General features: G+C 60.2%; 4 protein-coding genes across 5 annotated transcripts in view; 2 read left to right on the forward strand and 2 right to left on the reverse strand.

Annotated features, from left to right (window-relative positions):
- ASMTL (acetylserotonin O-methyltransferase like) overlaps nt 1-8,188 on the forward strand; it is a 25,104-nt gene extending 16,916 nt beyond the window's left edge. Inside the window, exons 9-12 of the mRNA XM_039245309.1 lie at nt 218-335; nt 1,131-1,274; nt 2,569-2,691; nt 7,094-8,188. Of these exons, the coding sequence (XP_039101240.1) occupies nt 218-335; nt 1,131-1,274; nt 2,569-2,691; nt 7,094-7,311 (603 nt within the window). The 3' untranslated portion in view covers nt 7,312-8,188. The remainder of the gene's footprint in view (nt 1-217; nt 336-1,130; nt 1,275-2,568; nt 2,692-7,093) is intronic.
- Nucleotides 8,189-13,182: 4,994 nt separating this feature from the next.
- On the forward strand, nt 13,183-16,251 carry SLC25A6 (solute carrier family 25 member 6). The gene is made up of 4 exons (XM_039245327.1): nt 13,183-13,415; nt 13,794-14,280; nt 15,136-15,276; nt 15,703-16,251. Exons 1-4 carry the CDS (start codon nt 13,305-13,307, stop codon nt 15,858-15,860), a joined length of 897 nt encoding a protein of 298 aa, XP_039101258.1. The 5' UTR covers nt 13,183-13,304; the 3' UTR covers nt 15,861-16,251.
- A 949-nt stretch (nt 16,252-17,200) lies between these two features.
- On the reverse strand, nt 17,201-36,387 carry IL3RA (interleukin 3 receptor subunit alpha). 2 transcript variants are annotated; one of them, XM_039245299.1, is made up of 12 exons: nt 36,242-36,387; nt 34,460-34,544; nt 31,290-31,408; nt 28,646-28,763; nt 28,083-28,200; nt 27,653-27,828; nt 23,669-23,784; nt 21,263-21,289; nt 20,226-20,337; nt 18,491-18,596; nt 17,838-17,919; nt 17,201-17,663 (listed from the first exon to the last, which is right to left on the reverse strand). In XM_039245299.1, the coding sequence occupies exons 1-12, from the start codon at nt 36,278-36,280 to the stop codon at nt 17,589-17,591; spliced, it is 1,173 nt and encodes a 390-aa protein (XP_039101230.1). In that variant the 5' UTR covers nt 36,281-36,387; the 3' UTR covers nt 17,201-17,588. The 2 variants fall into 2 exon arrangements, with proteins under 2 accessions (XP_039101230.1, XP_039101229.1); XM_039245298.1 differs by having other exon boundaries at nt 28,065-28,200.
- A 4,920-nt stretch (nt 36,388-41,307) lies between these two features.
- Nucleotides 41,308-59,847, reverse strand: LOC120240549 (granulocyte-macrophage colony-stimulating factor receptor subunit alpha-like). The gene is given in 14 exon segments (XM_039245290.1): nt 41,308-41,532; nt 41,676-41,923; nt 43,268-43,344; nt 43,616-43,689; nt 44,769-44,850; nt 45,658-45,748; nt 46,427-46,562; nt 49,041-49,047; nt 49,514-49,664; nt 50,607-50,791; nt 51,476-51,605; nt 51,684-51,810; nt 58,016-58,158; nt 59,778-59,847. Coding segments are annotated over 14 exon segments (1,746 nt in total).
- Between the last annotated feature and the right edge of the window lie 1,638 nt (nt 59,848-61,485).

Below are 61,485 nucleotides of genomic sequence, written 5' to 3' on the forward strand. Positions count from 1 at the left end.
CCCCCTCCCCCGGGGGCTCTGCCTCCCGCACCCCCTCCCCCGGGGGCTCTGCCCTCCCCACACCCCCTCCCCCACGGGCTCTGACTCCCCCCAAAGCCCGTCCCGCGGGGGGCTCTGCCGAGCTCCCTTCGCAGAAGCGCCAGGCGGGACCGCAGCGAGTGCGCAGGCGCCCCGGGCACCGAGCGGGTCTCCTCAAATCCCGTTCCGAACGTTTCAGAGCAAGGAGAGGAGGCTGCAGTTCATGCGAGCCATGCACGGCCTCACCAGCCTGACGGCGCGCCCGGTGGCCACGGCCTTCGACCTGTCCCGCTTCTCCTCCGCCTGCGACCTGGGAGGTGCGTACCCCGCCCCCGCCAGGACTCGGGTGCACACGGCTCGGTGCATTTCTTGCGTTAGGTCCTGCGCACCTCACCTGCTGAGAAGACGGCCAAAGTGACTTAAAGCCATAAGCACTGAAGGCCGGGGCTTGGCCTGTGGCGGTGCCAGGGCCTGGGCAGATATTCCCCAGGCCGGGGAGGTGCTAGGGATGGCTCCTACAGGTTATGGGCCCTTTCTGCCGGCCACTGGGGGGAGAGGGGCACAGAGCCCGTCTGCCCCATCTTGTCAGGCCTACCTATGCCCATATGTCTGCCACCCTGCCCCAACCCAGGCCTTACCCCAGGGCAGCAGACAGGCAGATGCCTCCCCAAGGGGCACAGTGGGATTAGGGGTCCCAAGGGGAGCCCAGAGCCGCCGACTTTCATTTTCCCACCTTTCCTCCTGGTGGCCCAGAGTGGCTGCTGTGGCCCCAGCCATCTCGTCCACATTCCGGGAGTAGAAAAGTATGGTAAGAGTGCATCTCCCCCCAGTCCCCCGCGCCCTTCACAGCCGGGCTTGAAGACTCCCTGTGTGCGTCTGTGGCCGCCCCCCTCAGCCCCGCTCATGTGCGCTGAGAGGCCCCGAAGCCTGGGTGAGACGCCCGAGATGGCTGCCAGCTGCGGCTTCCTTTCCCGGAGCTGGCCTCCCTCCGGTCCTCAGAGCTCACCGTGGTTTTGGCAGGTTTGGGCAGTGCTGGAGACCCGCCCAGGGTTTGGTAGGCGCCGGGCGGGTCAGGTGACACAGTGTGTGTGTGTGTGTTCGCACTCCCGCAGGCTGCACGGGTGCCCTGGCGGGCGAGCTGGCCCAGGAGTACCCGCACCTCAAGGTGACCGTGTTTGACCTCCCAGAGGTCATCGAGCACGTCGCGTGTTTTCTCCCTGAGGGACGGCCGACCGAACGGATCAGCTTCGTGCCAGGTAAGCGTACCTTCGTCTGGGCCGCGGGTCGGTGTTCGGTCAGCTGCGCTTGCTTCTACACGGCGTGGGTGTGCGTGCGTGTCGCGTGTGTGTCTCGTCTGTGTTTGCACGTGAATATATTTGAGCGTATGGTGTCCGTGTGCGTCTGTTTGCACATGTGCGTATTTGCATGTGTTTATATCTGTGTATGTGCGTGTGTGCATGTTTGTCCCTGTGTGTTGTTTCTATGAGTGTGCGTGCATGTGACGCTGTGTGTGTGTGTGTTTGCACGTGTGGGTATCCAAGCGATTAATGTCTGTGCATGTGTCTTGGTGTGATGGTGGGTCTGTGAGTGTGTGCACATGGGTCTCTGTGTGCACGAGTGTGTGTGTGTGCATCCATGGGTCTGTGAGTGTGTGCACGTGGGTCTGTGTGTGCACATGGGTCTCTGTGTGTGTGCCCATGGGTCTGTATGTGTGTGCACGTGGGTCTGTGTGTGCACATGGGTCTGTGAGTGTGTGCACGTGGGTCCGTGTGTGCACATGGCTGTGTGTGTGTGTACATGGGTCTGTGTGCGTGTGCCCATGGATCTGTGTGCATGTATGTGGGTCTGTGAGTGTGTGCACATGGGTCTCTGTGTGCACATGAGTCTGTGTGTGTGCACATGGGTCTGTGAGTGTGTGCATGTAGGTCTGTGTGTGCACAAGGGTCTATGTATGTGCCCATGGGTCTGTGTGCACATGGCTCTGTGTGTGTACATGGGTATGTGTGCATGTGCCTGTGGGTCTATGTGTGTGTACGTGGGTCTGTGTGTGTGTGCGTCTGTGTGCGTGTACGTGGGTCTGTGTGTGTGCACATGGGTCTGTGTGAGTGTGTGCACATGGGTCTGTGTGCACACATACGCCTGTGCAATCATGGGGACGGCGTGTCAGCAGCAGTGGCTGTCGCACTAGATGCCGTCACCGTCACTGTGCGGGGCAGGTGGGGACCTGCGATGGCCCAGGTGGGCGTCCGCACGTGTCCCCGGCCACCCGAGGGCAGGCAAAGAAGTTGCCCACGAGCCAGAAGGGGAAAGCCTTGACTTACACGTGGGGGAGAGTGTCCGGGGGCAGGTGTGAAGGTGGGAGCCGGCACACAAACAGCCCTGCCCGTGCTGACACTCGGAGCGCCGGGGCCCGGCCGGGTGGCAGACGCGCTCGCGGGCCCAGCGTTAGGACCTGGACATTTCGCGGTTGGGGACACGGCACTTCTGGGGGAGCGGGGGGAGCGGATCTGGTGTCCCCGACGGGCTCGTCACATGTCGCTTTCACACCAGGTGACTTCTTCAAGGACGGCCTCCCGGACGCCCAGCTGTACATCCTTTCCAGAATTCTCCACGACTGGCCGGACGACAGAGTGCAGGAGCTGCTGAGCCGGGTGGCGGGCAGCTGCAAGCCAGGTGAGTCCGTGCCGCCCCGCGTCCTTCCTCCTCTTTCTAAGAGAGGAGGAAACAAGCACCCGCCCCAGCGGCCGGGGCGCACTTTCCCGCCCCCCGAGGACGTGCCGCGTTCTCAAGGAGGCCGGCCTCAGCTTCCCGCGTCTCACCGTCCTGGCCCCACGAAGGGGCAGCGTGTGTGTTCTCGGGGCCCCTTGGTCTCCTGGACGCCCCCAGTCTGTATGTGAGGTGGCCGTGGATCAGGGCACACCCGGCCCCCGGGGCCCCTTCCCAGGCCTTCGACGTCCCCGTGGCGTAAACCACAGCCCTTCTTCCCGGGCCCTGAGCGCCCGGCGACTCACGGGGGTCTTCGGTTGCCTCCCTGTGCGGTTTGGGAACGCAAAACAGACCCCAGTTCGTTTCCGCTTTGCCGGAAACGACCTTCATGTTTCGTCTCGTATTTCACACAAAAGAGCAAAGCAAGGGTCAAGTGCAACAGGACTCGAGAGAGAGAGAGACAGACACAGATTTATCGCAAGGAGTTGGTCATGTGATCGTGGAGGCTGGGACGCCCCAAATCTGCAGGGTGGCCCAGGCAGCTACAGACCCAGGGCCAAGCTGATGCGGCGGCTCTGGTCCCAACACCGGCTGGAGGCAGAATTCTCTCCTCCTGGGGCACGGCTGTGTGTTTCCTCTTGGTGCCTTCAACTGATTAGACGAGGCCCACCTATACCCTGAGGGCCACCTGCTTTGCCCCAAGTCCGCAGATTTGGATGATAATCTCATCCAAAAGCCGTCTTCAAGGAGCACGCAGAATGATGCTCAACAACATATCTGGGCACCGTGGCCGGGCCCAGACAACCCGTAAAATTAACCATCACCCCACCGCTTGTATACCCAGCCCCTCCGCTGCAGGGCTCTGATGCTCTGCAAAGCCAGGAAGGCCGTCACTGGTTATCTGTGGCTCCTGGCTGCACCACATGGCCGCGTGGAGGGCGCACGGGAACAGTTTGTTGTCGAGGGTCGGCCGGCATCCGTGATGCCTCCTGTCCGCCTCTGGCGCCTGCTCCTTGTCCCCCTCCCATTCTCCCCAGCAAAGCCCCCTCCCCCTGGCTGACACAGTGGGTCTCATAGCTCCGAGAGCTGCGGGCGGCCGCCCCACTCCTCAGGTGCACATGACTCCCGGACCCCGAGACACGCATGAGGACCGTGGGACAGACCAGCGGCAGTCACACGGATAGATGGCGGAGGTGGAGTCCGTCTGCCCGACTACGGACGGGCACAGAGGAACAAAGCTCTTACTACGAAGTGAACACGAAGGTGGACACGCCTTGGAAACTGTAGCCAAGGACTGAACACCACTGTGTGCACAGTGAGGCCAGTCGGGCTCCAGCCACGAGCCCTAACACCCGGCCCACAGGGGCCCCCGCAGCCAGAAGCCGGCAAACCACCCCATCCCTTATCCGTCGCGGAGCCTGAATTCCAGGATTCCAGAGACCCAGGAGCAGCACGCACCAGGAATCGGCGCCACCGAGTGGCCGCGCTATAAACTCAGCCGGGAAACCGATTTCCACAGATTCCAAAATTGCTGGGTCACATCAGTGGACGCAGAAAAGTGGACCATAGGTGTGTGTGGACACGATGTGACTCCCACCCACCCCTGCCATTCCCAGCAGGCTCCTGGAGGGAAGTAGAGACTGACGTCCAGGAGTCGGTTCCCAAAGTGCCTCGTACCACGGACACGGTGGGGGCCCAGGTGACAGCCGGGCGGGGACCGGGGAGGGGTGGCGGCGAGGCCTGTGGTCCGGGCACCAAGAGACAGGGCCCCAGCTGATTTATGTCACACGTCCGTGCGACGGTTGGGAAACAGTGTTTGACAAATCCACCAGAGCATTTGGGAACGAATGAAAAAGAGCCACAGAGAAAATTAAGCAACTTCTTTTAAATGAGCAAACGTCCGTGCCAGAGAAGGCAGCCAGATGTGCGTCCCTTCCCGCCCCCCACATTCACAGCACCCGGAACGTGCGAACAGACAGGGTGTTTGCAGATGTGAATCTGTGAAGATCTGAAAAGAACTCATCCCGGACGAGGGGGGCCCCGAATCCAACGACACGTGTCCGTGTAAGAGACGGAGGAGGAGACGCAGACGCAGAGGAGAAGCCGCGTGAACACGGAGGCAGAGACGGGGGGACGCGGCCACGAGCCCGGGGACCCTGGGGCCCCAGGAGCTGGGAGAGGCGGGAAGGACCCTCCCCTGGGGCCTCAGGAGGGAGCACAGCCCCGCCCCCTGCGTCTCAGCGGCCCCGCCCCCATCTAACCGACCCCGCCCCCAGCCCAGCGGCCCCGCCCCCTGGATCTCAGCGGCCCCGCCCATCTCAGTGGCCCCGCCCCGCCTGGATCTCAGCGGCCCCGCCCCCCCTCAGCGCCCCACCCCCATTTCAGTGGCCCCGCCCCTGGATCTCAGCGGCCCCGCCCCCATCTCAGTATTCCTGCCCCGCCTGCCTCTCAGTGGCCCCGCCCCATCTCAGTGGCCCCGCCCCGCCTGGATCTCAGCGGCCCCGCCCCCCATCTCAGGGGTCCTGCCCTGCCTGCATCTCAGTGGTCCCGCCCCCATCTCAGCGGCCCCGCCTGGGTCTCAGGGGTCATGCCCTCCCCCCAGGTCTCATGGGTCCTGCCCCCCCTGGATCTCAGGGGTCCTGCCCCCCCGGGTCTGAGACTTGTGACCTGCAGGGGAGAGTAAATGACCCGTCTGTGGTCGGTTGCCACCGCAGCGCAGGACCATGCTGTCATGCTGCCAGCAAGGGGCAGGTTTTCGCACGTCATACCCGCGTCACATGGAAGCTGAAGCTGCTCAGCCCGAGAGATGTGGTCCCGGAGGGCACGTTTGTGCCTGTTGATTGTGCGCTGCGCTGCAGAGGCCTGGGTCAGAGCCCAGCCCAGCACCCGCGTCCGCAAAGCTGAGAAGGAATGCGTCCCAACCCTGCAGCCATCCCTGGGGGGGCGGATTGTCTCCCTCCAGACGCAGGTGGAGACAATTCGGCTCCAAGTTCTGTGTGTTCTGCAGGGGGTTGGGGGGCGGGGATGAGGGCGCAGGGGTGCCCTGACCGCCTCCTCTGATGGCTGCATCCGCTGCGTAAATATCCAGGAGCCTAACCAGTCCATGCATGCCAGGTGTTAGCTTGCGGGGGAGGGGAGAGTGCAGGGGGAGCCCGAGCAGTGTGTGCGTGTGTGTGTGTGTGTGTGTGCCCGCCCGTGGTTACCTGCACGCGGGCCTGGGGGCCGCAGGCGAGGGCTCAGAATGCCCCGTTTTGTGTGTGTGTGCTTTTTTAATGTTTATTTATTTGAGATACAGAGTGTGAGCAGGGGAGGGTCAGAGAGAGAGGGAGACACAGAATCTGAAACAGGTTCCAGGCTCTGAGCTGTCAGCACAGAGCCCGACGCGGGGCTCGAACCCACGAACCGCGAGATCATGACCTGAGCCCAAGTCGGACGCTCAACCGACTGAGCCACCCCAGGCGCCCCTCAAAATGCCCATTTTAAACATTGTTTCAGAGCCGGTGGCTTTCCCCCCATGTATGTGTTACTTTGAAAGACACATTGTTACCATATTGAGGGACACCCGGACCCCGGCATCTTCCCACTCACGGTCACTGGGGTCCCTTGGCTCCTTGGTCCCTTTGCTGCGCCTCTCAGTTTGAGGGGCGCCTGGGGGGCTCGGTCAGGTTAGCGCCCCGCTGCCGAGTTCAGCTCGGGTTCGTTAGCTCGAGCCCCCTGTCGGGCTCTGTGCGGAGCCCGCGGAACGGGCTTGAGGTTCTGCGGCTCCGTCTGTCCGCCCCCCCCCCCCCCCCCCCCAGTAATAAAGCACCTTGATCCCAAGGTCCTGCGTCCCTGCCCCCACTGTCCCGGACTTGTGCCCGCACGCAGCGACCTGGCAGTGCGGCCTTGGGCTGGGTCCCTGCGCACTGGGCACCCCCCCCCTCCACGTCCCCAGGTTGCGCCCTGAGACGTCCCTCTGTCTGTTCCCTGTTCGTCAGCCTGTTTTCTCTCTCTCCGTCCTGTCTCTGTTACTTCTCTGCTTCCACGGGCGCCCGCTGTCCTCGGCCTCCGCTGTGCTCGGCCTCCACTGTTCTCGGCCTCCCTGGGCCTGGGCCTTCACTACACTCGACCTCCGCAATATGCCGCGCGCTGCCGTCGGCCTCCACTGTTCTTGACCTCCCTGGGCCTCGGCCTCCACTGTCCCCGGCCTCCACTGTCCCCGGCCTCCAGTGCCCTCGGCCTCCCTGGGCCTGGGCCTCCACTGTCCCCGGCCTCCCTGGGCCTTGGCCTCCTCTGCCCTCGGCCTCCCCTAAAGTAGTCCGGACCGCCCGTCCCCCTAAGCCCGCCTCCCCGGAGCCTTGCGCCGACCCCTTGGCTGTGTTCCCCGCAGGCGGCGGCCTCCTGGTGGTGGAGGCGGACCCGGAGCAGCGCGCCGCCCCCGCCAGCCTGTCTGCGGCCCTGAACGCGCTGGTGCGGCCGCAGGGCAGGGAGCGCTCGGCGGCCGAGTACCGCCTCCTGCTGGAGCAGCACGGCTTCCGCGACGTGCGGGTGGCGCCCGCGGGGCACGGGCTGCACGTGGTCCTGGGCACCCGAGCCGCGGCGCCCTGAGGCCGCCGACACCCGCGCTGCCCCAGGGGGCCGACTGGGGTCCCCCCCCCCGAACTTGGCCGTCAGCTGCAGCATTCACCCGCATCCGCCCGCCGTGGAAGCGCACAGATTAAACCTGCAAAACGCACTTGCTCCCAGCTCGTTTGTGGGCGCAGAGCCCCCGCAGGCCGCGTGCGGGGCGGGGCGGGGTCGGCAGGGTCTTGTCCGAGGTCCGGGTAGAGACACGCCCCCCACCCCACACCCCCAACCGTGGAAAGGCCTCGAGGAGCTCAGGGGCGCGGTGGGAGGGCGCCTCGGCCCCTCCGGCTCCAGGATTGTGCACCCTCCTCGCTCACGCGTGTGTTACACGTGTTTGTGCATGTGACTCACAGCAGGCGCGACCCGGGGGCGCCCTCCGCCGGATGCGTGTGACTTCCGGCACCTGCCCTACACGCGACCCGGGGGCGCCCTCCGCCGGATGCGTGTGACTTCCGGCACCTGCCCTACACGCGACCCGGGGGCGCCCTCCGCCGGATGCGTGTGACTTCCGGCACCTGCCCTACACGCGACCCGGGGGCGCCCTCCGCCGGATGCGTGTGACTTCCGACACCTGCCCTACACGCGACCCGGGGGCGCCAGGTCTCCTACCCTCTGCCCGGACCCTGGGACGCACGGCCGCCTCCCTCCACGTCCACGAAACCGCCCAGAAGTCGTGTCTTTACGAAGCGGGTGGCTCACGAGGCGGCGGTGTATCAGTTCAGGACGGCTTTGCCACCAACGTCCCCAAGCGACCCGTTTCCCGCTCAAGTCCGTTGTCTGTTTCATTAATTCCTCGCGTCTTCAGGGAGCGGGTGTGTTCTGTGTATTGGGGCGAAAGTAAACACCCACCAGCTCGCAACTTGTGTGTGATTTCCGTTGTATAACGATTGCAAAAATAACCACGGACACCTTCATTTATTTATTTATATTTTGAATATTGAGTTTTGAGGGAGGGAGAGAGCATCATCAGGGGAGGAGCAGACGGAGAGAATCCCATGCAAATTCCACGCTGTCAGCACAGAACCCCACTCGGGGCTCGAACTCAGGAACCTTGAGCTCATGACCTGAGCCACCCAAGCGCCGATAAGCACACCCTGCAATAGCCCACCCTGCGGGAGTGATTTCGCTCACGCTTGCTGTCCGAAAACCACTGTACATAACATTAAAATACCCAAGAACAGGAAGATTAATTTTCCCTGTATATGAATGTATTTTATATAAACCATACATTTGTATCTTTTATATAAATCTGTAGCTACACATACTTGTAACGTACATAGTATGTATTGTGGATTATAATTATATACATCCACACAGACATTAGTGTGTAGTTTTGGATGGAGTCCGAATTTTTCTTTTTGGTATTAAAAATAAATTTTATATGTAATTTTGATAGACAGAGCATGAGCGGGGGAGGGGCAGCGAGGGAGAGAGATACACAATCTGAAGCAGCTCCAGGGCCTGAGCTGTCAGCACAGAGCCCAATGCGGGGCTCGGACCCACGAACCGTGAGATCATGGCCTGAGCCAAAGTTGGACGCTTAACCGGCTGAGCCACCCAGGTGCCCCCCAAGTTTTTTTGTTTTTTTGTTTTTTTCTAAATCACAAACTGTGTGTCCGTGGGAGGCTGGGTCGGAAGAAGGAATGAAACTCTGATCTAAGGGGCTGTGCCGTCCCTCCTCTCCCCCCCCTCCCCATGTAAGAACACAGGGGAAGGTGCTGCTGTCAGGGGTGACCTGAGGCGTGGGAACGCAGCGCTGCTCCCGCCCCGGGTCCCCCCCTCCACCCGACCCCGTCTGCAGGGACGCCTCCACCACGGGCCAGCCCCGGCCGGCGGCAGCAGGGTGACGCTGACCCGGTCACCTTGGCCCTCCCGTCAGCCTCCTCGCCACCCCGGGAGGCGGGGCCGTCCCTGCGGGGCACCTTCCATGCTCACCCGTCCCCGGGCCGCTGCGGGCCGGGGAGCCTCAAGGACACCGGGCTTGTTGGAAACGACCTCCACTACCCGCGTGCCCGAAACCAAGGACCCGCCCGAGGGAGGCCCGGGGCGGAAAGCAAGACGGGGGGGGGGGGGGGGCGGTTGCATTTGAGAAGGTGGGCAAGGGGCGCCTGGGGCTCAGTCCGTCCGACTTGGGGTCAGGGCATGCTCTCACCGTGTGTGGGTTCGAGCCCCGCATCGGGCTCTGTGCTGACAGCTCAGAGCCTGGAGCTGCTTCAGATTCTGTGTCTCCCTCTCTCTCTGACCCTCCCCTGCTCCCTGTCGCTCAAAAATAAACATTTAAAAAATTTACAAAAAGGAATATTATGTGAAAAGTATCTTTAGGCGAGCCTGATGAAGAACGTAGGGGTCAGGCACACAGCGTGCACAGGTGTTTCAAGGATCTGTGGTCGTGAGGAAGTGAAGGCTTTCGAGGATGGAACTCTGTGCCTGACCTGAGCCCCACGCCCCAGGTGACATTCATTCACGCACGTGTGCAGGCTCTCATTCAGCCTGTACGCGAGATGTCCGACGGCATTCTAGATGTTTCCTCTGAGGACTCATCCCAGGGTGGGGGTCGAACCACAGGCTGTAGACATAACACAGGAGTCAACGTCCCAAGGCCCCTTCCCAGGTTCCCTTGCAGGGCCTGGTGTGGGACTGTCTGGCTCCTTCTTGGACAGTCTCCTCACCACACAACTGACCAGGTCACTGAAATGCAGGGCTGTAGTGAAAGGAGCCCCCAGACCTGGCTCTCACCACCCCCCACCCCCGCAACAGCCAGCCGTATCATTCATTTCAGTGTCTCATTCTAGACTTTTTTTTTTAATGTTTTTTTATTTATTTCTAGGAGAGAGAGAGAGACAGCGTGAGCAGGGGAGGGTCAGAGAGAGAGGGAGTCACAGACTGAAACAGGCTCCAGGGCCTGAGCTGTCAGCACAGAGCCCGACGCGGGGCCCGAACCCACGAACCGCGAGATCATGACCTGAGCGAAAGTCAGACGCTCAACCGACTAAGCCACCCAGGCGCCCCTCAGTGTCTCATTCTAAACCCTAAGCTCAAATGCATGACCTTTTCTTTTAAATTTTTTTATTTTTGAGAAAGAGCGTGGGCGAGGGGGGGGAGGGGGGAGAGCATGAGCGGGGGAGGGTCAGAGAGAGAGGGAGACACAGAATCTGAAGCAGCTCCAGGCTCTGAGCTGTCAGCACAGAGCCGGAGGCCGGGCTCGAACCCACGAACCGTGAGATCATGACCTGAACCGAAGTCAGATGTTTAACCCCTTGAGCCACCCTGGCGCCACACACATGATCTTTTAAAATAATTTTCATATTAATACACCCATTTTTCAAAGGCTTTGGGGAAACAGATCCCAGCATCTATAGCCCAGCAACGGCTGACCTCCAGCCCCAACCAGTCGCTGGCTTCAATCCTAGCCATGGGGACCTTTCTGAGTTTCCCCACCGGAGGCTGGAAACTTGACATTTTGCAGGACCCCGCCCACTTTCTCCCCGCCCCCTCTCCCCCCCTCAGGGATCCTCCCTGCCTTTCCTGTCTCACGGGGAGGTCTCCCTGGTCCGTCGTTTCCCGTTTCCCAGCTACATGGGGTTCTCGGTTTCTGGTGTTCGAGACTCCGCTGCCCTCTTGGGTCAGCCTTAGTGGTTCAGGGGGGCCGTGGCACCCCCCCACACACACCCAAACACAGACACACTCAGGACAAACAGGGCAGTGCCTGAGTCTCACCCCCGTGGAAAAACGTGTTCTGAACACCGATAACCAATGAGGGAGAGACCGTGTCCCTTCCTTCGTTCCAGAAGCAGTCTGCAGGGACCCCGGGGCTCAGTGCTGACCTCTGTGGTGCCCTCTGGGGACTCGGGCAGAGCACGGGAGCCTGGGGAAGGGCAGCCAACCCTTCCCACCTACCTAAGAGGCTCACAGAAGCACTTCCCCTGGGCGGCGATAATCATTGCCAGGGTCCCTTGCAGCCCAGACAGGCTTATCCCGTTCGCCTGGGCTAAGTCCTGGTCGCCACCCATCATCCAGGCCGCCTCCCGCCTCCCGCACAGCCCCATGGCCGCTCCTGCTGGGAGGCTCTACAGTTCTTGTCCCCGCAGAGCCCCAAGAATGTGCCAGAATGTGCCCTCCCCATGTGCCCAGATGCTCTCGTACTTAAGCTACTTCTGAGTGTCCCCTGCAACCCTGTCCCCTGCAGCTGGACCAGCCTCTGCTCCCCACGGCCAGACTCAGGTGCCATGGGCCTTACCTGCTTGTCCTGAAGGTCAAGAGAGGACAGACCCAAGGACACTGTGCTCGTGCCAAAACCTCGGGCTCAGGGTGCCTGGCGCTCTCCCAACTGCCCCTGGACCAGCCTCGGCGCCGTGACCTTCACCTGCGTCTCCTGAAGGTCAAGAGAGGTCAGAGGCAGTTATTGGCAAGGACACGGCGGACTGGTGCCCGGGCTTTGCCGGGTGCTTTGCGGGCACGGAGCCAACCAGTACCAGCGTTTTTTCACCTGCTGCTGGGGACACAGGAAACCCAACAGCTGTGAGGCAACCACACCGGAAAAAAAGGGAAGAAAGGAAAGAACAGAGAGGTAAAGAAATAGGGAGGAAGACCAGCCTGGGGTGAGGGTCGCTCCCAACACCTTTTCTTGATCTTCCGAAAACAGCACCGTAAAATCCAGCAAATGATGCACTTAGTGCTCGCGACGTCTGGTTACAATTCAATAAAAAGTTCACAGCGTTTTAAACCATCTGGGCTGGTGAGCGTCCCTGCGGGGATGCGCCGCTGTGGGTGCAGGACGGTGCGGATGCACGCGTGTGGCCCTGGTCACGCGTGCAAGTGTGTGTGCACGTGTGCCGCCGGGGGAGCACGGGCCCCCTGCGGTGAGTGCCGCCAAGGTCACCGGATCCGGGGTGCGGGACGCCCACGATCCCGGGGGCGGGTCCTCTAGGGGGTCTGAGCGCCCGCAGAGCCTGGATGGTCTAGGGTCTCTGGACAGGGGGCGTGTCATGATGTGTCCGCGGGGGGCGGAGGGGGAGGCTCCGGGTGTTCTGGAGACATGGTTAAGAACGGGTCGGGGCAGCCATCGGTGGCGCCCGGGGATACTCGGGGTGAGCGTGGGGGTGGCGACCTGACCTCGGGGGTCAGCAGGGAGAGCCAAGGGGTCGCGATCGGTGTCAGAGAGGGTTTTCAGGGACAGCCCGAGGGTCGCGGCGGAGCACCGGTTAACGAGATGAGCCAGGGGATCGGGGTCTCGGCCCGAGGTCCTCGGGGTGGGCGCTGGAGTAGAGACCTGACCTCAGGGGTCACCAGGGAGAGCCAAGGGGTCGCAGTTGGGGATCGGGCGTCTTCGGGATGCGCATTCGGGCCTCGGTGTCCTCGGCCTCGGTCACCGGGACGAGCCCCTTCCAGCGTCTGGAAGGAGCCCGAGCGCGGGAACCCAGCGCACCCCAGACTTCCCCCTGCGCCGCGACCGCTCCGTCCCCAACGTGACCTTGACAAGGTCACGGTGGCGGCCGAGCCCCCAGACCTTACGGAGCATGGGCGGGGCCCGGCTCCCGCCATGCCCCGGGGCGCGGGAGGGGGCGGGGCCATCGGCAGCGGCGCGGCCAATGGGCGAGGCGCTCGGGGGCGCGGGGCGGGGCCCAGCGCGGCTCCCGGCAGCCCGCGGGGGCGCGGCGCGCGCGAAGGGGCGGGGCGCCGGCGCACGGCGCAGCCAATGGACGCGGCGGGCGGGGGCGCGGGGCGGGGCCCAGCGCGGCTCCCGGCAGCCCGCGGGGGCGCGGCGCGCGCGAAGGGGCGGGGCGCCGGCGCACGGCGCAGCCAATGGACGCGGCGGGCGGGGGCGCGGGGCGGGGCGTCGTCCCCTTAGCGGCTGCGCGCTGGACGCCCCGTCTTTTCGGTCCCGGCGGCGGCAGGGCTGAGCCAGCGGCGCCCACCCTCCGTTTCTCTGCGCCCGCACCCCGCACTCCGCCTGCCTCGCCGCCCGACCCGCCACCATGACGGAACAGGCCATCTCTTTCGCGAAGGACTTCCTGGCCGGAGGCATCGCCGCCGCCATCTCCAAGACGGCCGTGGCCCCGATCGAGCGGGTTAAGCTGCTGTTGCAGGTGTGTGCGGGGGCGGGGGCCGCGTGCGCGTGGTCGGGGGCCCGGGGCCGGGACGCGGGGAGGGGGCACCAGGCGCGGCCGGCCGCGTGCACTGGAGCCGGCGGGCGGGCGCCGGAAGTGCGAGGCCGCGCCGCTTTGTCCGCGCGCCGCCGGGTTCCGGGGCCGGGCCGAGCGCGTGGAGTCACGTGGGCGCTGCCGCCGGCGCGGGGGCGGGGCCGCGTGCGCGCAGGCGCACTCCGCGCCGCGGGCGCTCATTGTTGCCGCGCAGTTTGCAACCGGAATCCGCGCGCGGTTTGTTGGTGGCGCCCGCATGCGGCGCCGCGGCAGGGGCGCGCCTGCCCCGAGGCCCCCCTGCAACCCCGTGCGCCCGGCCCGCAGGTGCAGCACGCCAGCAAGCAGATCGCCGCCGACAAGCAGTACAAAGGCATCGTGGACTGCATCGTGCGCATCCCCAAGGAGCAGGGCGTGCTGTCTTTCTGGAGGGGCAACCTGGCCAACGTCATCCGCTACTTCCCCACGCAAGCGCTCAACTTCGCCTTCAAGGACAAGTACAAGCAGATCTTCCTGGGCGGCGTGGACAAGCGCACGCAGTTCTGGCGCTACTTCGCCGGCAACCTGGCGTCGGGCGGCGCGGCCGGAGCCACGTCCCTGTGCTTCGTGTACCCCCTGGATTTCGCCAGGACCCGTCTGGCCGCCGACGTGGGCAAGTCCGGCACCGAGCGGGAGTTCAAGGGCCTGGGGGACTGTCTGGTGAAGATCACCAAGTCCGACGGCATCCGCGGCCTGTACCAGGGCTTCAACGTGTCGGTGCAGGGCATCATCATCTACCGGGCGGCCTATTTCGGCGTGTACGACACAGCTAAAGGTGAGGGCGGCGGCGCGGGGCCGGGGGAAGGCGCACGGGGGGGCCGTGGGGGCTCAGGTGGGGGGCGCACCAGGCAGCCGTGGGGGTTGAGGTAGAGGGGGCTTCCCTGGTGCCTGGAGGGTGGTTTTCTCTGTGTTTTTAAGTTTCTTAAAGCTTATGTATTTTCAGAGGGAGACAGGATTGCACCAGGGTAGGCAGTGTGAGCAGAGGCCACCACTGGTTCGAACCCTCAAACCCTGAGTTCGTGACCCGAGCCGAATTCACCACACATAGCCCGCTGACCCGACCAAGTGTGCCTCAGTTTTTTCTTAAGAAAATGGGGATCCTGGCAGCTTACAGGCTTCACTTTGTTCTTCAACTTGTTTCGTTGCAGCATTATTCAGATGTACTAGGCTTTGGGTCTCCGGTGTGTTTTAGGGGAACACAGTTCACACCCCGAAAGCAAGCTGAGCTGCCTCGTCGAGGGCCGGGAGTCTCTGCCTTTGTGTGGGGGGCGTCAGGGAGGCTCAGTCGGCGAAGCGTGACTTCCACTCAGGTCATGATCTCACGGTTTGGTTCGTGGGTTTGAGCCCCACTTTCCACTCGTGCCTTCTCAACAGAAAGGTTAAAAAAAAAAACAAACACGAAAACAGCGTCGTGCTCTCTGGCGCCCCCTTCCCAAGGCCCTTCTGGCCCCTGCTGCAGAGAGCGGTCACTCAGGCGCCAAGCAGGGGCCTGTGGGACTGTCCCGTGGCTCCGCCCCCACCCACCCCTACAGGCCCCTAGCGGAACTGTCCTGGTATCGGGGACCCGAACCCGGGAACTCCGTGGGACAGGCGGGCGGCGCTGGGGCCTCACGTGGTTGGTGACCCGCAGGCATGCTCCCGGACCCCAAGAACACCCACATCGTGGTGAGCTGGATGATCGCGCAGACGGTGACGGCCGTGGCCGGCGTGGTGTCCTACCCCTTCGACACCGTGCGGCGGCGGATGATGATGCAGTCCGGGCGCAAAGGAGGTACCTTGTCTCGTTAATGCGAGGGAGGCTGGGATGACGGGCCTTCTGGTGTACGCCTTTAGGAGGCCGGGGCCATCACACAAGGTGCTCCGCAGACAGGTCTGGGGTGGCCTTCTTTGCGCTGCCTTCACGGGGTGGCGGGTCTGCGCAAGGTCGGAAGGTCTGGCAGCGACAGCCCTGGGCACCTGCCCTCCGCCCTGCTCTCCAGAGTGGCCCAGGCCGGTCCTTTGTTACTGTTATGGGAGGCTGTGGGCGGGGTTCCGGGTGCTTCTGCCCTAGTCCTGCCCCTGGGGGGCCGGGCGGGGCCCTGAGCAGGTGGGGGTGGGAACTCCAAGGCCCCCTGGCTCCGGGGCTCCCTTCGTTGTGTCCCTGTCCCGTGCCTGCCTTCACGCCCTTCCTGGAAGTAACCTGTCTCTCCTCTCACAGCCGACATCATGTACAAGGGGACCGTCGACTGCTGGCGGAAAATCTTCAAAGACGAAGGCGGCAAGGCCTTCTTCAAGGGCGCCTGGTCCAACGTCCTGCGGGGCATGGGCGGCGCCTTCGTGCTCGTGATCTACGACGAGCTCAAGAAGGTCATCTAGAAGGTCATCTAGGCGCGTAGCCGCGGGACCCTGGGGACCACGTATTTGTAACTGTTACGGACCATTGATCTTCGAGAAATTCCAGTGTCCTGGTCGCGGCCGGATCGTGCGTAGCGGGCTGGGGAAGGTTCTAAAGGGGCTCGCGGTGGCCCCAGGTCCCGCGTGTTGGGGGGAGGGGAGTCAGGATGCCTTCGGGGCGCGCAGCAGGCAGCTCTCGGCGCACACCTTAGAGCCCAGGTGCTGTGGGACCTTAGTCGTGTTTAAGTATTTATTTAAAAAAGAATCATGTCTCCATTTGTACTTAAGCACTATTCTCTTTTGCACAGCCGAATATTTGCAATTATGTTTCATGTCGGGCATTCTGCAAAACCATAAAAAACGGGACACACAGGCTCTGGTGGTTTTTTCCCAGCTGAGAAGTCTCGCACGGGCGGGTGGGCGTGCAGGGTAGGTGGGGAGCGCGGTTGGAAACAGCCTCACCCCGGCCGCAGGGCCCCCTCCCCCGTCCAGTGACGGGACTTGGCCTGGGTGGTGAAGACCAGTAGACGTGGGGGTCCCTGGGGCGTCTGCCCTTTCAGTAGACAGACCTTCCTTCCTGGCCCGCGCAGGCCCTGGACTCTCGGGCGAGGACCTTGGGGCGCATCCGCGTCCTGCGGAAGCCTTGCTGAAACCCGCCGCGAGTGTAGGAGAGGCTGCGCAGGCCCCTGCCTGCTGGGCGGCCCACGCCCCGGGGCTGTGAGGTCCTGGCTGGGGAAGGCGGGTCTCCTCACTTTCACGACCTTGTCACGGAGACCCTTCTGCCGCCATTACGGTCCGCTTAGACAGGAGGAAACTTGGGCGGGAGACAGTTAAAACGACGACGGGACCTGGCCTGTTACACCCACGTTTGACCTGCGCGGCCGCCCTGGGGCCCTTGGGCTCCTGACCTACTTGAGCGCCGGTGTTCGGGCCGGAAGGACTGGGGACCGGCATGTGCGGCCCCCCCAGATGTGCAGGATTCAGACCGGGGACCTGCCTTTGTTCTTGGTCACTCTCAGCTGGTTGTGGACGCTCCATTCAGTTTGGCCGTGAGGCCTTTTTCTTTGTAATCAGGTCCCCGAATGCCTGTCTGCTGGTGGCCTCCGCGTTCCGGAAGCAGTATTTTCGCCATTTAGGGGTTGGTGGTTCGGGAAGGGTGGGGGGGATTCCTAGGACTTCCGGGATGGCCCTCCCCATCTCTGGGTGCATGGCCGCCTCCTCCGTGTGTGCCCCCTCCCCCCCCCCGCACAGGCCACAGGTAGGGACCCCCTTCTGCAGCCCAGATGCCCGTTTCCTTGGCTGGGAGTGGGGTCCTCCGTGGGGCCTGTGGGCCCGTCCTCATTAACTCTGAGGTGTGGGGTCGTCATGGAGAACCAGGCACAGCCGCTGAACGGACTCCAACCCAGGTGAGTGGGCAGCGGCGTGGACGGGGCCCATTTCAGCAGGCCCGAGAGCGGGGTTCCGGGGACCCACCGCATCGGGGCCGGGTCCCACCCTCCAGTCCAGGCAGTGGCTGGAACCCGCCTTTATTTAGGAAACGACCCCCACGCAGCCTGTCTGCCCTCTGGTGGCAGCTCGCGGAACTTGGCGCTGGCATGGCCCACCCCCCACCCCCACCCCTGCCCGTCCCGGTCCCGGTCCCGGTCCCGTGGTCCAGCTGCACGCCGTCCCAGCCCCGGCTGTGCCGGGAACGAGGGCTGAGCTCCAGCCTCAGGTCTCCCCCAGAACCTGCACCTCCGCCACCTGGCAGTCCTCCCCGCTCGCTCTGCTGGCCTCCCAGGCCACCTGCGGGGTGAGAGGGCGGCGGTCAGGCTAAAACGTCCTGGGGCTGTGGGGCCCTGGGGTTCCGCGCCTGCCCGCCTGGAGGAGCGCCTGCGGTGGTGCGCATCTCCTCACGTGACCCCGGGAGCCCCCGGGCTGTGAGCGCTGGGCCCGGTCCCCGCAGGAAGCGGGACGTACCACCTTGCTGCTCTGCAGGTTGTCGCTGATGGGGTCCTTCATGTGAGGGATCGGGGGGAAGAGTCTCCGCAGCAGCGAGTACCTCGGAGGGGAGAGAGGGCCGCGTGCTCCGAATCCCGAACGTGGGGGTCTGGCCCGCAGGACACCAGCCCCAGGGCCAGGGGTGGGACGGGGTAGGGGCTGCCTCGGGCCTGGGGCGTGGCCTCTACCGAGGGCGCGGGGGGGGGGGGGGGGGGGGGGGGGGGCCGGGAGTGGCCTCTACCGCGGCGCTGGGGGGAGGTGATCTTTACTGCTGGGTCGGGAAGGGGGGTGTTCTGCTGTGGGGCGGGGCTGGGTGGGTATGGTCTCCACTGCGGGGATGGGAGGGGTCGGGGTGTCTACTGCCAGCCCGCAGGCCCAGGTCACAGGAGTGAGTGCTCCGGGTCCGCAGGGACAGGGCGCTGCTGCCTGAGGGGCGGACCTGCATCTCTGGCTACTGCACCCCCCGACCCCTGCTGAGACCCCGGTCCGGCTGCAGCCCCCACGAACCTGCCCCTCCCACGACCCCCACACAAAGCAGCATCCACCTAAGCCCGCGCTGCTCGGCTGGGCGGTTCTGCCTGAAGGGGCGAGGTGGGGGGGGGGGGACGTGGCACAGGGGGCGCCGCACTCACCTTCCGCACAGCGCGACCCCCAGCCCCAGGGACAGCAGGGAGCCCAGCAGAATCAGCGAGGACGTGAGCCAGTCTCGGAAGTGCCCATCGTCCCCGACGTCGCAGTCTGGGGGGAGGGGGAGGGGCGCGTCTGCAGGTCGCAGAGTCCTGGCTGCTCCCCGCCCCCCCGCCCCCACCCAGAGGCAGCGGGCTCTCGGTGTGTCCGGAGGGGCCAGCGGCCCCCTGCCCGCGCCAGGGTCCCTCCCCCAGAAGACAAGCCCCAACCCCAGCCGAGACCCGGAGCTTTCCCTGCAGCGTGGTCCGCACAGGGCACTCCGGGCACCCTTATCTAGGACCGCAGGGTCCCCTTGGGGCCTATGGGGACTGCCCCCACCAAGCCCCACAAGACAGGGCGGCCTACACAGCAGGTATACCTGCTTTCAGAGTCCTGGAGGCCAAAAGTCTGAGGTCCAGGTGGGGGGCGGGGAAGGGGGGAGGGCTGAGGCTCACTCCTTGCAGTGTAGACAGTGTCGTCACATGGTCATCCCTCTGTGCCTCTCTGTGTCCTCATTTTCCCTTCTTACAAGGACATTGGTCCTATGGGATCAGGCCCGCCCTGCTGACCTCATTTCTCCTTCATCCCCTCTTTAAAGACGCCACCTCCAACTTCAGCCCCACCCTGAAATCCTGGGGATGAGGGCTTCCACGTATTAACTTGGTGGGACACGGAGTCCACAGGAGAGAGTCTCCGCAGATAATCACATCAAGATGGGGTCCCACTGGGAGAGGATGGGCCCTAATGCAATGACTCCTGTCCTCAGAGACAGGATTCCTGGGCACAAGAGACACGCAGACGAGAAGCCACACGAAGACAGGCTGATGCAGGAGGGACGTGGGCACAAAGCCAGGGACGCCTGGAGCCTCAGGACGGAGCACAGCCCTGCCCTCCATGGGTCTCTGGCCCCGACCCCTGGATGTCAGCGGCCCCGCCCCCATCTCGTTCCTGCCCCTCCTGGGTCTCGGTGGCCCCGCCCCATCTCAGCGGCCCCGCCCTCCCTGGGTCTCAGTGGCCACGCCCCCACCTCAGCGGCCCCGCCCTCCCTGGATCTCAGTGGCCCCGCCCCCATCTCTGTGGTCCTGCCCCGCCCGGATATCATGGCCCTTCCGGCCTGGGTCTCGGTGGCCACGCCCCCACCTCAGCGGCCACGCCCTCCCTGGATCTCAGTGGCCCCGCCCCCATCTGTGTGGTCCTGCCCCGCCCGGATTATCATGGTCCTTCCCAGCCTGGGTCTCAGGGGTCCTGCCCCGCCTGGGTCTCAGGCTCCCCCCCGGCCTCCAGAGCTGGGAGAGGACAGATTGCTGTTTTAAGCCCCCTCCCCCACATGTGCGGTCGTTTATGGCCGCAGCCGCAGAACCCCAGTGACCGAGGTTCCCTACGCGCCCCCACTGTCCTGTTGGGGAGCCTGCGCGGACGGTCTGGGTCCTACATGGCTGAGGGACAAATGGCAGCTCTTCCTTTGACACAACCCTTCTGATCAGCCCAGGAGCCCAGACCCGGTGGGATAAAGGACGTGACCCGAGGTTGACCCCAGGACCAGCCCTGGTGGGGGGGGGGGTCCTGGGGTATGGCTCCTCCCAGGCCGCGTCTTCAGAGCCCTGTGCGGGCCTCGGGCGAGGGTCCCTGCTTCCCTGACCCGGGGTGGCGCCCCCCGCGATGGGCACGCGCCGCGGACACATGAAAGGGCCCCCCACTCACCGAAGCGCTGGGGGGCACCCCATTCGCTCCAGGTTCTCCGGAAGTACAGCTGCACCCTCAGCCTCACCGCGTAGTTTCCGGGATTGGGAAGCACGTAGTAGTTTCTCCGGGGCTGTGGTTTAAGAGCGGGAAGGTGGGGGCGCCTGGGGGGGTTCCTGACCTCACGGTTCGTGGGTTCGGACCCCACGTCGGGCTCTGTGCTGACAGCTCAGAGCCTGGAGCTGCTTCAGATTGTGACTCCCTCTCTCTGACCCTCCCCTGCTCACGATGTCTCTCTCTCGCTCTCTCAAAAATAAATAAAACATTAAAAATTTAAAAAAGAAGAGGTCAGCAATTCATTAGGACCTGTGACCTCACAGGAGGGGAACTGGGTAACAGGCACCCCCACGGGGGGTGGGGGAAAACCACGTGGATATTGGGGGCATGTGGCCACACTCCAAGGACCCCCCGAGGAGCTGACAGGCGGCCTAGAACACAGGGTCCCTGCAGCCCGGCCCCCTCAGGATCTGAGGCTGCTGCCCAGGACCCACAAAGCCCCATCTGTGGTACCTGTTATAGCGCCCGCCCCCCCCAAAGAGAGACAGGGAGCCTGACCACCCCCCATTAGGGCAGATGCCTGCTGTTCACAGGGTCCCGGCCCAGAGCCCCTTTCCCCGGTCAGCCCAGGCTCTGGCTGTGCAGACAGGGATGTTCTTCCCAATCCCCGGCGTGTAAACAGCCTCCAGGCAGCACCCACAACCCCTGCAGATGCCCCCTCCCAAAAGGTGTGGGGCCCCCCCACCAGAACCTATGGATGGGACCCGATTTGGAAACAGGGTACATGTGAGGAAGTGAAGGCTGAGACGTGACACCACCCAAAATCCAATGACGGGGGTCCTTGTAAGACACACAAGACGAGACAGACACAGGAGAAGCCACAGAAGACCCTCCTCTCTAGAGGTCTGCCCTCCGCATGACCGCAGGGGATGGAGGGTGTGGGGCGGTGGGCGGGGCTTTGTGACCTTGGACTCAGGGGGCGGGGCCTCGGGGACACTCACCTTCTCTGTGTAGGGGGGGTCTGTGCCCTGCAAGACAAAAGCAGCAAGCGGTGGGTGCCCAGTGGTGAGGGCCCTTCTCCCCGTGAGCCCTTGGAGGGTTATAGGGCTGAGCATAAAATAGCCAATGATTTGGTGCAAATCGTCAATATAATTAAGTAAATGTGGCCATAAAGGAGGCACTAAGTAAAACATACCTGGTCTGGGGGTGCCTGGGGGGCTCACTCAGTTAAGCAGCAACTCTCAGTTTCGGCTCAGGTCGTGATCTCACAGTTTGTGGGTTTGGGTCCGGTCTGGGCTCTGGGCTGACAGTGCGGAGCCTGCTTGGGATTGTGTGTCTCCCTCGTTCTCTGCCCCTCCCCCACTCTCACTTTCACTCTCTCAAAATAAATAAACTTAAAAAAAATAAAAAAATACTGTACCTGGTCGTTGTTTTTTATGTTGACTTATTTATTTTTTTAATTTTGTTAATGTTTTATTTATATTTAAGAGAGAGACAGCGTGAGCAGTGGAGGGTTAGAGAGAGGGGGAGACACAGAATCTGAAGCTGCTCCAGGCTCTGAGCTGTCAGCACAGAGCGGACGCGGGGCTCGAACCCATGCACTGTGAGATCATGACCTGAGCCAAAGCAGATGCTTAACCGACTGAGCCACCCAGACGCTCCTACTTATTTATTTTTTTTGAAAGAGAAAGTATGAGCAAGTGAAGGTCACACAGGGAGAGAGAGAGAATCCCAAGCACGTTCCGCACTGTCTACACTGGAGCCTAACTCGGGGCTCAAACTCACAAACTGTGACATCACGACCTGAGCTAAAATCCAGAGTCAGACGCTTAACAGACTGAGCCGCACAGGCTCCCCTATTCCTGCTCTTTCTTAAAGAGAAAAGTAGAATCAATAACCTTTGGCTTTTTGACCACTTGTGCGTTTGTAGAAATGTTAACTATCATCACTAGTTACATAGAAACAGTAAATAGAATATACAAACAAGAAAAATAATCAATTTAACTAAATGATGGAGTATGAAATACCAAGTAGATCCAAACATTTGCTTATTTTCTTTTAATTTTCAGACTGAAAACTTTCTTTTCAATTTGTTTACTTATCATGTCTACACCCAGTGTGGGGCTCGAACTCACGATCGCCGAGATCAAGAGTCACAGTCTCCACAGATCGAGCCAGCCAGGTGCGTGCCCTCCTTACTTGGTTATTTTTTAAGATAACGTTTATTCAGGCACGGTTTCCTTGCAGCAAAGCGCACCCTGAAAGTACAGGTTTTGCTGAGATTTGACAGACGTGCGCAGGAGAAACCATCAGAACGTTCCGGGCAAGGAATGTCCCCGTCTCCCTCACGTTTCCCTGTGACCCTCTACCATTCTCTACGCCTCTGTGTATAAATGGGGTGCCCCAGGGTGCACCTTGTGTCCGGCTGGCTGACCTTCCCTGTGGGTCGGATTCCACAGCATGGATATATTTTGTTTGTCCCTACTCGGGCCCCCACTCTGCTGGGTGCTGTTTACACTCCTCTGGGAGCCACACCTCACAGGACGTTTGCTGCCGTGGGAAGCCTCCCCCAAAGGGGCCACTCTGTTTTTTAAATAAAGGATAAGATTTTATCCAGGCTCTTGCAATGGGGAGAATGTTCATCCGTGAGGAACATCTCAAAAGAGAAAGGAGCCGTGTGGGGGTTTCCTGAAACAGGCCGTACCATCAGAAATGGCCAGCAGCTAGTGACACACAGGTGTTGCCGTCCACTGGGTGACAACCTCACTGACACTTGGTTTGGCCAGACTTTGTCATTTTAGCTGATTTAACGGGTGTGGAGCAGCCTCTCCCTGCAGTTTACATTTCTCTAGTAGCTTTTCGTGTATTTATAGGTAATGAATACATCTTCTTTGGGGGAGTGGCTGTTTTGACTTTTTGCCCTTTGGGTTTTTTGGGGGTTTTTTTGCCCTTTGGTTTTTTAAATATGGTTGTTTATCTTCTTGGAGTTGATCTTAAAGAGTTCCTTATCCGTCCTAAACGTGCATCCTTTGATGGACAAGACACATGTGCGACCTGCCTTTTTGGTTTTACCTCTGTCTTTTGAACAGCTGACATTGTTACTTTTGGTAACGCTAAAAAAATTTTTTTGGTTCATTTCTGTATTTTTTGATGACTTTCACACACACACAAAAGCTTAAATGATCTTTAAGTTTTTCCTTACTTTTGTTAGCATTCTTCATTTTTATGTAGGGGTTAGCTTCCGTTTATGTATTTAAAAATTTATTTTTGCCTATTTCTTTTTTATTTACATTTTATTTATTTTTAAAAGATTTTTGGTTCAGATTTTTGTGTGTGTATGTTTTCATCTGCCTCCAAATCCTCAGGGTACAGAGAATGTAGAATTTCAAGCTGGGGCAAATGTTTACCTTTTGTATTTCAAGTTCGTATGTAAATCTGTGATTGAAGTGGCTTGACACTTTCCATTCCATGATCGAATAGGATTTATTACACGTTCCAGTGATGTTGGGCACAGTTAATCTCTCTAGGGAAGAAAAAAAGCAACAATTTTATGAGTAAAACAAATGAACATTTTTCCTCCCCTAGAAGGTACTTTTCAAACAGGCTTCTTACAAATTCGGGTGCAGGGGAGGAAAGGAAAGTTCATTTCGAGGCTGAAGGAGGCGCAAGATGGCCACATAGGTGTGTGACACAATATGCTGGCATATCTGCCTGACTTAGAGTGAGGGTCAGCTGCTCTGACACGAGACTGTGAGAGACCCCCGCCCATCCCGAGATCCTTCTAGAAAGCACTCTTGAGGTCTGTGCAGCGACGAAGTCTCTAGAACGTCACCCAATGCTTTTCCTTGGGCCACAATTCCACTGCTCTCGGGCAGAGGGAAGAAAGCCTGCGCGAGGACTCCCTCCTTCCCAGGGACCCGGCTGAGCTCGGTGCTGGGCCCCCGGCCCCCCACACCCTCCCCGCCCTGTGCAGGGTCGGTGCCCTTTCCAGTGACCTTGGCCGGCCAGCTGCGTTCCGGAAACATCTGCCCCTGCGGCGCACACGGCCTGAGCCAGCTTTGCAGGCCTCCCCGGCCCCGCCTCCTGCAGCGGCTGCTTCTGCATCCTCAGTCCTGCCTTGTGGCTGCTGGGACCCTGCGGCCGACCCGTCCCCCTTCGGGGTGCTGCCCCAGGGCTCCCCTCCAGGCCTCCCCCCAGAGGGCCGGCTTCCTGGGACCCCAAGGCTGGGTCAGCTTCCTCCATGAGCACGTCTGGATCTGCTCCAGGGGTCTGGCCTCCGACGGGAGCCCCCCCTGTGTCCGCCCCTGTCCGCTCTTCCGTCCACCCAGGGCCCGGGCAGGGAGCTCAGTGCAGGGTGGCCTCCAGCTCCTGATCGCCTTCTCTTTTCCCCTCCCCCCTCCCCCCTCCCCCATCTATGATACCACCCTGCACCCAACCTGCTTCCGTGCCCTGTGCTATCTCAGCCGCGTCCACAGAATCCGTCCTCCATCCCGTCCTGGGAAATGGTCTCAAAGGCGGCTCCCCTCCCTCCCCCCTGCAGCCGTCCGGGCCATGCCCATCTCTTGCCATCTTGCTGGGACCCCAGGCGAGGCCTTCTCCCCTCAGGACCAGGAGGCCCAAGAGGCAGCCGCCCTGGGAGGACATGCCCATTGGCAGCGCTGGGGAAGGAGGCCGGGAGGGGAGGCCGGGAAGCGAGGCCGGGAAGGCAGGTACTTCCCACAGGGCAGCGGGGTCACCCTGCGAGGAAACACCCTCAGACGCCCTGAACACACCTGGTCGACGCCATCAAGCCCGGGGGGAGAGAGCAGGGTTACCCACAAGCCCCTGCAGCTTCAGGCCAAGCAGTCACGTGGCACCTGCTCAGCGCCCAAAGGCTCCGCTCACCATCTAACAGCCACGTGCGGGCTCACGTGCGGGCCCGTGGCGGGGAAGGGCCGGGGCGAAATGGGAGTCACTTCCACGGAGCTCGGCAGGGGCGCCTGGGTGATCCGGTCGGTTAAGCATCTGGTCCGACTTTGACTCAGGTCATGACCTCACCGCTCGTGGGCTGAGTCCCACGTCACACTCTGTCTGACGCTCTGACAGCTCGGAGCCTGCAGCTGCTTTGCATCTAGTGCCTCCCTCTCTCTGCCTCTCCCCTGCTTGCGCCCTGTCTCCCTCTCAAAAAAAAAAAAAAAAAAAAATTGGGCCTTTGCAGGTGTAATAAGGTTTCTGGGATGATGTCCTTCTGCATCAGGGGGGCCCTAAATCCAACGACACGTGTCCTTGGAAGAGACGGAGGAGGAGACACAGACACAGAAGAGCAGCCACGTGAAGACGGAGGCAGAGACGGGGAGACGCGGCCACGAGCCCGGGGACCCTGGGGCCCCAGGAGCTGGGAGAGGCGGGAAGGACCCTCCCCTGGGGCCTCAGGAGGGAGCTCGGCCCCGCCCCCGGCACCTCAGCGGCCCCGCCCCATCTCAGCGGCCCCGCCCCCTGGACCTCAGCGGCCCCGCCCCCTGTATCTCAGTGGCCCCGCCCCCATCTCAGCGGCCACGCCCCCTGTATCTCAGTGGCCCCACCCCATCTCAGTGGCCCCGCCCCTGGATATCAGAGGCCCCACCCCATCTCAGTTGTCCTGCCCCCAGATCTCAGCGGCCCTGCCCCCAACTCAGCGGCCTCAACCCCATCTCAGCGGCCCCGCCCCCAACTCAGCGGCCCCGCCCCCATCTCAGTAGTCCTGCCCCCAGATCTCAGCGGCCCCGCCCCCTATCTCAGTGGTCCTGCCCCTTCTGGATCTAAGTGGCCCCGCCCCCTGGATGTCAGCGGCCCCGCCCCATCCCAGCGGCCCCGCCCCCCCGGATCTAAGACTGGTCTGCAGGACTGGAGGATAAATTGTGATGCTCTGAGGCTCATGGTTTGGGATCCTGTGTTACGGCCTCCACTGGGAACTCATACCCCCCGGGCCCGATTCCCTGATGTCAACGGCATCGTCTGTGACCGTCCAACAGGACCCGGCCCGTCCATGCGCAGACACGTCCGTGCCCAGGCCCTGGGCTTGGGTCCTTGCTCTCCTGGCGCCCTCTTGAAATTGCAAAGAATGTTCTCGTGTGAATTTCCACGGCCGCCACGGCAACGCAGCGTGGGGGCCCGAGCCTTAGAAATGCGTCCTCTCGGGGCGCCTGGGCGGCTCAGGCGGTTAAGCGTCCGACTTCAGCTCCGGTCATGATCTCGCGGTTCGTGGGTTCGAGCCCCGCGTCGGGCTCTGTGCTGACTGCCGGCTCGGAGCCTGGAGCCTGTTTCAGTCTGTGACTCCCTCTCTCTCTGACCCTCCCCTGCTCACGCTGTCTCTCTCTCTCTCTTCTGGAAATAAAATTTTAAAAAAAACATTAAAAAAAAAAAAAGAAATGCGCCCTCTCCCAGGTCTGGAGGCCAGAAATCTGAAGTCAGAGGACCGGTTCCTCGTGGAGGCGCAGAGGGAGAGTCTGTCCCAGGCCCCCTTCCCACCCCGGGGACGCCTCTCTCTGTGCCTTCGTCCACCCACGGCCTTGTCCTGTGCCCTGGCCTGGCCTGTGTCCCGTCCCCTGTGAGGGGGGCACCCCCATATTGGATTGCACTGGGGCTGCTGTATTGCGTGCGGAGACCCTACTCCCCCGGAAGGTGCCATTCCCAGTGTCCAGCCGTGCAGGACTAGAGGCATCTGCGGATGTCAGTGGGGTCCCTGTGTGACCCCAGGTGACAGCCCCGGGCGTCCCCACCGGCGCACAGGCTGCATCACCGCACGGCCCTCCTGTGCTGGCAGCCGGGGGTGCACCCAGCTGGGTGGGGGTGGGGTGAGCGTGGAGGTGCAGGGGGGCTCGGAGCCCGGAGGGCTGCGTGTGTGGACACGGCGCGTCTGGGCCCCCCAGGAGGGGTCCGCAGACAGAGGAAGGCCCTGCTTTCCCCGTGAGCGGCCGAGCCCCCTCCCCTGGGAGCCGCCTCTCAGGTCCCTCCGCGGGTCGCTGCTTCCTGACCCCGCGTGGACCGCGCCGGGTGGGGGGCCCGGCTCCTGGGGGGCTGGAGGCCGGCTCAGTTTGGGGAGGGGTCCAGGTTAGGGGCACGCAGCGGGGGCAGCTGTGCAGACATGGGGTCCGTGTTCCCAAAGCCGGGAAGGCATGGCGTGGACAGGTGAGCACGACACTGAGCCCCCAGAGTCGGGGCGCAGCCACGGGCCCTCAGGTGTGTCCCCCCGCCGTGAAGGCGTGGGAGGGGGGCCCCAGGGAGGTGACGGCGGTTACGGAGGTCACGCAGCTGAGGCCCCGTGAGGAGGGGGCGTCAGAGCGAGAAGGCGGCCGGCCGAGAGCCGGGGGCAGGGTCCGCACCGCCACGCGTCCCCGAGTGACCGCCAGGAGCCGTGTCCCCGCAGGACTCACCGACGTCTGCGAGCTCCACAGTCCGCTCCGAGCAGGGGATGCTGGCGCCCCGGCTGGAGCCGTTCACCAGCACCTGGATGTGTCCCCCCAGCCTGGACACGCCGGCGAAGTGACAGCGCACGCGGGTGCCCCGAACGTCCACCTCGTACCGCGGACACTCCTGCATCTCGTAGGTGCTGCAGCCAGTGGGGGACACCCGGCAATGACCCCGCGGACCCCCGTGCCCAGGACAGGAGGGGACACCCGGCAGTGACCCCGCCCCCACACCCGGGACAGGAGGGGACACCCGGCAGTGACCCCGCCCCCACACCCGGGACAGGAGGGGACACCCGGCAGTGACCCCGCCCCCCCAGGACACTAGGGGACACCCGGCAATGACCCGCGGACCCCGCGCCCGGACGGCCACACCCACCTGAGGTCCTGCACGTACAGGTGATACTGCAGGTCGCGGGGGGCCGCCCTGCCCGCCTCCCAGCTGCACGTCAGGAAGTCCACGCCGTGCACCCAGCAGCCCAGACGCTGTGCCGCCGCCTCCGGGTTTCCCTCCGCTGCAGACGGGGGAAGGGAAGCAAACCCCCTTTAGGACGCGCGTGCGGATGTCAGGGTCGCGCGGGAGGTCACCCTAGTCGTAGCAAGAAACCCGGGCGTCCCGTGCAGGCGTGCCTCGGTTTCCCCCCGCGGTCGCGCCTCTTAGAAACAGCTGTGCCGCCTCTGAAACGGGGTGTCTCCAGGGCATCCGGCTCAGGACACGACGGCCTCATCCCCCAAGGACCCACCCCCACATGGTGCTTTGATGGGCTCCCCTCTTCCTCCCCTCCTGCCCTCACCCCTGCCCGCCGCTCAGCGGCCTGCATTTCCACACTTCGTCAGACCGAGGGTGGGAACGACCCCCGACCGCAGACGTGACCCCATCCTCGACCCCGACCCCGGGGTCGTGTTCTTTTCTCGCCCTCCCTGGAAGCCAGCAGGCCCGTGCACGGCCTGGCCCCTCACCTGGCGGGGGGTAGCGCGTCCACACCGAGAAGGCCGGAGCCTGGCTGGAGGCGACCGTGAAGTTGCTCACTGCACACAAGGGGAGCACATAGAACTCACAGAAGCTCCGGTTGACGGCCTGGGGGACAGAGTGTGACTTAGCGGCAGCGTCGTCTCGCCCCGGAGTGTCACAGTCAGCAACAGACGCAACAAAGAGCTCCCTGTCGTCTTATCTACAGCTTCCGTGCAACCTGCGCCAACATCCCAGAAACGTGTTGGGTGCCTATTGGTGACCCTATCGATCGATCAGATCGATCAGAGGTTGGTGGACAGGGAGGGAGAGGTCAGCAGGGCCATCGCGGGATTTGTTCCGGAAGATGCGTGTCCTTGTACTTGACCCTGAAGTCTCCAAGTTCAAGGCATCAAGAGCGAGCCCCGCGGCAGACTGTGGATTCTGGGTGACAATGACGTGTCCGAGCTATCCGGTGGCTTCGGGTAATCGGGGAGGCCGTGCGTGCGTAGGGGAGGGGGCTGCATTGGAAATCTCTACGGCTTCCCCTCAATATGAAGTTTTGGGGTGTCTGGGGGGCTCCGTAGCTTAAGCGTCCGACTTCGGCTCAGACCATGATCTCACGGTTCGTGGGTTCGAGCCCCCCGTCGGGCTCTGTGCTGACAGCTCGGAGCCTGGAGCTGCTTCGGATTCTGTGTCTCCCTCTCTCTCTGCCCCTCCCCTGCTTACGCTCCGTCGCTGTCTCTCAAAAATAAATAAACGTCAAAAAATAAAAATAAAAAAAGCAAAACATGAAGTGTATGAAATTTTTAAAAATGCACAAAACTTTCGATAAGATAATTACATTGACGGATAAACGCAAGCAGCTGACCCTCTTCCAAGGATCGAATGAGAAAAGAAAGCAAAATGAGGAAATAAAAATGGAAACTCGTATGGAACAGAAAGGAAAGTAAAATATTTATTGACATCGTGATGGATTCCACCTTCGTACTTACATTATGTAATAAATTCATACAAATAGACCACAGCGTGAAGCCCCCTGAATGGGTTAATAGGCAGAAGGTTGGGTTTTTCTGTTAATATTATTATTTTTTAAATTTTTTTAACGTGTATTTGTTTTGGAGACAGAGACAGAGCATGAGCAGGGGAGGGGCGGAGACGGAGGGAGACAAAATCCAAAGCAGCTCCAGGCTCCGAGCCGTCAGCACAGAGCCCGACACGGGGCTCGAACCCACGAACCGTGAGATCCTGACCTGAGCCGAAGTCGGACGCCCAACCGACTGAGCCCCCCGAGTGCCCCATTCTGACCCCTGGTGTTTATCCACATTTCTTGGTTCTTCTCAATCACAGAATTTCGAGTCACCCGGCCAAGCTCCGAGGACACCCCACTGAGACTTCTCATGAACGGGGTTGTGTCCCGTCAAATTTCATATATGAAACCCTCATCCCCAGGACCTCAGAAAGCAGGTGGGGTGTTTGCAGAAGGGATTAAGGTAACATGAGGTCAGTAGGGTGGGGGGTGCTTAGAACAAGAGGCGATGAGGACCCCCATGTACACACGGACAGCACATGAGGACACAGGGAGAACACGGGGTCCACACGCCACGGAGACAGGCGTCCGGAGGAACCAGCCTCAGCCCTGCTTGGACCGCAGACTCCCACCTCAGCCCTGCCTGGATTTCAGACCCCCCAGCCTCACCCCTGCCTGGGCCTCAGACTCCCAGCCTCACCCTGCCTGGACCTCAGACCCCCGGCCTCGGCCCTGCCTGGACCTCAGACTCTCAGCTTCAGCACCAACCTGGACCTCAGACCCCCAGCCTCACCCCTGCCGGGACCTCAGAGTCCAGCCTCACCCCTGCCGGGACCTCAGAGTCCAGCCTCACCCTGCCTGGACCTCAGACTCCCACCCTCAGCCCCAACCTGGACCTCAGACCCCAAGCCTCGGCCCTGACTGGATCTCCCACCCCCAGCCTCGGCCCTGCCTGGACCTCAACTCCCAACCTCACCCCTGCCTGGACCTCAGACTCCCAGCCTCGGCCCTGCCTGGACCTCAGACTCCCAACCTCATCCCTGCCTGGATCTCAGACTCCCAGCCTCGGCCCTGCCTGGACCTCAGACCCCTGGCCTCGGCCCTGCCTGGACCTCAGACCCCCGGCCTCGGCCCTGACTGTATCTCCCATCCCCGGCCTCGGCCTGCCTGGACCTCAGACTCCCAACCTCACCCCTGCCTGGACCTCAGACTCCCAGCCTCAGCCCTGCCTGGATCTCAGACTCCCAGCCTCAGCCCTGCCTGGACCTCAGACTCCCAGCCTCAGCCCTGCCTGGATATCCCACCCCCAGCGTCCAAGACTTGAAGGGAATAAAACTCTGCTGTTTGACACACCGTAGGATTTGGGTGAGAGGCGGGGGATGGGTCAGAACAGAACTCTCACTCTCCCCGAGGCTCGACTCTCCGCCTGCATTTTGTCACCAACACTGGCCACGGCCCCCTTGTTGCGCATCGTGCGGCTGAGGAACCCTGAGCCGTGGGCCTGGCAGTGGCCCCGCATCCCGCAGCCGGCCGGAGTCGTGCCCCCACCTCTGTGATGCCGGACACGGGCTCTTAGGCCCCTGAGTGACTCGCCTCGTGTGCCAAGGACGGGGAAGAAGATTTACCTGCGTGATCTCCTGTGAGTTAATGAAGCACTTAATTTCAGAAACATTTCCATTCAGGTCCCAGGTCAGCCTTCTCGTCTCCGGCTCCATCCTTAGGTTCTTAATAGGCAAATCGGCATCTGAAATGTTTACATAAGGTAGGAGTGAGAACAGATCCCGCTGATGCCTGAACCTCTGTCTCCACCGGCGCCTCCATCTCCCGGCGGGTCCTGAAGCGTCGTCCGGAAGCAGAAATCTACACGGGGAACGAGGCGCTCGGGGCTGCGGGCGGCTCGAATCAACAGCCGTGTTCCCCGCGTGAGCCTGCGTCGGATTCTGTGTCTCCCTCTCTCTCTGACCCTCCCCTGATCACGCTCTGTCTCCCTCTTTCTCAAAAATAAACATTAAAAAAAATTTTTTTTACAAAAGAAAAGGGTCTGTAGCAGCCGACCTCAGGGTTCAGCACATTTCTTCAAACGCTTGCACGAGGCGGCACTCGGCACACTTTTTCCAATAACTCAAAGCTACAGAAATCGGTCAGATGCTTGGCGAGGGTTTATCTGGGGTCGTAGACGACTTACAGGCATGACTTTCATCAACGTTCATCTGATTTACAGACTGTGAGTGTGATGATTACTTATCAAGATCAACGACCTCCGTTTCATCAGCAAAACCCAACCAAACAAACACCTTGGTCTGTGGCACTGTTTTCTCCTAACGTATAAGGATCCTTTATTCCTTAATAATTAAAAAAAATAAAAAACCTCAGGGCGTCTGGGTGGCTCAGGCTGTTAAGCGTCTGACTCTTGAATTCAGCTCAGGTCATGGTCTCATAGTTTGTGAGTTCAAGCCCTGCATCAGGCTCTGTGCTGAGTGTGGAGCCTGCTTGGGATTCTCTCTCTTCCTCTGTTTCTTCCCCTCCCCTGATCTGTCTTTATCTCTCTCTAAATAAACCTAAAAATTAACAAAAATAAAATTAAAAACTAAATCTAATCTCAAGGCCAGTACCCCTTATAAATATAAAAAATACCTTCAAAAATATTAGTCAATAAAACCCAGGAACACATAAACCTGGTAATACTCATGACCCAAGAGACTTACTGAGGAATACAATGTTGTTGTTTTTTTTTTTTAATGTTTTATTTATTTCTAGGGGAGAGAGAGAGACAGCGTGAGCAGGGGAGGGTCAGAGAGAGAGGGAGTCACAGACTGAAACAGGCTCCAGGCTCCGAGCTGGCAGTCAGCACAGAGCCCGACGCGGGGCTCGAACCCACGAACCGCGAGATCATGACCTGAGCGAAAGTCGGACGCTTAACCGACTAAGCCACCCAGGCGCCCCGATACAAGGCTGTTTTAACCATGAATAGAATTCACCCCATTTACAGAAAACGAATGATCTCCATAGAAGTTGGGGAGGGGGAAGGACTGGATTTAACACGCATTTGGGTCGAAGAAGTCTAAGCAAACTAGCAATGGACGAAAATCTCCTTACTCTGATAAACCTATGAAAATCTTTGAGCTAATTCAGACTCGATGGTGACAGACTACCCACTTCTCCTCAAGGCTAGGACGAGGCAAGGCGTCTGGTTTCCACACTTCTCTTCCACCGTGCGTGGTACCCCAGGCCCCTCTCGCACACTGTGGCCCAAGCTGAAGCTTCAGGAGGCCTGCGGCTCGGGAGGGAACTTGTAAACATGTTAGATTGCGTTTGCAGCTTCCTGCGGCCTTGGATTCCTAGAAAGCACCACTTCCTACCTGTGGTCAGCGGTCCTAGAATACACCCACAGGCCGAGTGACCACACAGCCTGCAGCAGCCTCTGCACCCGGACACGGCGGGCCGCTCACGGGCACGCACGGGACGGGAGCCCAGATGATGCTGAGACCTGGGTGGCAGCCGGGAAACAGATGAAGCCCCTTCCCCGCGCCCAGTCCTCACCCCCGAAAGCTCCTGTCTGGTGCCGTCTGCAAACTCCCCCAAGGAGATGAAGGACCCGGGCCGTTGAATAAATATGGGGGGGTGGGGGGGCAGAAGCACCTGGGGTGAGTCCCACTGTGTCCCCCTGAAATTCACGCTGGAGTCCGAACTCCCAGGGCCTCACGATGACACCTTTATTTGGAACCAGGGTCATGGCACCGTGACTAATTAACATGGGGTCATCCTTGAGTCGTGTGGACCCTAATACAAAGTGACTGGTGTCCTTATTAAGAGGGAACACTCCTGCGCCCCCCGGATCTCAGACTCTGTTCCCCAGAACTGTTGAGAAATAAATGTCTGTATTTAAAGTTCCCAGGCCGGGGCGCCTGGGTGGCTTAGTCGGTTAAGCGTCCGACTTTCGCTCAGGTCATGATCTCGCGGTTCGTGGGTTCGAGCCCCGCGTCGGGCTCTGTGCTGACTGCCAGCTCGGAGCCTGGAGCCTGTTTCAGTCTGTGACTCCCTCTCTCTCTGACCCTCCCCTGCTCACGCTGTCTCTCTCTCTCTCTCTCCTAGAAATAAATAAAACATTTTAAAAAAATTAAAAAAAAAATAAAGTTCCCAGGCCATGGTATTTCGTCCTGGCCGCCCTCGCAGCCTCAGGGGACAAATCCCTCCCTGTCCCTCCCCCACAGCACATGTGAAGGTCACTCCTATTTGAGGAAGGAATAACGTCTAACGGCTGATGAAATCCTGTGGTGTCTCGGCAGCTCTCGTCGCCCGCGTGATGCAAGAGCCGTGGACACAGGTGGGGACGCTCGGGGTCCCTGCAGAAGGTGACCCACCCACTCTGCCCGCCCTGGGAGAGCACACAACTCACCCCTCCCTCGGGTCTGCTCTGTATCCGGAAAACTCCGGACGGGGCCCCGTTTGCCTATAGACACCCCTGCGGGTCCGCCAGAACCGAGTCTCATATTCTCCTTCGGAACAGTGTCCTGATTCAGCATCGTCAGGACGGAGCCCCAAGGAGGGAAGGTGACCCCACTCTGCCCCAAGAGGCCTTCTCGCTGGGGCCATGGCTGTGTCCACGTGTCCCCTTGTCCCCAGGACCCCAGGCCCTGTTGGGTCAGGACCCCACCCCGATGGCCTTGCCCGAAGCCCATGACATCTGGAAAGACCCCCGTCTCCAAACACAGGTTCGCAGGCTCTGGGGCTGGAGGGCTTCTAGGAAGAGGCGTGTTGGGGACACAGACCGGCCGATAAGCAGAGACCGACCTACCTTGCTCGGCGGGCAGCACACGGGACACGGGCGTCAGACACAGCGCCAGCCACACGACGCGCATGGCGATCCGGCTCCCCGCGCCCTGGAAGGGAGGCGACACTGAGCGCGCGCGACGGCGGCGCGACCCCGGGGAGGGTGGACGCGGGGGGCGCGGCTCCCAGGACAGGGGGCGGGGGGCTCCGGGCCGGGGTGCGGGTCGCCGCCGGCAACAGGCCTCCAGGCTGCGGTCCTGGGGCCTGGCGCGTCCGGGAACCGAGAAAACGGCGCCCGGAGCGCAGAGCGCAGAGCCGGGGAAGGAAGTGTCATTAACAAGGTGAAGTCAACACGACCCAGCTTCCTGCTCCGCCGCACTGACGGTCACTGCAGGCCGCACGGCCCCAACGCCCAGCTGGACTTCTGTCCCCAGGAACCCCCGGCCCCCCGGGACCCTCACCGGGGTGGCTGGCCTCCTGCGCCCTCCGGACCCCAGGGACTGAGCACCCACAGACCCCCCCCTCCCTCTGACCCGTCACTCATGCCCTGGGGGCCACCTCTCCGTGCCCCCCAGAATCGCCCGCATCAGGTCACGAGATCTGGGACATCTGTGCCGGATCGACGTGCTGGGCATTCAAAGTCCCAGTCACCGGACCCAACAGGGAGCCCACCAGGGGCTGTCACCTTCTCCCCTTAGACTCTTCTCGGAGTGTTCTCGTCTCAACACCCGAGAAACCGCCTCCCAGGAGAAGGGAACGGCAGGATCCGCAATTGCCTTTGGGTTAGTAATACAGGGATTGTCGTGGCTTTGTAATACAGGGATTAGGCTGAAGACGGGGAGGCATCAGGCTCAATGTGCAGCAGGTGCCCACGGAATCGGATTCACCAAGAACCAGACTTTGAGGCGACATTCACAAAAGGTCAGTGGACGGGGGGGCAGCGGGGGCATCCGGGCTGCGCACATCAGACAGGATGGGGCCCGCGGCCCAACCACAGGAGGGGCCAACGCTGAGCACCCCAGTGCGGGGCCGGGGGCTCCCCAGACACGGTTCTGGGCGTCCCCACCACCGGGCATCGTGGCCCACGGACCTCAGAGACAACAGGTGACGCGCAGGAATCGTGATCTTTAAAATGTACCTATTAATTCATATTTTTATGCAGGTGAATTCGCATCACGCCAAATTCACCCTTTTAAAATGCAACTCGGGGGGCCAACGGGCACATTCACCACATCTGTGTGGCTCCGGAATGTTCCATGCCCCCAGAAGGAGACTCCATCTCCACAGTCTCTGAGTCACCTTTCCGTCCCCAGAGTCGGTCGGCTAACCCGGTCCGTGTGTCTAAATTCTTCCTGCTGTGCATATTTCTAAATTCTGTTTTCTTCTGCTTCTTAGTTTAATGTTTATTTTTCAGAGAGAGACAGTGTGAGCGGGGGACGGTCAGAGAGAGAGGGAGACACAGAATCCGAAGCAGCTCCAGGTTCTGAGCCGTCAGCACTGAGCCCGACGCGGGGCTCGAACCTGCAAGATCATGGTCTGAGCCGAAGTCAGGTGGACGCTTAACTGACTGAGCCACCCGGGCGCCCCTGTTGTGCACATTTAGTAAACGGATCGCACACATCAGTCCTCATTTTTCTGTCCCGTGACAGAGGCGTGTGAACAACCCCTCCAGGCGTGTGGAGGCCCGCCCGGTGACACAGCCTTGAACCTGTGATCTGAGCCCCCGTCCCTCCCCGGTGGGCCGCACTGGACGTGGGGACCGACCCCCGTGGCCACCAGTGTGCGTGACAGCCTGTTGCATCCTTACCTGCTGCCGCAGATCCGCCGCCTTCCTCCGGTCCCTCATCCTGGCCGGCGCTCCCCTGGGATACAGAGAAAGTCCCAGGTCAGGGTGCAGGGTAGGGGGCGCCTGGACCGCGGGCTCCTCACTCCTCACCGCTCGGAGGAAGTGTCCCAAACAGAAACCAAAGCTCAAAGCTGGCACTGGGCTTCTGTGCGCTTTTATAGTCCCCAGAAGGGGCCCCACCCTGAGCGCCAGGCCCTGGGTGGGTGGGCGTGGTCGGTGGTCTGAGGCTGCCCGACGGCCCCCTCCGGCGTCTGCTGCTCCCTGAGTGTCTGTGTCTGCCTCAAACCCAGGGTCACCCGTTCCGTACTTTCCTGGGAATCACCCCCTCTTTCTTTTAAAACTGTTCTTTTCCTGTTCCTCTTTGTTACAGCGCTAATTACCCGAGCTTCCAGGAGGGTCTGCCAAGTTCCTGGCAGCGGTGATTAGGAGCCGTGGGCATGAATGTGGGCGGATGGCCTGCCCAGCTGCGCTCCCGGTCCCAGTGGACACGTCCCTCGTGCCCTACGTGCTCTGTGACTCAGTCCCAGCTTAGGGGCCCCAGGGCCCTGGTTACGTCCCTGTCCGGGCCCAGCTGCTCCTGGACTGGCCCCCTTCACCGCCCGGACCACACACCAACTTCTCGAGGCTCATGACGCTGGGATAAGGGAGGTGTGATCAGAGGTCAGTGTGATTTAGGGGTGCCTGTTGCGCATCCGACTTCGGCTCAGGTCGTGGTCTCACGGTTCGTGGGTTCGAGCCCCGCGTCGGGCTCTGTGCTGACAGCTCGGAGCCTGGAGCTGCTTCTGATTCTGTGTCTCCCTCTCTCTCTGCCCCTTCCCTGCTCGTGCTCGCTCTCTCTCAGAAATAAATAAAACATGGGGCGCCTGGGTGGCTTAGTCGGTTAAGCGTCCGACTTTCGCTCAGGTCATGATCTCGCGGTTTGTGGGTTCGAGCCCCGCGTCGGGCCCTGTGCTGACTGCCAGCTCAGAGCCTGGAGCCTGTTTTGGAGTCTGTGACTCCCTCTCTCTCTGGCCCTCCCCTGCTCGCGCTGTCTGTCTCTCAAGAAAAGAAATAAATAAAACATTAAAAATTTTCAAAGATAGTTCAACGAACCTCAACAGTCATTCGTATAGGGGGATGTAGTCAGCAGAATTCTAAAGGTGCCCTCCAAGATTCTTCTCCCCGTGATTATTGAGTCCAATGTGAATCTAGGAATTCTTGGGAAGGGACTTGGCAAATGCAATTAAAATTACTAGCCAGCCGACTTGAAAGTGAGCAGATTCTCCCTGCATATGCACGACGGTCCAATGGAGTTGCATGAGCCTTAAAAGCAAAAGATGGAGACAGGACACCAGGGAGATGCCTGGAGCTGCTTCGGATTCTGTGTCTCCCTGTCTCTCTGCCCCTCCTCTGCGCACGCTCTGTCTCTCTCTGTCTCAGAAATAAATAAACATTAGAAAACCCTCAGTCTGATACACCTGCAGGTAAGTGAAAGATCTGAGATGAGCGCATCCCGGACGAGGGGGTCCTGAATCCAATGACGGTGTCCTTGTAAGAGACGGAGGAGGAGACGCAGACGCAGAGGAGAAGCCACGTGAAGACGGATCTCAGCGGCCCCGCCCACATCCCAGCGGCCCCATCCTCCCTGGATCTCACTGGTCCCGCCCCCATGTCAGCGGCCCCGCCCCCATCTCCGGGGCCCCGCCCCGCCTGGATCTCAGCGGCCCCGCCCCCATCTCCGGAGTCCTGCCCCGCCTGGATCTCCGTGGCCCCGCCCCATCTCCGGGGCCCCGCCCCGCCTGGATCTCCGTGGCCCCGCCCCCACCTCAGGGGCCCCGCCCCATCTCCGGGGCCCCGCCCCGCCTGGATCTCCGTGGCCCCGCCCCCACCCCAGCGGCCCCGCCCCATCTCCGGGGCCCCGCCCCGCCTGGATCTCAGTGGCCCCGCCCCTTCTCAGCGGCCCCGCCCCCTGGATCTTAGAGTTCAGTGTCCAGATCTGGGAAAGAAAAGACTGAAGCCCCAGGTCGGGCTCCAGCTGCCCCAGGGGAGACCTAGGCCCCCGGCCGCCGTGAGCACGTGTCCAGGGAGCTGAGCAGCCGCTCAGCTGGGGGCTGGGAGACGGACGCTGCGCCCCCAGGAAGGGACGGAGCCGGCCTCCCCGTCCTCCCTCCTCTGGGAGGGTGTGGGGGGGGGGACCCACATGTTAAGACTGGAGGCTGTTCCCTACGTATACAGTAGGAGTCTGATGGATGCTCAGAGCACAGGGCTCTGGGGCCCACGGCCGACGGGGGGGGACTGGCCAGGTGGGGCGGGCACTGAGTTGGGAGCAGTCCCGGTGACCAGGGAGGTGTGGGCACAAGCAGGGACCTGACCCCCCCCACCTGTGCGGCCGGCGGCCCCTCCCATTCGGCCCGTGTCTCCCCTCCCCCCACCGCCCCCAGGGGCGGGGCGTGAGGTGGGGGCTCTCAGGAGCCCCCCCGAGGACCGTGTGCAGCGCGCGGCGGCCGAGGGCCACAGGGCGGAACGGAGAACGGAAGTGGGTGAGGCAGCGGTCACAGCTGGCCCTGCGGGAGACCCAGAATAGACCTTCGCCACTCGGCCAGGTGCCCTGTGCACACGGCCCTGCAGCCTCCAGCCCTGTGCACACGGCCCCTGCTGCCTCCACCCCTGTGCACACCGCCCTGCACCCTCCAGCCCAGAATAGACCTTCTCCATGAGCCCAGCTGGGTGTCCCCTGTGCACACGGCCCCTGCACAACAGACCCCTGAATTAGAGCCTTGCACTATGTTATCATGTATTCTATACAATGTGTACGTGATACAGTAAGTACATTGTTACAATAACTTACAAGACGCACATGAATGTATTATACGCATGTATTAGGTAAGTTTATTATTAGAGAGACATCATGTTTATTATTATACACACATCAGCGTTCTATGCTATCAACACTTTATTAACATTAACGAACCGTGCACTAACGTATAGTAATATTTTCACACTGGCCCCAGGTGCCTCAGGGTCACTTTCTGGTCTGAGGGTCGCCCCGTGACCCCAGGCCTTATGTGTGGGATTCCCGGGAGAACAGGGGCTTCCCTGGTGAACTTGCCCAGCTAAAAATAGCACCGCCCGAAAGGCTCTGCCCTGAGCCCGAAGGGCAGGACGCTCCTGGCTCGAAGATTCCCAGCCGGCTGCTCGGGGACCAGCTTGCCCGCGTCCCCGAGGCTGGCCGCCCGCGGTGTGCAGAGGCTCGCCGGGCACCCTTTCTCCCGGACACGCCTCGGGGTGCGGCCTCTGGGGACGCGGACGTTCGCTCGGGGCCAGCGCGCTCTATCTGGGAGGCCCACAGCCTTTCCGAAATTTTGAGTTTCCCAGGGAGAACAGACACCTCCAGTAACCGGGCTGGGGTGAAGGGTGCTCCCCAAAATTTATGTCCCTTGGAGCCTGAAGAGGGGACCTGATTTGGAAATGACAGGTGTCCTTGTAAGAGACAGAGGAGGAGATGCAGACGCAGAGGAGAAGCCACGTGAAGACGGAGGCAGAGACGGGGGGACGCGGCCACGAGCCCGGGGACCCTGGGGCCCCAGGAGCTGGGAGAGGCGGGAAGGACCCTCCCCTGGGGCCTCAGGAGGGAGCACAGCCCTGCCCCGCCTTGATCTCAGGGGTCCTGCCCCCCCTGGGTCTCAGGGGTCCTGCCCCCCGGGTCTCAGGGGTCTTCCTGGATCTCAGACGTCCGATCTCCAGAGCTGGGGGGTGATGCGCCTGTGGTTGGAAGCCCCGAGTTTGTGGTCATTTGTCACGGCCGCCCCAGGATAGTCCTAAAATAACAAAACTCTTCCTTAGTCTCCCTTCGAGCATAATCACTCACCCCTTGCCCCGCACTCTGGCCGCAGATCCCAGCCCCCAGTCCCCGGAGGCAGAGCCTGGCCAGCCCGTGGGACCCCCAACCCACTGAGGCACAGAGGAGACCGCGCTGGCGAGCGGCACAGGCCAGGGCTGGACCCCACGGCCTTTCCTTAAACCCGTGCAGTAAACCAGAGTCTCCCGGGTCAAGAGCGTCCACACCGCTCCGGCCCGACAGGCTTTTTCAGCAGAAGCTTCTGTCTTTGGCTCAGGAGCCCTCACCCGGTCACTGCCGAGTCCTTCCCGTATTCTCGCTGCTTATCGGCCACGGCACGGGGACCGGGCGGCTCCTCGCGCGGCCGGAGCCGGTGTGGGGTCCCGGTGACCGCTGTCGGCGTGATAATGAGCAAGCGCTTCCTGCGCCTGGAGGACACAGTCCTGTGTGCGGGTGCTGGGAAATCTTCCAAAAGATGCTGACGCTGGGGTTCTGGCCTTGACCCAAAACAGGGAGGTTTTTCAAGAAAAGCCTTGCTTATCAGACAACATCGCCTCTTACGAAATACCTGTTTTTTTCCGTAGAGACTTCTGACGGGTCCGGCTGTGTGCCACGCCATCGGGGCCGGCGTGTCCGTGGCCTGGGTCTGCGTGGGTGCACACGGGCACCCTGATAACTGCGCCCTGGGTCTGCGTGAGTGCACACGGGCACCCTGCTCAGTGCGCCCTGGGTCTGGGTGGGTGCACACGGGCACCCTGCTCACTGCGCCCTGGGCCTGCGTGGGTGCACACGGGCACCCTGCTCACTGCGCCCTGGGCCTGCGTGGGTGCACACGGGCACCCTGCTCACTGCGCTCTGCGTCTGGGTGGGTGCACACGGGCACCCTGCTCCCTGCGTCCTGGGCCTGCGTGGGTGCGCACGGGCACCCTGCTAGCTGCGCGCTGCGTCTTCCGCATCCTCTGCGCCCGGAGAGCCACCACGCGCAGACCAGGACGTCCCCATCCTTGTTTCGGGCCGAAAGCTCTGGGCGCGTGTCCAGGACGTCCCGCAAGATCATCCGAAGCCTCACACTGTGCGTCCTGTGTGCCCACGACTCGGCCGCGTGTCTGCAGGTCTCCGGCCACGGAGAAGGGCGCGCACGGGCCGTGTCTGCCGGGCATCCCCTTGCGAAACCGCGCGGTCCCTGAGGACGCAGCCTCCCTGCTGTGCGTCATAACCGCGTCCCGTGCCGTCGCTCGGCTGGGCCACGTTCCACGGGTGGCCACTCGGTGTCACAGCGCGAATGCAACTCGGGGGCTGTTCGGTGGGCGGGGTCCAAAGGGCCCCTCGCAGGGGGGCCGGGGGCGGTCCGGACACCCTCCCGAATTGGGCTCGGGGTGGGGTTCATGCAGGCTCCTAGGGCAGCGAGGACCCTGCCGAGTCCAGGCTGCAAAGCCTGTGGGTGTGGTGATGCAGTGTAGACAGCCAGTGTAGACACCAGAAGGAGGGCTTCGAGGCAGCTGCTGGGACAGGTGAGCGCCCCCCTTGCACGATGTGATGAAAGGGGTCCCCTCTGACCCCGGGGTCGGACACACCTACTTCTCTGGGGACCCTCCGCCCCGCCGCGCGAGCCCTGGCACGAAGGCCCACGGCCCCATCCACACCCCGCAGCCCCCCGACCCCGAGGGCCACGTTCGGGGAGCCGCCCGCCGCCCCGCGCCCGGCTTTGCGCTCCACAGTGGCTGCCGCGCGCGGGTAACGGGATCCGTGCGGGACCCGCCGCAGGGAGACAGGTGCGCGCCGGGCGCACTTTGGGGACCCCAGGGGCCCCGGGAAGGTGCCCGCGGCTGTTGCACAAATGCGCCAGTTTGTCACTGTACATTTGTAGTTTCCCTTCTGAGTGAAAACTACAAACTGTGGACGGAAACGCGTGAGGAGGAAGAACCCGTGTTGGAGCGGCGGGCGTGCGGTGCGTCCGACTCGGGCTCGCCCGGCCGACTCTGTTCTGCCCCGTTCTGTTCCCTTGTCCGTCTCGCCTCATTTTATCTTGGTTTTTGTCTTGTTTCATTTCATCTTATCTTGTTATTTTCTTTTTTTTTTTAATGTTTTATTTATTTCTAGGAGAGAGAGAGAGACAGCGTGAGCAGGGGAGGGTCAGAGAGAGAGGGAGTCACAGACTCTGAAAGAGGCTCCAGGCTCCGAGCTGGCAGTCAGCACAGAGCCCGACGCGGGGCTCGAACCCACGAACCGCGAGATCGTGACCTGAGCGAAAGTCGGACGCTCAACCGACTAAGCCCCCCAGGCGCCCTTATTATTTTATTTCATTGCATTTTATTTATCTTATTTTTTGTCTTCTCTCATTTGACCTTGTTTTATCTTGTGTTCTTATTATTTTGTTTCATTGTGCTTTATTTTATCTTACGTTTTGTCTTGTCTTACTTTATTTTGTCTTGTGTTATTTTATTTTACTTTATCTTCTTATTTTATTTTTACTATTTTATATTACTATATTCTATCTTCTTATTTTATTTACTTCACTTTATCTTCTTTTATTTTTTATTATTTTATTTTATTTTATCTTATTTTGTTTCACGTCATTTTATTCCATTTTTTATTATTTCATTTTATCTTATTTTATTTTTTAAAATTTCTTTTTATCTCTTTTTTTAACGCTTTATTTATTTCTAGGAGAGAGAGAGAGAGAGAGAGAGAGAGAGAGACAGCGTGAGCAGGGGAGGGTCAGAGAGAGAGGGAGACACAGACTGAAACAGGCTCCAGGCTCCGAGCCGGCAGTCAGCACAGAGCCCGACGCGGGGCCTGAACCCACGAACCGTGAGGTCATGACCTGAGCCAGAGTCAACGCTCAACCGACTGAGCCCCCCAGGCGCCTGTATTTTTTTATTATTTCTTTATTTTCTTATTTTATTTTATTTTACCATCCGGGAAAGGCGCTGTCTCCCTGCGGCCTGCGCCCTGGGCACCGCCCGTCTCACGGCGGGGGGCGGGGGGCGCCCCCAGGACTGTGTAAGGACTGCGTGCTCTCAAGGGGGGGGCCCCGCCCTCTGATCCGATCCTAACCCCCCCCACCCCCCCCCCAGCCACTTGTGTCGTCCCGTTGGGAAACGCTCGCTGCGTAAAGGGCACGGCGCGTTTCCTCCGCGTTTCCAAATTCGCTTTTCAGCTTGCAGGACCGGCCAGGTGCACCGGGGGTGGGGGCGCGGGGGCGCGGGGGGCCCGCCGGCCTCTTTCAGGGTCGCCGTGCGTCCGCCTGGGGCCTCGGAGCGCCGGACACACGGACGGTCAGCGCGCCGCGCGCACGGCCACCACGCGGTACACGCGATCCCACCGTTTGGACGTGAGCACAACCCCCCCCCCCCAAAAAAAAAAAAGGAAAAGCCGGGTTGCGGGGTTCGGGGGCCGCGCTGCTGCGGGTCAGCCGACTGCTCTTCCCAGACGGAGGGAACGGTGCCCACGAGCGCGGTTTCCAGAAGCGCTCCGGGGCGGGACGCACTGCGTGTGCGCGTCCCGGCGCGCGTCACCACGTTCCGTCCAGCGTGACGACGTCCTCGGGGTCCGGGGAGCCGGGCGGCGGGGGGCCGTCGTCCCAGGGGACCTGAGACACGGGAGGCGGCCAGCGCTGAGACCCCTCCCCGCACAGGGGGGCCCCTGCGCCCAAGGAACCATCCGTGCGGGGCGCGCGGACGCAGGGAGACGCGCTCGGGGGAATATTACGCGGCCACGAAAAGGAGCGGATCCCTCACGGCGGCCGTCCGAACTCAGGGACGCCGCCCCCAATTCAAGGGGTGGGGGCGACCCCGGGCAACCGGAGGCTGAGAATCCCCTTTCCAGCCAGTAGCTCATGGGAGGGGTCCTTCGTGCCCACCGTGAAATGGGGACCCGGATCCCCACCCGCAGGCGGCCCCTGATTCCCAGAGAAGCAGGAAACGGGGGTGGGGGGTCCCCGACCTGGTGCGTCGGTCAGACTGTGGCCTGTGGATGCGACCCGGGAAGGCCGGCTGGTCCCCTAACTCGCAGGGCCCTGCGCGGGCCTGACCTGAGACGCACTAGGAAACCCCATAGCCTCGCCCCAATTTTATCCACGGACCCTCAACACCCCCCACCACGGGAGGGCAGCCCAGCTTCGCGGACGACCCGGGGTGCGGAGCCCCCACGGGCTGCTTTGGGTGCGTCATCAGGGGGAGGCACTTGGGGCTCAAGGAGGCGAAGGCGGCTCTATCTGGAAATGGGGTGTTTCTTCGCCCACGTGATGGGTCCGAGGTGTGGCGATGGGGGAGGGGGTGCCGGTCTCCCCCAGCGCCCGCCCCGGGAGGGGCCCCACCAGCCCCGGATGTGCAGCAGGGAAGAGGCGCCATGCGCGTCTCCGCAGAGGGGGGACCGTGCGTCTCCGTGGCCCGGGGTTTCGGCTTCTGGGGTGAGCGCCCCCCGTGCACCGCCTTGTGTGCTGGAGGCGGCTCGACCCGCGTGACCCCTCCGCTGACCCCCGCGCACCAGCGGCGCACCCCGGGACAGCCCCGCCTCCAGGGACCTCCCCCGCCCGCACCCCGAGACCTCACACACCCCCGGACAGCCCCGCCTCCAGAGACCCCCCCACCCGCACCCCGGGACCTCACACACCCCCGGCCGCCGGGAGGGGACGCGCCCACCTCTGGGTGCGGACGGAGGGTCACTCACCGCGGGGGCGGTCGTGAGGGCCTGGGCGACCTCCTTCCTCACCTGCGGGATGGGAGGGAGCAGCCTGCGCGTCACGGAGAACCTGCGGGGACGGACACCGTGAGGGGCACCGAGGGCGGGCGCCCCGCCCCCCAGCCGCCGCACGTCCCTCCGGGAGAACCCTGGTGCCCAGGAACCCCGGCCAGGTCGGGGCGCCCCTGCGCCGCGGAGCCCCCAGGACTCCCCGGGGGTTTGAATCTGGTCCCCGCGTATCAGGGACCTGGGGCCCCAGGTGGGAGGCGGACGCCCCGCCCACAGCTCCGGGGTCTCCTGGACACTCCCCTGCCGCGGGGCGGGGCTTGTCCAGGGTCACCGGCCTGCTCCCCCCCCCCCCCCCCCCCCCCCCCCCCCCCGTCACCATCCCTCCCCAAGAACCCGCGTAATTGAGGCACCAGGAGGGCCGCCCTCACCGCGGACCCTGCGAGCAAGTCCCAGCTGTGGACACGGGGCGGGGCCTCCGGGTCGTGCTTTGCGCCCCCCACCCCCCCTCGGGCGACCTCAGGGCGCAGGGTCTGGACCCGGAGGGCTCTCGGCTGGGAGAAGAGCAGCCCACAGGCACACGGGGCGGGAGGGTCCTTCCGACCTCGCCCCTGCGGCTGTGTGGCCGCGGGTCGCGGCTGACGCAGCAGAGACCCCGCTCCTGGGGGGCAAGTCCCTCCCGTTCGTCGCCAGCGCTAAGCAACCTCGACTCGGCTCCTCCCGCCTCTGGGTTCGAGGCCCACGTCTCCGGATTCGCGGGTCCCCTCCCCGGATGCGCGGGCCCCCCTCAAAGTTCGCGGGCCCCGGCCGCCCCCGGGGTCCGGGTCAGCGCCGCGTGGCCTCCTGGGAAGGGCGGGTGGGGGGCGCTTACCGTCTGCACACGAACGCGAAGACGAGCGCGGCCGCCGCGGCGCCCCCCGCGAGCCCGAGCAGGGCGCCGCCGGAGTCCCGCTCCCCGAGGCCTGGCGGGGAACAGACGCGGATCAGGGGCGCGCGGGGTCGGCCTCGCGCACACCAAGCGCCCCGGCCACGCGCGGGGTGGGGGGCGAGGCCGCGGGGCTGCGGCGCGGAGAGCGATTCCGCGGGACTCAGGAACGCTGGCCTGGCCGGGCGGATCTGACCTTTCTGGGCTACCGGGCCCTCCCAGGGCGCCCTCCTCCAGGCCCCATCCCCCACCCCTGCCCCCGAGAGATGGCCCCCCGGATACATTTGCACGAGGAGACAACTAGTTCCCCACAACGCAATCCTGCTCCATGGACGCTCAGGGTCAACACCACACTGCATTGCCAAAGGAATGAATGCCTAACTGCGAAACCTGAACGCAGGTGAGAGGCGTGTTTTCCGTCTCACCGGAGGTTTCCTTGGGTAGCTCCGTTTTCTAGAAAGAACGCGCCCCAGGAGTGCATTCGAGGCTCTTCTGGGAGGGGGCTGCCGGCCTGCAGAGCAGGTAGGCATCCAACTGGTGCATACTCCGAGCGGTCACCCCGAAACGGTGAACGGGGCCCCCCGGGTCTCACAGCTGTGATGACGTCAGGGTCCGAGGTGACCTCGTCCTGGACGGGGGTGGGGGCGTGGACCCCGAGTCCACGCAAGAGGCGGACGGGGCGGGGGCGGCGGGGCCCGGGGTGTCGGGCGCTCACCCAGCCGCGCGGCGGGGCTCCAGTCGCTCCACACGTGGCCGTACACGTACCGCACCCTCGCCCGCAGGGCGGCCTCGCCCCTGAGCGCGGAGCCGGGCATCGCGTACACATTGCGGTCCTGGCCCCGCTGGAAAACCTGCGAGGGAAGAGGGGGCCGTGTGCGCCCGCGGGGATCAAGGGCGGCTCTTTGGGGTGTCCCAGCCCGGACGTCGCAGACAACGGACGGGGTACTTACAGGGTTACTGCCGGCGGGGGTACCCTGTGAACACGGAAAAATTGTTAGTGTTTTCTGCATCGTCTGCAAATGTGGGGACCCCCCCCACCCCCACCCCCGCCTCCCAGGACTGGTGTGAAGAAGCCTCAGACCTTCCCTTCCGGTCGGAGAGCAGAAGACTGGGAATGAGGGGGTGCCTGAAATCGCCCCGTGGGGACACCTCCCTTCCAGGAACGACCGACTGTACCCTCAATCCCTTCCGCAGGGGGGGTTCCGCCCACAAAGAAGGCTTGTACATCAAAACACCTGTTCTACACCCTCGTTTTCTAGAAACTTCGTTCTTCTAGAAGCTTTTTCCTTCCCTTTCCCTTCAACCTAGTTAGGCGGGTAAGCCCCAAACTGTAGCTATTCAAGATTCACTTGTTTGCTGAGCTCCCATACGCAGAGGAATAACATTGGCCTTTCGTTTCTCCTCTTAGTTGTCCCTTTTGTTTATTTATGTATTTTTAATTAAGATATTTTTCAACGTTTATTATATTTTGTGACACAGAGCACAAGTGGGGGTGCAGAGAGAGAGAGGGGAGACACAGAAGCAGAAGCAGCTCCAGGCTTTGAGCGGTCAGCACGGAGCTCGACGCGGGGCTCGAACCTGAACTGAAGTTGGACGTTCAACCGACTGAGCCCCCCAGGCGCCCCTCCCTTTTGTTTAATTCGCATCCCGCAGGTGCAGGACGTAAGAGGGAAGAGAAACTTCAATGCAAAGTTCCCTTGCTGTGAATTTACTGCCGGCTCGTGAATGTTCTCCGGGGATCGTACAGGTGGCGGGAAGGCGGCCCCTAAGGTACCATTTGTTCGAGCGTTCAGGTGTGTAGTACGGACGAAGCGCCTCAGAGGCCGTCGCCCATGCCAACCCGTATTTGCCGGAAGCATCTGTGAGGCTCTGCGGACAGAGCTGGTCGGGAGCTCACCACCAACGGGGACCTGCCCCCGGCGTCCTGGTGCCTGGGGCATGACATGCACAGGACAGCGGGCTTGCACACCTGTGTGAGGCCACCTGGGTGAGGCCACCTGGGTGAGGCCACCTGGGTGAGGTCACCTGGGAGAGGTCATCTGGGTGAGGCCACCTGTGCGAGGCCACTTGTGTGAGGCCACCTGGGTGAGGTCACCTGGGTGAGGTCACCTGGGAGAGGTTATCTGTGTGAGGCCACCTGTGTGAGGCCACCTGTGCGAGGCCACCTGTGCGAGGTCACCTGGGTGAGGCCACCTGTGTGAGGTTATCTGGGTGACACCACCTGTGTGAGATCACCCGTGTGAGGTCACCTGTGTGAGGTCACCTGTGTGAGGCCACCTGTGCGAGGCCACTTATATGGGGTCACCTGTGAAGTCAGCTGTGTGAGCTCACGTGCGAGGTCACTTCTGTGAGGTCACGTGTGCATAGCTCACTGTTCAGGTCACCAGTGAGAAGACACCTGCTTATCCTCCGTCACCGGTGAGGTGAGCTCACCTGTGTGGAGTCCCACACATGAGCCCTGGGGACGGATCGGGGACAGCAGATCCACGGCTGGCGGTGGGTCCCGTGGGCAGGAGAGGGGCTCTCGTGGCGTCTGGGGGCCGCGCACACACGGATATTCCTGACATTCACTCATTCGGCAACATTTATTGAGCACCAATGTGTGCCCGGCTCTGCCGTCGCCGTAGGTATCCGAACAGGGACCCCCTGTGCTCAGGCAACTCGCCCGCTGGACGCAAGAGGCAGAAAACAGAGGCAGAGGAACGTTCCGGTAGCGGCTGAGTGCAGACGGGGCCGGGGAGAAGGCGGACAGGGAGGCGCGATGCAGACGCACCGGCGGTGGTCAGAACGGGCGCGGATACGGACACGGACCCCGCACTTGGGGGTGCAGGCAGAGCCTGGGGGCAGCGGCAGCAGTGTGTGCAAAGGCCCTGGGGTCTGGGGTGCTCGGGACCGAATCCCCCAGGCAGGGGCGCAGGGGGAGCCTGGGGGACGCGGGTGTCAGTGTGCGGGACAGTGTGTGACGAAGACGAGAACGGGTTTTGCCCGTGACCCTCCCTCTGTGAGGGACTCACACGGCGAGGCCCCAGGTCGTGAGGAAACGGAGAGGCTGCGTCGGCCGGAAAGTCCCCAACTTCCAGGACTCGGGGACGAGGCCAGATGTGGGGCTCAGGGGGGACGTGGTCACGCTGAGCACCCAGGGGGGCGTCCCCTGCACGTGACCCAGCGTGACCCAGCCTGGAGCCTAGTTCTGTGTCTCCCTCTCTCTTTGCGCCTCCCCTGCTCATTCTCTCTCTCTCCCAGAATAAATAAATAAGCTTAAAATAAATAAATAAAGATAAATGCTATTTTGGGGTACCCGGCCGGCTCCTTTGGGGGGGGCATGCCACTCTTGAGCTCGGAGTTGTGGATTTGAACCTCTGTGGGTGGAGGCTGTGGTATGTGCAAAGGCCCTGGGGTCTGGGCTGCTCACGACCCAATCCCAAATTGTGCGTAGAGATTACTTGAAAAAAAAATTTTATAAATAATTTTTAAAGTATATTGATTTAGAGAGAGACACGGAGAGAACGAGCAGGGGAGGGTCCGAGAGACAGGGAGAGAATCCCAAGGATTCAGCACAGGCCCTGACGCGGCGCTCGAACTCACGAACGATGACATCACGATCTACCGAAACCAAGAGCTGATGCTTAACCCGCGAGCCACCCAGGCGCTCCCAGAGAGACTACTTTTTAAAAATAAAAAAAAAAAAGTAAGTCGGTATCATAAAAAAGGGGTGACACGCCCGTGCCGGGCCCGTGGGTGGGGGGGGCCGGGAGCTTTGCACACGAGCGAACGGGCCGGACCGCGGCTGTGGGGCGTTCACGGTCAGGTGCTGCTTACCGCCGTCTGGACGTCCAGCTCATAGCACAGCATGTGACTCGAGATGTCGAATCGGATCGTGGGGTTGTCCCAGCGGATGACGTGGTGCGATCGATTGTGGGCGACGGTGAGGTTCGCGGGCGGGTCGTACTTCTCTGCCGCCAGACACACAACACACACACGCGGGTCAGACGGTCCTGATCGGGGAACGGGCCGGGGCGACGCGCCCCCTCTCTGACCTCGGCTCTGCGTTTCCGTAAACCTGAAACGGCCTTAAAAACGGAGCCTCACAGGGGTCCCTGGGGGCTCAGTCGGTTGAGCGTCCGACTTCGGCCCGGGTCGCGATCTCTGGGTTCGAGGATTCGAGCCCCGGACGGGCCTCACCGCTGTCGGTGCTGAGCCCGCGTTGGGTCCTCTGATCCCCTCTCTCCGCCCCTCCCCCGCTTGCACTCTCCCCAAAATAAACATTTTTTCAGCAAGAAATAAGGATTTCCATGAATCCCGACTCCGGGGAAGTTGTAGGTGTTTGATGACCAGAAAGTCGGAACCAAGACGAATCTGAACAAACGACCTGTGCTGACGTCACCCCGTCTCTCATTAGTTTCCACATAAACTTTCCTCAGTTTACCACCTCTTTTTGTTTGTTGGGTCATAACTCCCCAATTCATTGCTTTCTATTAAAATTTCTTTTTTTTTTAAGTCCAAGCAGACTCCACACCGTCAGCGCAGAGCCCGATCCGGGGCTCGAACCCATGAACGTGTGAGATCATGACCTGAGCTGAAAGCAAGAGTCGGATATTTAACCGACTGAGCCCCCCCAGGGGCCCTCAATCATTTCCTTCATATGAAGGCCCCATTCCATGTGTATAAAAAATACATTAAGTGTGTATGTTTTCTCCTATTAATATAGTGCTTGTCAGTTTAATTCGCATGCCCCGTTCACCAACCTAAGAGTGTAGAGGATAATCTTTTTTCTTGTTTTGCGTTTCCATGCACAGGAAGGCCCTGATGTGCCTCTTGGGGAAAATGCAAGTACTAGATATGGATCTCGCTTCCCCGGGTCGGCGGGGAGAAGGCACAGTGAGGCAGCGTCTTACCCATTTGAACGGCTTTAAATGGAGTGAAATCCAAAAACGGGATCTGTGTTTCCCTGCTGGTTCCGTTCAGCAGGAAGAAGTAATTATCCATCCTGTGGGGTTTGCCGAGCTGATCAAAATGGCAGCCCACACGTGTCCCCGTGGCATCGACGACGTAGTGGACACATTCCGCCTCGGCCTCATGACTGTCACGTACAAGAGGGACATTTAGGGGCACGTTTAAGTCGAGGTGGTGACGAGGCGCCTGGGGGGCTCAGTCGGTTGAGCGTCCGACTTCGGCTCAGGTCATGATCTCGCGGTTGGTGGGTTCGAGCCCCGCGTCGGGCTCTGTGCTAACAACTCGGAGCCTGGAGCCTGGAGCTGCTTTGGATTCTGTGTCTCCCTCTCTCTGCCCCTTCTGTGCGTCTCTTCATCAGCAGAGCCGGAACCAGAGTTCGAACCCATGAACCGTGAGATCATGACCTGAGCCCAAAGCAAGAGTCGGACACTTAACTGACTGAGCCCCCCAGGCGCCCCTCAACCATTTCTTTTCTATGGAGGCCCCACTCCGTGCATATAAAAGTAAACATTGCATGCTTTTCTCCTGTTAATATAGTGCTTGCCAGTTTAATTTGCACGCCCTGTTCACAAACCTAACAGTGTAGAGGATTTTTTTCCCCCTCGTTTCGCATTCCCTCGCACAGGAAGGCTCTGATGTGCCTCTTGGGAAAATACACGTACTAGACACGGGTCCCGCCCCCGGGGCAGCCAGAGGCCGCTCACCCCCGGCCCCTGGGCCAAACGCTTCTGAAGCCTCGCTGGGCCCCACGCGGGCTTAGCACTGAAGTTAGGTCCCCGCCTAGATGCCAGGGGCGGGGGGTGCGGCTCACCTGGACGCCCAGGAGAAGAGGCGATACTGGACGTCAGCCGGGGCGGCGGGGCCCGGCGCCCAGCTGCAGTTCATGAAGCGCACGTGGTAAATGAGGCAGGAGAAGTTCACGGCTCCGGAACCTTCCCTGCCTGGGGAGACGGCGCCCAAAACCCTGAGCCGGTGGGGACGTGCCGGGAACCCTGCGCTCCCCGCTGACGGGACCTCACCTGGGTTGGCGAAGCTCAGGACTCGTTGGAACACGGCCCCATCACAAGTGACGTTCAGGGTCAGGGTGGCCCCGCTGCGCAGCACGGAGTTGGGGAAGGCGCACACGTAGCTGAGGTCCTGCGTCACCTGCAGAGGCCACAGTTCACTGTCGGGAGGCGTCCCTGCCCCGTGTCCCTGCCTCGGACCCGCCGGAGACCCCTCCACCCACCCCAGCAGCGCCCTGAGGTCACCGCGCGTGCAGGACACACTTCCCCGGGGCAGCGCCCACCTCGCTTCGTTTCCCCGAATAACTACGGTCGTCACAGACCACGGCCTGACCCACGACGGCCGGGACCACACGAATGCCGATGACGTCCCTGCTTCTGTCCCCGTTTCCCACCTGGGCATGAGGACCGTTCTCAGAACAGGGAGGCGCGGAATGCCCGCAGCCCTGATGTGACTCACAGCGGAAAGTTCTAATACATTCCGCGGACCCGGGGTCTCGGGGGGAAGTTTTATGACCATGAGCAGGACGGAAAGTTGGCACCGGCTCGGACCGGCATGAACAAACTGACTAAAACTAACCCTGTCCTCCAATAGTTTCCTTCAAATGTCTTCCTTCCCCCAATTTCTGCCCTCGGCCTAGTTTCCTGTCTCTCGTCACATCTGCATGATTTACTGCTCTGTGTGAAAAAAAATGGTATAAAACTCTCAAGTCTCACTGCTTCATTGGGGCCATTTTCTTCCTTCCCTGAAGCCCCCACCTCGTGGCACCTTGAATTTTTACCAGTATAGAAAACCTGCCTCAGTGAATCTGGCTTTTGTGTGTCTAATTTGCAGAGCTCCATCACGGCACTTAAGAGTGTAGAGGAAAAGAGTTTGTGCTTGCCTGCGCCACTAGAAAGTTTTCCCACTTCTCTGCCTGACTTTGAGGCTCCGCAAAGGTAAGAGACGGTGGCCCTAGAGCCTGGACCGCTGTGGGGTGGGGACCGAGGGGGGACGGGGTGTGCAAATGTGCCTGACAATCCAGCCGGGGCCTGCCCTCTGGAATCTGGCCTCCAGAGTACATTCTGGAAGGGGGTTCTGCATGCGTGTGGGTGACAGTCCCAGATCCCTGCACTAGGTCCCTGGCACTTACCAGGCCTGGTGTGGGGGGCGGGGGGAGACTCCCATCATTTAAAGAAAAGCAGGCGGGAAAATCCGGGATTTGCAAAAAATCAGGTAATTGACAAGCAATAGGACCCTGACCAGGGAGGAAGCTTGTGGGCAACACATTCAGAGATTTTAGTAGGAAAATGTGTCAGAAGCAGTAAATGCACCAGGGCTTGGCGCCTGGGGGGCTCCGTCGGTTAAGCGGCCGACTTTGGCTCAGGTCGTGATCTCACGGTCCGTGGGTTCGAGCCCCGCGTCGGGCTCTGTGCTGACAGCTCGGAGCCTGGAGCTGCTTCGGATTCTGTGTCTCCCTCTCTCTCTGACCCTCCCCTGCTCATGCTGTCTCTCTCTCTCTCTCAGAAATAAATAAAACATTAAAAAATTATAAAAAAAAGAAATAAATGCACCAGGGCCCATTTGTGACTGAGACAAGGAGGAAAGGACGCTGTCGGGTGATGAAGGGCCCCGTCCTTCTCAACCTGTGTGTGGGGGGGGGGGGGGGGGGGGCGCTTGAGGATGGGCGGAGACCTTTGTCTGATTTACCTACACATTCCTTTTTTTTTTTTTTAATGTTTTATTTATTTCTAGGAGAGAGAGAGAGAGACAGCGTGAGCAGGGGAGGGTCAGAGAGAGAGGGAGTCACAGACTGAAACAGGCTCCAGGCTCCGAGCTGGCAGTCAGCACAGAGCCCGACGCGGGGCTCGAACCCACGAACCGCGAGATCATGACCTAAGTGAAAGTCGGACGCTTAACCGACTAAGCCACCCAGGCGCCCCATTACCTACACATTCCTATATTTATCTTTTTCTCTGCGCTTCAGCTTTTTACAGATATTCTTAATTTTCATTTTTTTATTGTGCTTAGATAACCAGAAAACAGCATTTCGATCCCTTTGAGGCGGCCCGGGGGAGGCAGTGAGCACATTTGCAATGTCGGGCGGCCACTACCTCTGTTTCCAGAACATTCTCATCCCCTCCCCCATCCCCACGCAGAGCGGACCCCTTTCCTCAGCCCCTGGCAGACCCTGATCCACTTTCACTTCTCAAGAGTTGTTGTTGGGGGCATATGACGTCACCGCGATCAGACAGTGTAGCCTTTTGTGCAACATAGTTGCAAACGTGATGCACATTGTAGCGGGGGCCACGCTCCGGTCTCCTTCATGGGCGAAGGGGACTGCTCATTTCTCATCATCGTCCTGCCCGGGACCCCGGCACCTGTCCCTGGCCCCCCACCCCCACCCCGGGCCGGGAGGGAATGCGGAACTGGCACAAGGGGATGGGCCGCGGGGGACCCAGAGCCGCCTCCCAACCAGCGTCACGTGCAGAACGCCGAGAGCTGAGGACACGGGGTTAAAAAAAGCTGGAGAGGAAACTCGGAGCGAACCGGAGAACTGTCAGCACTGCTGCATCCTGTTTGTGAAGCCCCTGCACTCCGGGGGCGCAGGGGGGGCCGCGGTGGGCGCTCAGCGTGGACTGGCCAGGAGGTGGATGATTACAGACACGCGCACTTCCTCAAGTTCAAGTCCTGGGAAACCCGAGCCCCTCAACTTCAAGTCCTGGGAAACCCGAGCCCCTCAAGTTCAAGTCCTAGGAAACCCGAGCCCCTCAAGTTCAAAACCTGGGAAACCCGAGCCCCCCAAGTTCAAGTCCTGGGAAACCCGAGCCCCCCAAGTTCAAAACCTGGGAAACCCGAGCCCCTCAAGTTCAAGTCCTAGAAAACCCGAGCCCCTCAAGTTCAAGTCCTAGAAAACCCGAGCCCCTCAAGTTCAAGTCCTAGGAAACCCAAGCCCCGTTAGCATGTGTCTGCACCAAACGCGGTGCAGAAAGTTACACGGGGGGGGGGGGGGGGGGGGGGGGGGTGGTGGCTGGAAATCCTCAGGCTGCGAAGAACCCCTATCCCGCCTCCTATCCTGCTTTGCGGGGGTGGGGGCTGCTAAGGAAGGAATAAAAACACGAGTTTGAGGGGCGCCTGGGTGGCTCAGTCAGTTAAACATCTGACTTTGGCTCGGGTCATGATCTCACAGTTCATGGGTTTGAGACCCATGTCGGGCTCTGTGCTGACAGCTCAGAGCTTGGAGCCTGTTTCAGATTCTGTGTCTCCCTCTCTCTCTGACCCTCCCCTGCTCACGCTGTCTCTCTCTCAGAAATAAATAAAACATTTTAAAAAATTAAAAAACAAACAAACAGAAAACAAAACAAAAAAACCCCCCACGAGTTTGAGGAATGCTGTTCCATCAGCCCCAGCCTGTCCTGTCTTCCCTCCGGCTCGGCTGCTGGGCTCACGGAAAACCCCAAATCCCACCGAGAAATTGTGCAATTCTGCGACCCACCGCATGTTCTGACTCTGCAGAAAAGTGCTCAGGTCTCAACAAAGAAGGGAACCCGAGGATTAAACACACACACACACACGCACACACACACACACATAGACACACTGGAAGGAGCTTTTCCCTAACAAAGCCCTGGGAGATGACTGAGCCAGTTGAGATGAAGGCTCAGCAAGCGTCTCCTAACATCACGACCTCTCTCTGCAGAAGAACGAGCTTTTTTTTCTTCTTCTTTTTTCTTTCTCCTGCAGCAGAAAACCCTCAGAATTGTGCAGACCACACGGAAGGAAATGAACCACAAACCCAACCCCCCCCAACACACAAATGTCGGCTCTTAAGAAAATACAGACTCCATTTTCTGTTGCTCGCACAGCTCAGATCAAACGCCACTCACAGAATATTCTGGAAAGAGCTGATTTCATTCAACATTTTTTAAAAATGTGAGACATCTGGCGGGCTCGGTCGTAAAACCGTGCGACTGTTGATCTCAGGGTTGTGAGTTTGAGCCCCACGTTGGGCGTAGAGATTTCCTTAAAAATAAAATCTTAAAAAAAAATGTAAAACGATAAAAAAGCACAACACTCCAAACACCAGGTTCAGACACTGAACTCATGCTTTTTTAAAAATTGTGCTAAGCTCAGAGGCACCTCGGGGGCAAAGTAGGTTAACGTCCTGATGCTCGATCTCGGCTCAGGTCATGATCTCACCGTTTGTGAGTTCAAGCCCCACATCAGGCTCAGCGCTGACCGCGTGGAACCTGCTTGGGATTCTGTCTCTCCCTCTGTCCGCCCCTCCCCTGTTTGTGCTCAGAGAAATAAACTTAATTTTTTAAAAAAAATATTGTACTAAGCTTGTGCATGGTCTGTTTTACTGAGGTCGATGCAGGGAAACGAGGAGGGGAAAAAGTGAGGCTCCCAAAACAAGCTTTCAAGACTGTGCAAATTTTGGGGGGAAAAATCTTATAACAGCAAGAATGTAAGGGAATCTCTGTGTTCTGAAAAAGAAGGTTTTTGCCTTTTTTCTTTCTCTTTTTTTACATCAACAGGCACTGTTGTCATTTGTACAGAAACGCTGAACTTTCGAGGGTTTTCTGGAATTTGCAATGAAAATGGAAATGGAAACAAAGTGCATACGGTTCTGGGGGAAGGAGCCACATGAGCATTCTTTGTAAACGGATAACGTTCGGACAACCGGACGCTGTTTCCGAACACGCTGACTTTATAAGGAGATCAAGGAACTTTGGACACAGAGCCCGTAGCCTCAGGGGCTTTCCTCCACCGACAACAGCAAACGCTTGTAATTTAAAAAGTGTCTCCCCCTCCCCCTCCCCCCAGGACTCTCTCTGGACGGAACGCAATACCCCCATCAGCCTGCGGGTGGCGCCAGAGGCTCCCGCATAAAACTCCTACTCAAGCCTGCGGTAAATCGAGCGGAAACAAAACAAGGCCCAGCTGCTAATTCTCCAACATGGCGTTTTCCGCGGTTTGCATTTCCGTGTCATTATAGACCCATTTTACGGAGCAATCCCGACGGGCCCAGCGTGGAGGGGATCTGAGCTGCTGGAAGCGCCCAGGGCAGGATTAGTACCTGCTGCCCTGTCCGGGGCACCCCCACCCGCTGTGGGGCCCTCCCCCGGGGAACCCCATAATTGTTATAAGCTGAAGACACTTGGATTCAAGAGATGCAGAAAGAAACATTTGGGGGGAAGTTTCTCTCATCTGACTAAAATTTTTTTCAACATTTATTTAAATTTCTTCTAATGTTTATTTATTTTTGAGAGAGTCAGACAGACGGCAAGCGGGGAGGGGCAGGGAGAGGGGGAGACACAGAATCTGAAACAGACTTGAGGCTCCGAGCTGTCGGCACAGAGCCCGATGTGGGTGTCAAACCCACAAACCGTGTGATCATGGCCTGAGGTAAAGTTGGACACTTAGCCGACTGAGCCACCCAGGCGCCCTGTCTTCCCTTTTCCCCACTTGTTAGCTGTAGAAGGTCTTAACTTGACTTATTCACTGGGCTACTTTTTTTGTAAGCTCCATAGGCATAGCAATACATTTCCTTCCTTCTCTTCATCTCTCATCAGGTTAATTCACAGCCCCTGGACACCGAACCTAAGAGGGTACATACTAATTTTCCTTCCCCGACATCCTTGGAATGAAGCTAAGGAAGTATCTGAACTGTACGCTGGCTGAGTGAACGTAGCCCACAGACCGTGATGGAGTCGGGGAGGGGGGGTGTTCTGATGTGAAGGGCGTGGAGTGCACATAACGGACAAATCCGTGTCTTTCCCCCTCCTCCCTCACGGAAGGAGAGAAATCAAAGTAAAGGCGGGTGCAGAAAAGACGGCTGTTACGTTCTTCCTCAATACGCGGGATTTAGTGTGTAAATTTTACCCCCACCGTCCGACTCTGGCTCAGGTCATGATCTCACCGTTCGTGGGTTCGAGCCCCACATCGGGCTCTGCGCTGACAGCTCAGAGCCTGGATCTGCTTCCGATTCTGTGTCTCCCTCTCTCTCTGCCCCTCCCCTGCTCACGCTGTCTCTGTCTCAGAAATAAATAAAACATTTTAAAAAATGGTACCAAAGCTCCCCACACTTTGGGTATTCAGTTCCTTCCTGTTCATCTTCATGGATGTAAAAAGTTAAAACAGGAACAAATCTGTATGTTTTTTCTTCCCCCAAATCTTGCATTTGTCATTTTAATTTGCACACCCCTATTTCCGAACATAAGCGTATATAGGATTGTTTTTTTCTTCCCGGACAAAAGCACTAAGAGGAGAAATCAAAGCTGTCTGGGGACTCGAGAGTCATTTCACAGGAAAATTCAGGATTTAAAAGGAGCAAAGCCGTAAGGCGCGAGGCTCGGACACGCACCTGCGGGTCTACCCTGGCGGAATAGTCCGGCGGCGTGTCTATGATGCATTCGTGCCCACTCACGTTTCTCATGTAATTCCAGGTTAGCATCTTTTTCCTTGAATCCAGCTGCATGTTCACAATAGGAGATACATTCTTTTGCTCTGTGATAAAAAACAAAAAAATTAAACCCACATTATCAGAGCGCGTGGGGGGCTCGGTCCGTCAAGCGTCTGTCTCTTGATTTTGCTCAGCACCTGATCTCAGCGTTCGTAGCATCGAGCCCCAAGGTGGGCTCTGCGCTGACGCACAGCACCTGCTTGGGATTCCCTGTCTTTCTCTCTCTCTGCCCGTCCCCAACTCGTGTGCTCTCTCTCAAAAATATGTTGTATGGAAACCAATTTGACAATCAGTTATATTAAAAAATATAAAAGTAAATAAAATGAAATTAAAAAATAACATAAACTTTTTGAAACAAGTGGAAAGACATTTAAAAAACAAAGCACAATGATGTCACTTCATACCCATGAACTTAGCTATAGTGATAGTAACTCGAGAAACACAGAAAGTAATTTGAAAAATACAGAGAAATTAGGTATAGTGATAATTTGAAAAATACAGAAAATAATTTGAGATATACAAGTTAAGTGCAGTAATAATTTGAAAAATACGGAAAAATACAGAGGCACGTAAGCAGGCTCAGTCGGTGGGGTGTGCAACTCTTGATCTCAGGATTGTGAGTTCAAGCCTTACATGTAGAGATGAGTTAAAAATAAAATCTTTAAAAAATAAAAAAATATAGAAAATAATCTGAAAACCAAACAAGTTAGCGATAGTAATGATAAATCGAAATTTTCAGAAAAATACAGAAAGTAATTTGAGAATACAGACAAGTTAGCGATAGTAATAATTTGAAAATTTCAGAAAAATACTGAAAATAATTTGAGACTATTTAAAAATAAAATCTTTAAAAAATTAAAAAGAAAAGAAAAATACAGAAAGTAATTTGAAACATACAGACAAGTTAGCGATAGTGACAATAAAGTGAAATTTTCAGAAAAATACAGAAAATAACTTGAAACATACGGACAAGTTAGTGATAGTGACAATATTTGAAAATTTCAGGAAAATACAGAAAGTGATTTGAAAAATATATCAAACACTGCGGGGGCTGGAGCCCGGGGGCTCCTGGGTGGCTCCGGCCGCTGAGCATCCGACCGCGTGTGTCCTCACGGGAAAGCAGAGCGTGGCCGCCCCCAGGCCCAGAAGGACGTGGCATTTCCCGTGGTCACTGCACACGTTTTCTGCTTATTTATTGGGGGGGGGGGCAGAGAATCCGCGCAGGCCCCCGCGGTCAGGGCACGACCATGACATTGAACCCTGGAACCCTGAGGTCAGGCCCAGAGCCCAGACCAAGGGGCGGACGCTGACGGACTGAGTTCCCGGGCGCCCTCTGCTGCGGGGGGATGTCTGCCTTCTCCCGCACCTGCGGGGAGAGGCTTTGCGGGTCGGGGGTCCCGGGCGGGGGTGTCAGCAAGCTTCTCCCGGACACGCGGCGGGTCTGACCCCCGGACGGTTCGGGGTCTGGGGATCAATCTTCGCCTTTGGGCCCCTGACTGTCTTCGGGGATCACGTCCACCAGTAGTGTGATTTGCAGAAGGACCCCTTCCCCTCCGGGGACGGGTGGGGGGCCCTTGGGTCTGCGGGGAGGGTCTTCTGCCCCCTCCCAGCATCAACGGGGAGTGGGCATCGCACCCCCTCCGGACGCCCACGCCCCACCCACCCGGCCCTGGCTCTGCGCCGCTCGCCGAGGTCAGGAGCACGAAGTTCACCACGTGCAGCAGGGCCGCCATCCCCAGCCTCACAGCTGCCCCTGCACAGGACGACACAGCCGGTCAGAGGTCAGGTCCCCGGCGCGGCCGGGACCCTCCCCTGCACCCCCCACCCCCGGGGGCAACAGCCGGCGTGAGCTCTGGCGCTTCTTTTCCACCGTTCCTCTTGTGGAACGGGCGACGAACACACTGCTCCACAGCAGCCACTTTGGGGTATGAGGCAGGTCAGTCTGCACCCGAGCCGAAGCCCTGGGGTGACCTTTGCCTCTACTCACAGAGGTCCCGGCAGGTGGGGACGGCCCCCCATCACCCTCAGGGACCAAAGCCATGGTTTACAGGGCGTCAGCTGCACCGGCGTCCCTGTGATGAATTTCGGGGCTTTGAGGCCATTGTGAGGCGGGGTGACCCCCCGAAGCGGGGGGCTAATTGTGTTGGAGAAACTCCCGAGACGGAGCTAAGATAGGCAACGAAACGGCGTTCCAGAGACAGTTGCCAATGTTGTGTAATGAGACACAACTTTATGTGCTTACCTGGGGCAGCCAGGTAAGGTCCCTCTGCCCTCTGTCTCGTTAGTAAGCGAGAAGTCTTCCTACATTGTGCAGACGGGAGGAGGCTGGGGAAGGGGGGAGTCAGAGCAGTGTAGACGTTGTACGTAAGGAAAAATCTTCTCCCTGTCACCTCTTATGTTCTGTACCCGATGCCCGCAAATTAAACAGATAAATGATTATCAGAAAACCCAGCTTGAACTATGTCTATATGCACAGGTGTTCACAAAGAGAATGCAGCTCACAGAGGCATAAAATCGGGGCTTAGAAGCCTCGTTAGATTCAGCACCAGAAAAGGGGGTTCGGACTTCCCAACGGGGAAGGACGGCTCTGGGGAAGCGCAAAGCAGGACACGCAAGGAATTCATGGTAAATAAGGGCTGTTCTGTTCATTACAGCGTCTCAGACGATGAGAGATCTCTGGGTGTAGTTCCCCTCGTACGGCAACATCTTCACCATTAGAAATTCATTTACGGGGCGCGGGGCGGCTCTGTGGGTTAAGCGACCGACTTCGATTCAGGTCATGATCTCAAAGTTCGTCAGTTCGAGCCCCGCGAAGGGCTCTGTGCTGACAGTGTGGACGCTGCTTGGGGTTCCGTGTCTCCCTCTCCCTCCACCCCTCCCACTAGTTCTCTCTCTCTCTGTCTCTCAAAAATAAAGAAATATTTTAAAAATGGGGCGAAGGGGAGGCCACCCCGTCCTGGGGATGGACAGACGGGAAGCGGGGCCCAGCGATCAAGTCCCAAAGGGGCGCCTGAGGCCAGGAAAGGCTTTGAAGGGGAACAAGTCAGTTTTGGCCTCAGGAGCGGAGGTCCTGGCTTTTGGGGGCCTGTAGCAGTGGGGGGACGTGTCCCTCCTCCAAGAAAGGGGGTCCTGGGGTGAGGAGAGTCTCCTAACAGTCGTGAGGGACCGTCACCCCCAGGGGCGCAGGACGGGTTGTCATTGCGGGCGGGGCCTTAGAGACGAGACGAAGGTAACTGAAGCCACTAGGGGGCGCCGGATCCCAGGGGATCGTGTTATGGGAGAAGACTCCAGCCTCACCCCTCCTGGACCTCAGACCCCCGGCCTCGGCCCTGCCTGGACCTCAGACTCCCAGCCTCGGCCCTGCCTGGACC

This window comes from Hyaena hyaena, unplaced genomic scaffold, assembly GCF_003009895.1.
Source record: "Hyaena hyaena isolate Hyena2069 unplaced genomic scaffold, ASM300989v1 scaffold_259, whole genome shotgun sequence".
Taxonomy (NCBI): Eukaryota; Metazoa; Chordata; class Mammalia; order Carnivora; family Hyaenidae; genus Hyaena; species Hyaena hyaena.

Bases quoted from the DNA above. Each gene is read 5' to 3' on its own strand.
- SLC25A6 (XM_039245327.1), top strand. From the start codon at position 13,305: ATGACGGAACAGGCCATCTCTTTCGCGAAGGACTTCCTGGCCGGAGGC. The intron at 13,416-13,793 runs GTGTGTGCGGGG...CCCGGCCCGCAG, and splicing joins GGGTTAAGCTGCTGTTGCAG to GTGCAGCACGCCAGCAAGCA. The intron at 15,277-15,702 runs GTACCTTGTCTC...CTCCTCTCACAG, and splicing joins GCAGTCCGGGCGCAAAGGAG to CCGACATCATGTACAAGGGG.
- IL3RA (XM_039245298.1), bottom strand. From the start codon at position 36,280: ATGAGGGACCGGAGGAAGGCGGCGGATCTGCGGCAGCAG. The intron at 28,764-31,289 runs GTAAATCTTCTT...TCTGTCCCCCAG, and splicing joins ACTCACAGGAGATCACGCAG to GCCGTCAACCGGAGCTTCTG. The intron at 18,597-20,225 runs GTGAGTGGGGGG...CCCTCCCCCCAG, and splicing joins GGGTGCCCCCCAGCGCTTCG to ACTGCGACGTCGGGGACGAT.